General features: G+C 36.9%; 2 protein-coding genes across 4 annotated transcripts; both read left to right on the top strand.

The window, feature by feature from the left end:
- Positions 1 to 38,858: 38,858 nt before the first annotated feature.
- LOC145771293 (uncharacterized) lies at positions 38,859 to 47,431 on the top strand. Of its 3 annotated transcripts, none has more exons than XM_082583032.1 (5): positions 38,859 to 39,146; positions 44,118 to 44,186; positions 45,216 to 45,478; positions 45,882 to 46,064; positions 46,880 to 47,431. In XM_082583032.1, exons 1-5 carry the CDS (start codon positions 39,023 to 39,025, stop codon positions 46,943 to 46,945), a joined length of 705 nt encoding a protein of 234 aa, XP_082439158.1. In that variant the 5' UTR covers positions 38,859 to 39,022; the 3' UTR covers positions 46,946 to 47,431. The 3 variants fall into 3 exon arrangements, with proteins under 3 accessions (XP_082439158.1, XP_082439160.1, XP_082439159.1); XM_082583034.1 differs by lacking the exon at positions 46,880 to 47,431 and adding an exon at positions 46,218 to 46,260; XM_082583033.1 differs by lacking the exon at positions 38,859 to 39,146 and adding an exon at positions 43,140 to 43,419.
- A 3,999-nt stretch (positions 47,432 to 51,430) lies between these two features.
- LOC145771246 (uncharacterized) lies at positions 51,431 to 68,164 on the top strand. Its single transcript, XM_082582982.1, has 8 exons — positions 51,431 to 51,509; positions 52,516 to 52,599; positions 56,028 to 57,359; positions 57,968 to 58,483; positions 63,568 to 63,636; positions 66,129 to 66,406; positions 67,358 to 67,540; positions 68,024 to 68,164. The coding sequence occupies exons 1-8, from the start codon at positions 51,431 to 51,433 to the stop codon at positions 68,099 to 68,101; spliced, it is 2,619 nt and encodes an 872-aa protein (XP_082439108.1). The 3' UTR covers positions 68,102 to 68,164.
- Positions 68,165 to 70,716: the final 2,552 nt, after the last annotated feature.

Here is a 70,716-nt window from a genome sequence, read left to right as displayed (position 1 = left end):
CGTACCAGGAATGCAGAAAGTGGCACGTCCCTCTATGGACGCTTGGGCATTCGTACGAAGGTTTGATGTAAAATAAAAGAAAATAGCATTTTCCGGTAATGGAATTTTTGAAGTCATAAAAAGCAATACTTCTGCCCTGAGATGCGTTAAAAATGAATTTCTAATAAAAATACATCGCTTTTTCATCCGATTTATTGTGAAACGAACAAACGAAACTCGATCTAAACAGATAATATTACAAATTCCTTTCAGTTATGATACATTTCGAAGCAATCTGGGTGCAGTCGAACATAACACCGACGGCATCTGTATATTGACGTTCATTTGTGACAGTGTTTGCAGACACCTTTTTTGTCCGTCTTGATGATCAGGTGATTGCCCTGATCCCTTCTGATCTCTTCACGGTTGGCAAGTGTATGCGTCGATGGTAAGAGAGAAAATGTCTTGTTCCCATTGATCATAATTGTCATTTCTACACATGATCGGATAAAGTCAAGGAGGCTAATTTTTTCCATATCTCTCTCTCTTCAGTGATTGCACCAACTTTTTCTATAAAACCTCCGAGCTTGCACCATACTGATATTTAGAATCCAATTGTGCACACCCCTGTACCAGTTGCGGTTTCTTGAGCGGATGGAATAACAGGAACTGAGATTGTCCAACAGGTCCACACCTACCATGTTGTTATTGTAGATCTTGAATAAGTAAGGCTAATCCACGTCCAGTTTCATTACTGCATCACGAGAGTATCTAAAATTTGATAAAATGATTACCTACTATAACTAAAAGACAGTACCGTGTTCAAGAATCTTTCCAACAACAATAGTTTGATTATCTCCAAGGTAAAGTTGCTTCATATCTTCCCTCTTCATATTATTGGTTTCTTTCTTTGATGGTAAAGATAGATTGTTTATTCGATTTCACCTCATTGTCCCCAAAACACCTATCCCTTTCTAAGACAAACGATCTATCAAATCCAGGCTCTTGAAAAGATTGTCGCACACAACCTTCGAACCAGGAATCAGTCGAGCACTTTACATCAGGCCATAAACAACGTCAGGCCCCCTGACTCAATCCATACTTGAAGATGTTTGTTTTTGCTCCAGCATAGGAGACACATTGGATTAGCTCTCCAGAGGGGATGCACATAGACCAAATTTTAAACCCGAATCTTGTTGGTTTGCCCTTTATGAATTACTTGAGAGGGTGGGGGGCCACAATAACGGATTCGCCTACTGCTACGCACTCATTTTTTTTTCTACAAATTTGGCTGCTATCTCATTCAAAGTCTCAAAAAGAAGGGTAATTTTTCAAATTGAGTCGTCTTTAGAGTTGTTTAAGTTGGAAAAATGGCTATACCGCATTACCTCATCAAAAATATTCACTGACACAGCTCTTCTTGCAATCACATTGCTTGTATCATCTCTCCTCTCCCAATACATCCTGCGTGTGAAATGGGTGATGTATCCTGTCATAAACATTATTGCACGACTTGCTCTTATTAAGTAATTATCCACCTTTGACTGGAAGGCCAATTGGTTTTGTTGTGCTGCATACCTCTGGGTCTCTCTCACTACTTTGTTCACAAACCCATCAGTCAGAGATGAAGAGTTTCATAACATCATACGGCGTTATCATATTATCAGGATCAATGGGTAATTATCATGGTTTTTCAGCTTCAGGAAAAGGAGGGATTTTTTTCCTCAGTTAATTTTTGGCTGTAGACTGGATCCTATCTTTGTTTCTGACGCGTACAGGTGGTATTTTTTCTTCTGTTAACTCTTCTTTACTTGATGATGAGTTAGGAGACACAGTTTTTCATGGACGGCCCTTCCTTTTTTTAGTTACAGGTGTGACTTTTCCAATTAGTTTGGGTAATTCTGTAAACTTTCTCTTGGCAGGCTTGTTGTACGATAGTTCTTCTTCCAGGTCATGTAACGCAACGGGCGTTGACCCACTTTCTTGTATTGCCAGTACTTTCTTTACGTGTCTCATCGTTATCAAATGTATGCCTCTCCTTATCTTCAACAAAATCCATGTCCTCAGTATCTTCATTGTGATGAATCACTATTTCGCCTTTCTGGTTCAGGATTTCTTTTCCGACAATGTTAACGTTTTTGACACCCTCATCTTCAAATTCACTGTCCTCATTGCTCACGTTGCCGGATTCATCAGGAGGAAAAAATTACAATATCTGTGGGCTCCTTGGGTGGAGCCTCTCCCATAATTTCTTGAACAGTAAAACGAATTTTCCTATAAAAAGTGAAAAAAAATTAATTATACATGAACTTTTAAAAATAAAGATAAATTAAAGATACATGAATATTTATAACAAGACCTCAATTTACAGTACAAAAACAGTGAAAGCGCCTACTCCTAAATTCTAAAGCACCACCGTCCGCACACGAAAGTGATGACCTAACCTAATACTCCAACTAAAACGCCCAGTTTTGCAGATTGAATATCAGCGCGTTACAAATAACGTTCGTTTTTGTCCAGAAATGAAAACATACGAAATCCTATGGCATTAGGCGAACCTGCCTATATGTCTACAGTTGACACAAAGCGTCCGCGCCAGTGCCCAAGCGTCCCTACAAGGACTCACTTAACTTCTAACTTATATTCAGAAAAAATAATAAGAGAAAAATGAAGTATTTCGCTTTGGGCACATAGCTAGACATATTAATAGATTTATCAAACAAAAATTTGATTAAAAATAATTTTACATACCTCGATTTTGCAGGTCACGGTTCGTGTATCATGTGCTGGCTCCATATTTTACAAAAGGTCCACATTGAACGTTGCCTAGTGAACACTAAAACTTATTTATGAAAACGCTCTTGCGCTGTTTCTATAGCTATAATGGTATTCTAACCGAAGAAAAAAAAAGTTGAAAAAAATCAGCAATCTGAAGAAAGCAATTCGGAATCTAAAATACCCACTTTTTACGTCCTTGTAAGGACGCGCGGGCACTAATGGGTTAAGATTACGCACACGCAAAGCCAAGAAAGCCTTGCATTTGTACCATCAAGAATGTCAACAGTTTATTAAACTATCGAGTTCAGGATAAATTGTCAAAAAATATTAATGAAGAAAGAAAGTTGACTATGCTTGCACTCCAGACAGGTGTGGTTAGCTAATTCAGTATTCCAGCTCCATCTGTTCAATAGGTTTGCGATATCTATTCTTATAGAAACAAAACATTGATAACATGTTCATTTCGCCAAGTTTGTCTCTAGATAAAAGCAAATAAAACGTAACACACAAATTGACACCAAGATTGCTGGTTTGGCTTCTTGATAATTTAATGTCTGCTGTAGTTTATTCAATTGTATATTGAGCTGAATAAAACCACGTTTCTCGATTTAGAGAAAAATTTATCGATTTGTTTGGAAATTGTCAGCAATTATCGTGATTCATTAAATTGCACAGTCTCAAAAAGTTTGGCTAAACTTAACTCTTTGATGCCCAGATTCAGAAAATGTTTGAATATGTATCTAGTTTATGCTTTTAGTAGCTTTGGAATGGTTCCAAGAAATCAAAATATTCCTTTCAATTTTTAAATTTCCAAGTAATAACGTCACACTGATCTATTGCCATATGGCAAAATTGGAAGAATATGGGTAATTATTAAAAGAATAAACCAAAAATTGCATTTTCAATTTTAAAATTTCCAAGTAATCTAAGCTTTTAAAAAAAAGTAAACAATATCACACCTTATATTGTTTACTTTATTTAAAATGTTTTGTCACACTGCGCATTCCAGTGGATCATCAGTTGAATTATAGGAAAATTTGATGAAAAGTTTAGGAACGAAGTTTTGTTTTGGAATGTAAGCTTTGTCTGCTTTGCAAAGCTGTAAGTATTTTTTTCAAAAGAAATAAATTTTTGACGAGGATTTATTTTTGTTGCAAAAAAGTTTTCATTCAACAATTAGAAAATTCCAGAAAGCCAATTTTCATGTACACCTTCAAAGACCCAAATTCAAGGTAAAATGGACAGCAATAATAGTTCAATATACTACAGCAGTTTCACCAACTCGATAAATTCGAAATATCTTTAAATACCAAAATACTTTTTTTTGTCTAGGATTGAATATTTTTAAGTTAGTTTTTTTCCTTTCCTTTACTCTCCTTTTCAAAGAAAATGAAATACAAAAACAACGGGAAATTCTCGGTTTTAAGAAGAAAAACGCAGAAAACATCACAAATTAAAACAGGACATGAAAAACATTGCCTTATAGCAATTAAAATACTTGTAAATTTGATATCTTGAGAAATTTTACCTCTACTACGCTTCGTTCAATTTTGTTCTTTTTCTCAAGTTTGTATAGCGTAAAGCAGGGGCTCCCAACCTTTTTTGCACCTTGGTCCCCTTTGAAAATTTTTAAAAATCAATAGCCCCCCTATGTTTTCAACCTTTTGAAAAAATTAAGAAACGTCATAACAGCCAGGAATTGAAGACTATTTCATGCAAATTTGGACAAACTGTACTAGTAATTTTATTAAATTTTCATTTATTCATTTTGTTATATAGTGTTGGAGTGGACTTAGAGATGATAAATTAAAAAAATTATTATTTTTTAAATTTTTCCACGGCCCCCTTGATAAAGGCTCATGGCCCACTAGGAGGCCATGGCCCCCAGGTTGGGAACTCCTGGCGTAAAGGAAGCACGTTTTTCGTTTAAGTGGAAAACTACTTGAATTGTTTTGAAACTGTCGAAAATCATACCAATTCATCAAATCGCGCAATTGTAAGAACTTTTGGCTAAACTTATTACTTCTCTTCCTCAAACTGTTATCAGACTTATTCACGTTTTGGCAATATCTCGGCGTCATAGATTGTGCCTTTATGCAGCTTACTGCATAAAGAATATTCTATGCTGCATTTCAAGACATCAAACACTGTTCTAAGAATTCAATCATTTCACCTATTTGGTTAAATTGTTTTCCATAGCTAATACCTAAAGAGGGAGTGATGTTGTAAATGGTAAATTATATTTACGCATTTTAAAGGCTGCTTTCCATTCAGTGACAATACATTGATGGAATAATATACAGACAACAATACTTCAACAATCAGAAACTACACTCTGTCCATCTCGGTGACCGACCCTGCGTCAGTGGTTCAAAGCCTCTACAAGTTTGCGAAATTTCCAAGATTCTCACAAAGAAGCTTTTTTAATCCAAGGATTAAGATTTTCACAATCAAAAATCACACAAATTACATCGACCTCCAGTTAGCACGTTGTACTGTATATAGATCGCCTTGCCTTAAACGCAACTTGAAATAACGCAGGTGAACAATTAACTACATGAATGTAACGCAACTAAAAATACAAAACAAAAACAAGGCTTAAAAAGTGCACTGCACTTTCATTGCTATCATTACTAACCTAAACATGGAATCGAACCTAGATCCAATGCATTGTCTGTAACCCTAACCACTGACAAGTAGAGTAGAGCGACAACCTTCAATTCGACATTATGTTGTTTCACATAAAGTTGTGGCCTGTTTGTTTTGCTACTTTTTTTTTATTTATTTTTGCCAACGGTAACAAAACTTCTGCCTTAAAGAATATACAGTCGATCAATTCAGTTGAATAAAGTCAATGCTGGATGTAAGATGAAGATAAAGATAATACCTTGGTGTCCATATCAACTCGACATTAAAGGAAGGCAATTGCATGAGCAGACAAACAAGACATATTTATTGTGTTGGAAAGAAGTTAAGAGCTAACTTCTCGAAGTGCTCTATTTCTATCACAAACTTGTTATTTCAGGCGCATTGTTTTGTTTTTTTAATCATGCCAACTTTAGTGTAATTTTCCTCGTGCCCCCATCAACCATTTACGTGTTGCATACAACGATGTCTTTCGTATATTGCATGGCTTACCTCGTTATGCTAGTGCTGCAGTATTCAAATTGAACAAAATATCATGACGTTTGATGCCATACTTTGCAAATCTCTTTACAACTTTTTCTGGAGATGTCAGTCTTTAACTAATTGTTACATGAATGCACTCTGCCATTCTGACGCTCTTGGCAAATCGTCGTACTTCAAATGCGCCATTCGCAGCTAACTCGTTGACAATTCTCACCAAACATATTATCTGTCAACCGGGTGATTGTGATTATTACTTGTATTGTTTGTTTCGTTTTTTTTGCATGTTTGATAGTAAATATGGACCTATATTGGTCAGATGCAAATGAACTAATAAATAACAATTACCAGATTTAAAGCACAACAAATTTATGTGGCACTTCGTATCTAGGTATTGTAGAAACAAAAGCGTAAGGCAAGAAGTTTGCTGTAAAACGAGATGAAATATTTTCATTTCAAAAGCACTGATTGGTGTTAAGCTTCATCTGAGGGAATTGATTAATGTAACTTAGAAAGATTTGCTTTTCTGAATCTGCACAATTTTTATCAAGTGAAGAGACAAACAAGACTTTTTTGTTGATTCAATCTCTGGCAACGATGAATCCACGAAAAATGAAGATTATGCTTCTGAGTTGTCTGTTGTTGAAAATCCCGTTTTTCTTTTGTTTGCCTGACCACGCTCTGCTCACATGATTACTCGAATATAAAACGCGAGATGCTAAACGCTTCTGCACAATTGACAACTTGTTCGCTGAGTTTGAATCTAGTGTAAGTCAAACTGGAAATATCAAAAGTATAAGTTGCTGTGTTGCTTCGTTGGTAAGGATAAGTTAGAGTTAGAACTTTAATCAGGGCCTGATTAAAGCTCATAGGGGCCCGAGGCACAGCTAAGTTTAGGGCCCCTATTGGCAATCGCTTTCGACGCAATGCCATGTAGTCTCTGCGAATGATGAAATATGGGCTAACAAATAGTTCAAGCAAAACTATAACTTCATAAATATTAATTTCGCCAATTTACCTACAACTTTCTAACAGTATTAACACTCTTATACTTGTTACAAAAATTATTGGATAAAAAATCTCTCTAACAGATTGGAAATTGGGCCCATTTCATACTGGAAACACTAGCAAAATATACACTTGGATTTGAACTAGCAGAGTTTATTCATGGTTCCTTGAAATCTATGGAAGTATTGACTTTTTTACATATGATGGAAGGTTGGCATAAAGAATAATTTGAGTTATGAAACTAATCAACAATCAAACAAATCGGTTACAATCAAAAAAGAAAACACAAACAAGACTAATACTTCGATTAGTAGCTTAGGCTACAATTAATTGTCAGCTTCATAGAATTGTATACGAGATTTTCCAACGAACAGTAATCATGAAACATTATGATTGCTGAATTTAAGAAGCACAATTATGAACAGCAGTTGCTGTAATCTAACTGTTGAATTAACTTTTCTACATGTAATTATTTTTTTCTTATGCAAACACCATTGGTCATGCTAAAAAACAGTTGTTATTGAAATGGTGCATGAGTGCTGACTTATGTAGATGAAGTTTAATAACTTCATCACATGTTGCAACTACTTCACAGGAATCACAGCATACATAAGAAAATTACTATGATCTTTAACAAAACGGAGCAATATTTACAGTGCAACACTAGTTAAGAGGTTTCTAGGTTAGGTCTAACAGCTTCATTACTCACTGACAACTTTGCAGTACTCAGAAAGCCTTCATAGGTTACTGGTGCTTAATGAAATGTCGTAATGCTTACTGCACAATACCGGCTAACTACTACCTAGTTAAACTTTTATAACTTCATAAACAACCATCAACCCAGCAGTGTACAGAACACAGCAGAAATATAACTAATAGTAAACGCAGGTCTATCAAGTTATAGCTTCATCTTTGCTTGGAATGAAAGAAATGAAACAAAGCAGCAACGATTTGAAATCACAAATAAAACACTGGCAACTGTCATAAAATACTTATTATATTATACTGGTATCTAAATGTATGCTGGTTACACTTGCTGATAGCTACCTCTGTAAAGTCAGGGATATTTATAATTACAGGATTGTAAATGCTAATTAATCTATGAGAAATGCTATTTTGTTTACTGTTTACAATTTTTTAGCAGTAAACAAAATATGACTGCAGAAATGGAATAGGCTACAAATAAGACAAACATTTTTATGACCTACAGCTAAAGGCAGGTGAATTGATTATTACACTACTTAATGTCCACTTATTACTTGCTGACGTTTGAGGCCAGTTTTTGAATTGTTTGCCTTACTTTTGGTGGTCGTTCTTCAGCTTGTGGCCTGCTGGAGTGCTGGTCACTTTATCTGGTTCTTACCACAGCAATTAAAGACATGGGTAAAGATCGCATTAAATGCTTCATGGTTTCTGGTACATTCAAGGTTTAACATTTGGCTCAACATAACTTTTAAAAAAAAACTATGCAAAGAGCTTTGAGAAAAACATTCCCTTGTTTGGAACATCTGCAAAACTTTTGCAGCACGTCTGCACCATTGCTAATCATAGTAAACGAGTGTACTCCAATTGCAATAATGGCAAAGCAAAGTTTGCTTGGTTCTGTCTGACAAACCTCCATGGTCAGCCATTTCAAAGAATTCCTCTTTGAGAGTTTTGTTTATAAATCTGAAATGTTCAAAGCAAAAATGTCGCTAGTTCAAACAAGACATCTTCTTTATGAAATGCTGAGTGAAATCTTGGTACATAGCAAGGTTACACCATTCTAGAACTAGACTACCAGTTGTAAACCAGTAACATTTACTTTGAAGTTAAGCTTAAGAAAACAAAACACCCTGTAAAACCAAAACGTTAAGCTAAAAGTGCAACAGCCTTAATGCAGCTTATGACACTTCAAAAAAGACTTTTACCTTACAAATTATACCAGTAGATGTAGAAAAAACATTTTATTGTTAAAAGGGATGCCAATACATCAACCAAACTTTCAGCTAGTCCAGTATAATATTACAAAAAGTATTTCATGTGTATTGTTTAGTTATTGGCAGACTCCAAAATAATCGTACCTGACTCTTAAAGTTTATGCTAAAGAGAAGCTAACCTACAAAACATGAACGCTTTCACCTCATGCTAAAGAAAGGTTTCAATCTATGCTTTTGCAAAATTTAGACAAAGCATTGCAATTAAGTTATGCAAATGTCTTATAATTTGCCCGTTTATGACAATCATTTTAAAATGAGCTGTTTACTTCGTGGTTTAACTTTTAACAGTAGCACACAAAGTATGGTGACCCTACCAGTGTATAAAGCGGTTTCAGTTCAACAGTTGCCAATTACAAAGTTCCACCACAAAATACGAAAAAATAAACAACCACAATAATTAAAACACATTTATCTTAAACACACCTTTGTGGGAATTGGGCCCTTCTTGATTTCAAGTATTCAATTACAACCAACCTGTTTTATTGCAATTATTTCAAATTCAGATGATTTAACTAATGTTGTCGTATTTTAACTTTTCTCCAAGATAATATGGTGTTTTTAGAGATGTTTTGGTATAAGGGCCCAGCATCTCATTGGTACCTGACCTAAATTATCTTCTCAATGGACAAGTAGGCTACACGCAGTAAACTACACACAGCAGCTAAAAACACATTGTTACTGAAACGCAAATGTCTATTACCTGTGGGCCCCCTGAAATTCCATCACAAAATAACTACATCACATTTCACATTTATCTTACACACACCTTTGTGGTAATTGGGCCCTTCTTGATTTCAAGTATTCAATTGCAACCAACCTGTTTTGTTTCAAATACAAATGATTTTACTAATGTTGTCGCAGCCTATTTTAACTTTTCTTCAAGATAATGTGGTGATTTTAGAGATATTTTGGTATAAGGGTCCAGGCCCAGCATCTCATTGGTACCGGACCTAAATTATTTTCTCAATGGAAGTACACGCAATAAACTTTAGTAGCTAAAAACATGTTGACACTGACACGCAAAAGTCTATTACTTGTGGGCCCCCTGAGACGGTGGGCCCGGCCCCCCCTCTTTAACACAGCACTGCGGCTATGTGCAACGTTTTACATGTTTTGCTTTTATTTTAACTGAATATCATCAGTAGAAAATTGACATAGCTACTGGCACAGAAATCACCTTTGATTCGACTTTCATTTTTTATGCTCCTGTATGGGAAAGTGAACTGTATCGCTATACTGAGATGTGTGAATCATTACACAATTTGAAATCGTTAGGCCTACTCAAAAATAACAACTGTGCACACACTGGCACAACAAGTTTCACGCCTACGGTATGAATGTAAAAAAAATTGGTGGCCCCCAAAACCAAGGGGACCGAGGCCTGTGCCTCGTGTGCCTCATTGTTAATCGGGCCCTGACTGTAATGTATGAATTCCGCGTATATGAGTTTGTATCATTTGATGTTAAATAAGGTGGTTTGTAAGACGTTATGAAAATGGAGATTAATGAGCAGCAGTCGAAACTATTTTTTGGAATCACGTGTTTATGTTGGTTTGTTCAATGAAGTACATAGTTCATTATACCTTCATATTGCTTCATTTGTAATGTTTACTTTGATAAAGAAGTGAGATTTTATGACTCACAATTATGTTTTTTAGCATCAGCTACGTACTAAGTTTTATTTTGATTAACTGACTAACTGTTAACGAAAGAATAAAAATGTATTTTCCACAAAATCAAGAAGAAAACAGAACAATTTCAACTGAAGAAACTGAACGACCATTGGCAGGAAATTCCGGTAAGTTGTTTTTGATAAATTTGTCGAAAAAAAATGCTCAAATATCGTACGTTGGTGTTCATAAGAACTTGCATATTACCATTGTATGGTTGGCTGCATACAATGGCAATATGCATAGCCGAGTGATGAGAACCCTCGTACAACGGTCGGAAGGAGGCCGGTTCAACACCGCTTAAGAGCACGCTGTTGTTTCTTTGACAAGACACCTATTGACGTGCCTGAAGATAGACACAAAAACTATTTTTCTTCATTTCCAACCATTTAAATTTTAACATACGGCAACTCCAACCACCGGTTGTTAGCCTGGATATGTTGAATGGAAAAAAACAAAACAGATCAATGACGGAAAACAAGATTATGACGTCATATCACATTTGACACAGCTCCAAACTGCTTAATTATTTTAGATATGATCTGCGTTAGCAAATACTCTGTATCAGGGCTACTCAACTGGCGGACCGCGGTCAGAATCCGGACCTTCTGGGTGTTGAAGGTGGACCTCGGGCTTCTGGAAGAATAACCTCATTGCCACATTTTAGGGCCTCTTTAAACAGATTTCCATTAGGAAAAAGCAATTTTTTGTGATTATTCAAAGAGCTGGGTGCTTCGCTCCCAGACCCCCCAACGCTTTGCCGTCTTCTCTGGTGTGCGATCCACACAGCTACACTACAATGCAACACAATAGATTTTTTTCCTTTTTTTATTTGTTTGTTTGTGTCAGACAAAAAGTCCAAGTCGTGTTACATACTGCCTGAAAAGTGTTTCGGTGCTCGTAGGCTACTGGTTGTTTGTCGTGGTTGCATATGAAATATTCACCAGACCGCAAAAATATTCAACTTGTCAAAATGAACCTTTGCTAACATTAGTTGAGTAGCCCTGCTCTATATTGATGGTAATAATAAACAGCGATAATTTGAACAGCTTTAAATTTGCTGATTATATCGTGTTGCCATATTTGAAGAGTTCCAAGCTACTAACTGTTTTAAACATACACTGCGTTTTTTTATATTTTGAAGATACAGATCTCAAGCATTATAAACAATGTGGCTATACTTTATTAAAAAACAAACTTGATTCAAACATTGTTTGCATTCAACGTTTTATTACGTTGCTTTCAAGGCACGATCTTTTCTTACAGAACAAGGTTCGACCAACATATCTGTCATTCAACCGCAAATAATTCAGCAGGACAATCGGCAGTATCATGCCCATCAGCATGTTGATCAGCAAGTGGTCCAGATTGACCAGCGGCAAAACATAACCAAGATTGTTCTTCAACCCGAACAAACTAATGTCCCATCTGAAGAACAAGAAGGTTTGTGATATGTTCATGTTTACATCGAAGGTGAATGGATTAAACAATAGTGACAAAATGGACTAACTTAAGACACAAGGCTTATACGCCGATATCTTTGTTGGATAGTAGTTTTAGCGATTTTGCTGTTATAAAAACTTGTTATTGTTTAGTGTAATGGATTTGATACTTAGGTCTATCGCAAACCTGCTAATACTAATCTTTTCTCAATTTCAGCGCTGTCTGATTACAAATTATTAAATCTGGCACAAGAGCTCGAGATATTTGCTCTGGCAATGACCGTTTTAATGATGAAATTAATAAATTACGCTCATATTTTGCTGTTATAATGATCCTAATTGGTTTTTCCACAAGACTTTTAGAGGGTTTTTGACTTCAAGTCTCACTAAATTCTAAGTTGAATTTAGAAAACTTTCTAACAACCCCTTATATTGGTAACCAATCTAAACGTTTTGTCACAAATTTGTCCAGTCTTCTCAAAATAAAGTTCAATGTGGAAATCATGTCCGTGCATAAAACGTTTAAAACTGGTTGTTATTTGCATTTGAAGTGAAGGACTCCTTTTGACTTGTGTTCAAATGTCGTGTATACATTCACTTGCTCGCACGATGCGAGCCTCATATTGTACATCGGTACATTTGTATTTCTTTTTTTGTTGACTTGTTGAAAAGTGATACCTTTTTTTATACGTATTATATTTATTCAGATCCAAGAGGAGCCTTCGACAAACTGAAAAAAACCACTGGAGAACTTTACGACCCCAAATTCGATGTGGATGTGTCAAAGTTTGATAATCCAGCATCGAATTTCCCAGAAATTCACCCAGAACTCATGTCAGTTGACTTCTACGAGGGAAGATTCATTCCAAACGACGACCAGTATGATCCCAAAACCAGACAAATTACATTTAAAAAATCTGATAAAACAGTTGCTTTAGATCAATTAATTTCAAAATATCAAGAACAAAATTTCATATCAATCGTCGGTTACCCTGGGGCGGGAAAGACAACGTTATCAAAGCGTCTGGCAAGGCGTCTTGACGAAAATAAGGACTTTCTCGTTTTGAGGATACTGTTTATGAACATGAGTGATTGCGATGATAAGAAATTAACTTTAAAAGAATTTTTGCTGGGAGATGTAAAGTTTAACTTGGAAAACAACGAACAAAATGTACTTTTCAGTTGGATGAAAAATCACACTCAAAATTGTTTTTTCATTTTTGACGGATTCGACCTGGTGAACTGGAATTTGATGGATAAAGTGACAAAATCTAATTACGATACTTTACTCACCTGCCAAGAGCTTGTGTCGAATCTCTGCCAAAGATTTTTTTTACCTAACTGCCACATTGTATTCACTTCACGACCCCACGCCATACTTAAAATTCCCCCAAGATGTCGCCCAAAGCAAACATATTTTATTGGAGACCTAACAACGGAAAACATGAAAAAGTTATTTGCTGCTTTAATAAACAATGAGACAAAACAACATAAGGTTTTGGACAAATTAACTGCAAAAACACCACATTTAAAATCCCTGTGTCACAATCCTTTGATGCTACAATTATATTTAAGGGCTGTATTTGGTTCGTCACGTGAAGATGTAAACATTTCAACAATGACCCGGATATTTCAAAGGGTGCTGGAAAACCTTAAGTCATCAGATCACGCTGTGTCGTTGTCGGACGAAATTGTTACTAGTTTGACAAAGCTCGCATTTAAAGCAACTGAGAATAAAACTGTCTTAATCACAATTGAAGATCTTCAAAGAGAACACCTAACAAGCGAACAAGTCCAAACACTTGTTGTGACATTATTTGGTTCAAATCGAACGTGTGGTCTTTTGGAGGGTAACCGACGATTGTATTTTTCACACCAAACTTTTCAAGAGTTTTTTAGCGCTTTATACATGGTCGATCAAATGCAGTTAGAAAATTTCACAACATTTGTTCAAAATAATCTACTGGTCGATCACTGGTCAGTCGTTGTCCAGTTTTTATCTGGGCTTCTATTGGATCCATGCATGAACAAAGGTAACTATGTTTCATAAACAATTCTTTGTTATCTTACTGAAACCGAATGCAACCTTGATTGTTCGAAGCTATATTTTCAGTTAAACGTTGTGTATAAAGATGTTGAAGTAGTGCAAAGACTACTTGTAAAAATGTTCTAAGGTATAAACAATATAATAGATTACCGAACCAGCAACTTGTTGAACTGAATAATTATTATCATGTTTATAAATCCACCGAGCTTTGCAATCAACCAACTTCTTTCAAATGAGTTTACGTTAGCACTAACGCAATCATCATCTCAAACAATATCTCCGTCTTCACAAATTGTTTCAAGTAAAAATATCGACTAGGCCACTTAACCTCCATGCTTGAAATAACAAAGTGTCTTTCTTCATCGTGTGCCACACGTCCGTAGCCCAGAGCATCACGCAAGCTCTTCGTTGAACTCGGCTAAATCCAGTGCAGAGCATCTTGCTTTTAGGACAGGACATTCGATTAGCTGTTGCATCGTTTGCTCCTGTCCACATTTACAGCTTGTGTTTCACCAGGAATATCCCCAGTGTCGCATCAACGTCTTACCTCTTCCAATACCACTTCTTCAGCAGTTGAGGCATTGCCAATACTTCCAGGGTTCACACTTTCCGGGAGGAAACTTTCTGTGGGAGAAAGCTCCATATTGGCCGGAGTCGACCCGGCTGCCAGCTCGTCCTGCCACAATTGAACCCGCACATTGGCTGCGACCTCGTCTTGACCCAGTGGGACAACTGAAGCAAGGAAACTTTTTCTTGACTTTAATCGTCTGCGTGCTGGAGTTTGGCCATGTAGTGGGTGTCTCAAATTCATGTCCTGACAAGATCTTTCCTTTCTGCTGATCACGCTTCTTTTGATGTTGGGGGGAGCAATTCCAGACAGAAAGTGTAGCAACGTAATGTTGATTGGTTTGAGACAACCTGTAATCAAACGGAAGTTTTGGTTCAATATGGGGTAAATTTTCTTGGCATGTGCAAGCGTTCCCAAACTGGGCAGGCATATTTTTCAGCCGAATAGCATAAGGCTAAAGCAGTTGACCGTGTTGTGTCCGGAAGGCCACACCAATTTGAGTTTCCTAGTTTCTGTAAAATACTATTTCTAGAAGCCACCTTAGCTATTACTTTTTCGATATGAGATTTGCATGTGAGGGACCTATCTAGTGTGACACCGAGGTATGTGGGATTGATACAGTGTGCCAGTTTGGTTCCATTCCAGAAAATGTTTAGCTGGCTTGATGCATTCCGGATCTAAGGTGGAATGCCCAAACGTGGGTTTTACTGGGGTTGGTACGCAGGTGGTTCTTCGTGTAGTATGTTGTCAGCCCATTCAGAGCATCGCTGAGTACTCTCTCAATGGAAGTGAAGTGATTGTGTTGCGTTGCTATGTATAGATCGTCAGCGTATAGGAAGCTTCTTGTACGAGGATGGATCTTTTGGTCGTTAGTATAAACGTTGTACAATATGAGGGCTAAAACACTCCCTTGTGGCAGACCATTTTTCTGCTGTCTCCATCTACTATTTTTGCCACAAAAATAAACATAGAAACGGCGATTGCTAAGCAACGATTGTATCAGTTTAGTGAATCGAAAGTTCTCGGTGATATTGAGGATCTTTGATATAAGGAGACGATGGTTAACGGTGTCATTCGCTGCGGATAGATCTACAAAGGCAGGTCCAGTAACGGAACCATCTGCAAACCTATTCTCTATTATGCTGAATCAGGTTCAAGAGTTGTCCTGTGCAGGATTTACCAGGTCGGAAACCTGCTTGTTCATTAATGAGTTGGTCTTCCATGAGAGGTTGCAATCGGTTTAATATTGTTTCAAACAACTTGAACAAATCACACAGTAAAAATATAGGGCGAAAGCTTCTAGGATCAGTTCGGTCTTTTCCTGATTTCAACGAGGCAATAATTTTGGCATTTCACCAACGCTTAGGAATTTGGTTAGAGCTGAGGCATTTATTGCAAAGTTTTAGCAGCCATCCGAGAGTGATTGTACCGAAATGTTTAATTTGCTCTGTTCGGATGCCATCTTATTCAACAGATTTATCTTGTTTTAGAAAGTCAATGCCCTTCTTCAGTTCATTCATCAAGAAAGGAGATGTTAGACGAGGGTTGCGTTCATTCTGAGGTCTTATTAACCGGGGTTTAAAATGCTTTTTCATGCTATTTTTACATTTGTCACTTAGAAGAAGTTGATGGGCAATTTGATTGGAAGATACAGTGTAATGGTGGTCTGGTTTAGTGTAGTTTGCCGACAGCAATTTGATTGTTTTCCAGGCTTTCGACTGCTATGAGACAGATCTGTTGATTCGATCATATCTTGCCACAATCTCCTCTTTTCGCTGGCGATAGTTGCCATCACGTTTTCTCCTGCTTCAACTGTAGAGTGAAAGGATCTGATTGGAAATTTTCTTTATAGTTTTCATAGGGGTCTGCTGAGTCTGAGTTCAGACCAGGGATGTAACGTGTCCTACAGCCTCTAGGAATGATTTTTCTTGATACTCTTCGTACAGCTTCCATGAAGTCAGAGTATTTATCTGGTGACACATGCAACTGGGCGATGTGAAGTAAATCCTGATCTGATCTGAGAAGATCTGAAGTAAATCGCTTTCAGATAGCTTTTCAAAAGTTACATCGTCAGTGATATGGGACATCCTTTGGTGCGACGACTGCTTTGATTTAAAGGCAGATTGGGCGAGGTTGAGTGAGTGGGTTTGGATCTAAGACATGCTTCACGCAGCTCGGAGTGATCGAGTCACTTTCAAAAATGAGGCCTGGGTTTGAACCTCGCTTCCATCGTACGCTGTTAAAGGAAGAAGGCAGCTTGGGGTCATGCATGAGGTACAGGTTGTTAGCACCAACTAATTTTTCAAAAGCTTCTCTATCCTCAGTAGTGTTTCTGTAACCCCAGCTCGAGCTGTGGCCATTGAAATCACCAATAAACAAGCCAGGCGTACTGCCATTTTGCACCATCAGATCGTTTGGTATGAAGGGTTCATTTGGGGGCTTATAGACAGATGTTACGTGTATTCCATTGAGGCGGAGAGTCAGGCATTCAGTGTTATTGCTATCATCGGACGAGGCTGAGTTAATGCGTAATCCGGATCTTACGTAAATAGCATTGCCATGTTTCCAATGAGGGATTTTGTTGACAAGGTTCATTCCAGGTATTTTGGCCTGTGGTAACTTCGGTGAGTTTTCTGTAGGTAGATAACATTGCATTGGTGTTGTTTGCAGAGTTTGGCAAGGATGGTTGATTTTTCTAAAGAAAATCCTTCGATGTTAGCCAAGATAACCGTTAAAGCAAGCCCTAAAAAGGGCTGGCTAGGCGCTAGAGTAGGCACGGTTGTCGTGTGACGTGGTGAAGATATTGGTTTCACTTTTGGTGCTTGTTAGCTATGGTCGAAGTTACTTGTAGGGAAGGCCACGTTGAGGCTGTCGTCATCTTCCCTGTAGAGGTTTCGAGTCAGATGTCGAGCTGCTGTGGTCCAACCTTCGTTTCGTTACCTTTTGGCCACACAGCTGCATGGAGCTATCACGTCACGGTTGAGAAAGATTTATCTAGGAACATTAATTGTTGATTTGTTATTAGAATCTCACTGAGAAAAGTATTTTAAAACATTAATTTTGGAAGTTCTCCAGGATGGATACGGTCAACAGACACAGAGATTGAAATTGCTTCTTGTAACAATGCTTTTGCTTATAAATCATTTCATTGACTAAGTGACGCTCATTGAATAGCTATGCTGGAGTTGTGTCACTCGATGGCACAGACCGATTGCCGAACAAACGTTGCTTGGTGTTGTTGGTTCTTTGTTAGCAAAGTCGTGGATTTGAATTAAAAAAAAATGAACCACTTTATAAAGTATAAATCACTTCATAAAATATGAACCACCTTATACAAATTTTGACTGACAGTTCGTGTTGACTTTTGAAAGCATATCAACTGGCCTTTGAATCAATGGTGTGTCTTTCAAGTTAAGTTCAAACTATACTTGTTCCATGTCTACACTTAGTATCGTATCGCGGCACACTACTGCGCCAAAGTACACTGAAGTAGTTAACAGTTCCTGCTCGTTTTTCAGATCTCTTGCAAGATTCATTTTTTCAAGAGTCTCATGCTTCAAATCCATCTCAACCATCATCCTGGGATGCTTCATCTGTTTCTCAAAAGTCAAAACCTCAAAAATTAATAAGAGGATGGAAATATTTCACGAAGACAATATTTACAAGTAAGAAATTAGCTACATACTTTTATGTTAATCGTGTTTTTATGCTGCTTAAAACACAAACTTAAACTAAAAAAGTTTTCAAAACTTTTTTTTACGTGACAATGGAAGAAAAGTGTTTTTTCAAACCTATTAAGTTTTCATGCTGTTATTAATGGTTCTGGTGCAAAAATAGTTTCAAGTACTACAATTTTGGTAAAGAGGTAACTTTCTTCAACCACAGACATATACAACCAAGCAACCACACGGCATTTAACATAGCATTATCAAAATGAAGTTCAACGTGGATATTGTTCCTGTGTATAAAACGTTCAAAGTTGGCTATTATTTTCAGCTTAAATCTAGGACTCTCTCCTACTTGTGTTCAAATGTCGTGTACAAGTTCACTTGTTCGCATGACGCGAATTGTACATACATTGGTATGTCTACGCGGTGTTTGACCACGAGAGTGAGGGAGCACTTAGATTTAACTAATTTGAACAAGCAAAGTGCCATTAAAGATCACATATTCGATTGCCAAACATGTTCAAATAACAAACCATCTTTGGAGTAAACCATCTTTGGAATAAAGAACTCTATTCCATATTTCCATGGTTTCGATTGCATGTATGTTTTTCCAGGAATTTTGCCTCGATATCCAACCAGTTGTTTATCCACAGTCATTGCTTCTTTAGTGATGTAGGCGTTGCGCAGATTGCTGTTGAATGCTTCCCACACCTCTCGAACAGCAGCTAACCTATCGTCCCTTTGTCTTTCTGATCGATTGCGATAGTTATCAAAACGCATGCATCCTAGCAGAAATTTCAATCAATTTAGTGCCATAGCCACTCTATAAAATGGCCTACTATCAAGAGGATCCCACAATCGACGTAAATCGGTGAAGTTGTCTCTGTCCAAGCCAGCACGTATCATAATTCCAAAACCTGCCTCAACTTCTTCAATTGTGAAGTTTTTGTGTTGAGAATTAGGCAACAGCTTACATCGGTGTCTCACGTCCTTTGTTTTTCTGTTCGTCTCACGTACTATCTGAAGTATAATTTCAGGCCGATAAAATAATTTGAAGGCATCCACTTCAAGTTCAAGAGCAGCATCAATCCGAGGCTGTTACGTCAATATATTTCTTCTTCTGAGCTTTCCTGGAAAAGGATTTGCATAATAGGCTGCATTGCCAGCTGTTATTGGTACTTGATCTTCATCTTCTGAGGAATCATCATTAGATTCTTGATCTGCTTCACTTCCAGTCTCGTCATCTTCACTTTCTTCCTCAAAGACATCTATATCAGACAGTCCCTCTACTTCCAAAGGCAGTTCATCAACATCTGGTATGGACTCACATTCACTACTACTTGTAGCCTCAGCATTAGAGTCGCTATCAACATCATCAGAAGTTATTTGCAGGTGTCTTAGGGCCTCTTGAGATGAAAATCTTCTCTGTCTGTCTATCACTAAATTTGCACCTTGCTGTAATTAACCGAAATAACCTTTGAATTTCAAATAGTTAGCATTTCATGTAAGAGCTAATACACATGTAAAATCTTGTTTGAGCTAGTTAGAGGTAAGGCAAACGTTTCCAACACAACTGCTTAGGCAGTATTTTTCTTCTGAGTTATATCAACTGGCAGTCTAACTCCTCCTAGACTGGCAGTCTAACTCCTCCTAGACTGGCAGTCTAACTCCTCCTGGCAGTCTAACTCCAGTCTGACTAGGACCTAGTCAGGCAGCGATTCACTAAATACACGTGCAACTTTCCTGTACGTCGCCGGTTATCACTTTGTGATAATAGCTAGCGACTGCATGGTGGCTTTAAATTAAAAACTCCTATTGTTTCTGATTGTTGACATTTTGTCAACAGATGTGCCGATTAAGTTAAAACGCAAATAACTCATTGTGTAAACAATTTAACGTTTTGAAATTGCTACAGCAGTAAGCTACTCAGAAGTTCTCCTTCGTCACTGAATGTTGTTGAGCTAGTGCATAAGGGGCGAGAACAATCTCACACAAAAAAGTCGATGTTAACAAAATGTCAACGCATGTGCTGATAAGGGTTAATATCACTATAATTTAACACTGTGATTAACTTTTATCGTTTTTGTGGTTTTGCAGAATCATCTGGAAGAACCGCTAAACCTTTACCACAAGTACAACCATTTTCCCATCCTGGACCAAGTAAGATTGAACTGCACAGACAATTGGACCTTTGTTAATTCTTATCAACTGCTTGTATCTTTACACTTCAATCAGTTTGCTAAACGCGAGCCTCTCCGGCCATGCACGACTCACACAAGCAATTGTGTGCCACTCCGTGACATTTGCTAAATGTTGTATAGTTTGTTTAAAATATTTAAAGAACATGTCTAGACTATAACCTGGCCAACACAAACTTTGCAAGGCAAAGATAATGCACAAACATTTAAATTGAAGTTAACAATAATTACACTGTGCTGCGTTTGAAACATTTTTCGAAAAGTATGAAGGTGTTGTGATTGTTTCTTTTTATAAAATAAATTCATGAAATACTATTATCAAAATACTTTCAAATTTATGAAATACTATTGTACTTAACGGAAGCATTTCTTCAGAAAAGTCAATATTACGTTATTGTTTATATGCATGCTTAACGTGGTATGATACTTACAGGTAATCTTCTGGATAAAACTCACTTTTTGAAAAAGTTTAAGGCGCAATTGCACACATGTTTGTATTTTTATAGGTTCTTTAAGCTCAGCAATCATCCAGTTGCCTTCAGAAGAATCCGATGTTTCACCACTCCAACCAAATTCTCAGCAAATCCGACTATCTTCACCACTTCAATCACCTTTCCAGCAAACACGATTATCTTCAACAAGTACTATAAAATGTATTTTAACTTTATGCCTTAAGTTAGAACTTCGACAACGCTGAGTAAAGTAATTTTTAAACGCAGACTGTTACATTTTCTGTATTCCACTTCTTTGGATAATGGTTGTAGGCCACACCAAGATTATTCACTTAATTAAGCTAAGCAGAGTAGCTATAGTGTACTGTAGTAAAATAGGAACTGCATTCTTTTTAACTTTTTAAATGTTATCTCTCAAACATGTTGGCAACTCTCAGATCTGCACCGCTCGTCAAAAGTTTACAACAAATTACAAACTAAACAATTTCAGTAGAGAATTTATTTTTAGAGCTCATGGTGATTTTTTTAATAAAGCTAATACGCAAATCTGTTATACTGTGTGATATTGTAAATTACCATAATGTTTGGAAAAGTTTAGAAATTAGATTAGTTTTGTTTATCATCGCACCCTGTTAACAATTCTATAGATCAGTGGTTCTCAAAGTGGGATGTGATCCTGTAGGGGTCTGCAATGTAATATTTTGGGACCGCAAAACACTTTTGAAAAAACGCTGTAAGTTTTTCGTAAACAAACTTTAGGACGTGCTTGCAATATTCAAGCTAGCAACCCCATATTTTCTTTCTATTGCGCTAGACAGTCGCCTTTTTAAGCCATCTTCATTACGGCAGATTGAGCGTTGGACAGCCTTTTTGGACAGCGTTTGGACAATTGAGATTGGACAGCCTTTTTTGCTGATGAGTTAGGCCTAATAGCACTTGGAATTTGTTTTACCAATCTTGGAGACAAGTCGCTACGCATTTTCACTCATGGAGATGAAATTTGCCATTACTTTCCCAACCTACAGGATTTTCAATAATAGTTTCATCAACAACCGGTTTGGAACTAATGTTAGAAATCTTTCTTCGGAAGACAACTTCATTTAAGAACAGTTAATAAATTTGGTGAATGATAAACAAATCTATTTTCTGGGAAAGGTGTCGCGCTTTTTGTATTGAAGTGGCGCAGTCTTATCCTGATATAGCAAAGATGGCATTAAAATTACTGGTTCCATTTCCATGAACTTACAAATGTGAAACAGCATTTTCAACGCTACTCCCTATCAAAACAAAAGCACGAAACAGATGAAGGTCGCCCTGTGCAAAATAGTAGTAGTCATGTTTTAATCTGGTGATGTCCCCATCACCGAGGGTGGCCAGATCCACCTCCACATGCCAAAACTACCTTTCAATAACTGGTAACAACCAAGCAGGTGCACCCATCTCATTGGCGAATAAATTTGTTATTGCATGTAACAAATGAATGATTAGGCTATTTACCAGTTTTGTACGGAATTTGCTTTCGTGTTATGGTGGTGTGAGTCATTGAAAAAATCGCTAGGGGACCATTACACAATTTTTTTGGAATGTTTTAGAACCACTGCCATAGACTTTGATTGTATCGAGGGATTGTAGGTATCAAGTAATTCCTCGAGACTAGTTTGGTTAGTGAAATCATGAACTGTGGTATCAACTGCTTAGGAATTAGGATGTACGTCTCCGACCAAAGGTGACGATGGTAAGTCGTAATTTTTATGAGAATGTGATTTCTTTCAGGTGAAAAGTGGCAAAAGCGGAAAGTATTTATTTCAGAACTGTACAAGAAAACTCAGGAAGTTGCTGTGGGTAAGTGACCTAAGTGTTTTACATGGTTAGTACAGTAATAGGCCTACAGATAAACAAAGTGAGTCAAATATAGTTATTACTATCTGAATCCTTAACAGCCTGTTTCACCTTTAACGGATCATCAGAAGTTCTTATTCAAATAGAACAAAGTGAGTAATATAAACACGGTAAGCATAACAGCACAATAAGTAGCCTGTAGAGCAAAAGCAGTAAAAGCGTGACTCCCTATGTCAAATTCAGACAAAAGCAGTTCTTTTAGGGAGCAATAACTTGTTCAGTTCAGTCAGTTAATTTTTATTTCTGACCATCACAGCAAAAACAATACACGTCAACATAGCAAAGGTCGAGAAGAAGGTAGAAGCGACAAAACGCAAACGTTAAAACGTGCTTGTGACCAAAGTAAGTTATTAAGTTGTAAGAAATTTGGCACGGTCGCCACACCTTCAGAAAAATTTAAGATATAAAGGGAAAAGGACGTATTGTGAAGTTGAAGTGGTCCAGTAGATTAACAAGATGATTATACAAGCCCAACCATTTTTCAACGTTTACTCTACATTTTTGTTGTGGCTGCTCTGGAATAAATTTCAAAACGGATCTAACTAAACACGAGCTATCAAATTTCTGTCAACTATCCCACTTATCTTTTAGTTAATATAGAGCCGCTTCTCAAAACTACATGATTCGATTTACATGAAGATAATGAGATTCATTCTACCTGAAAGTTTTACAATACCGTACTTCTCTCATAATATTATGATTTTACAACATTTCTTAAGTCTCTGCAAACGTTTACCATAAAAATATTGAAACATCATTATTTCCAAAAAGTGGAATCGTTTTGTTGCACTGAATGCCATATTTGGAGTCAGACCTAATATTTGGATTTTACATTCGGAGTAGATGAACTCAATTTCAAAAATCTCTGTTTCAGCTAGCGGTTCTCATACTTTTCCAAACATTTTACTTGACGGACCCATGGGAATTGTTTGGTGATATTCAACCTATAGTGTGGTGCTTACATGTAGCTAAAAATTTAAGTTGGTTGAAATTGTTCGGGCGCCCCTCACATTGGTTCCACTTGATATAAAAACACTTTCTGTAAAAAAATTTTGTTTTAAACAACAATTAAGGTATGCTTAATTGCTCAATGCTACAAATTTTTACGTGGCTGAGTGCCATAATCGTAGGAGAATAAAACACTTGGGGGTGCAAACAAAAATTGCCCAAATTTGGCTTTGCAAATATACTTTTATAAACGCAAAAATTTTCCCAAATAACTGGGCATTTATATTTCCCAAAATAGCGACGTTTTTTTCCTATCTGAGGTACGACTCCCTTCCTCCCTGCACCACCATCTTCTACGGCTATGCTGAGTGCAATTGATATAGCACAAACATAACACAAAAGTTGGCGTTTATCAAATGTTTTAAAATAACACCATGATAAATATTTTTTTCACGTGTTTAGGCCACAATGCTTTGACCTTCTGATTTTCAACAAGTGCAGTTTTAGTTACGTGAGGCAGTTTCATTTGGTGCCTAGTCCCTAGTCACTGCTCTGAGGATAAACTGTGTTTCTTCTTCTGATTTTGTCTGCTGCCTAGTAGGCTATATTCCTGAATGAGGGTTACGCCCCCTCTCTGCTGTATCGTTCATAACACTAAGTTTTCGAACAGTTTTCTGAACCTCAATATATGATTTCTGAACCTCAATATATGATTGGCCGTAAATTAGAATCTTCTAGAAATGAAATTGAAATACTCAGTGTCAAAAAATTCTTTGTGTTCTTTTTGTGACAAAGTTAGGGACTTCTCTGACTTGTTTGGCTGGATGTTCTGCTCTTTGTTTAACCAATGCTTGGACCATCTTTCTCTTGTTGTTTATGAAAATGAAGGCGTCAAAGATTGAAAATCCAATAGCTTCTTTAGCAGATACCAAACGTATCGTTTTAGTTTTTTCAAGCAGCGATTGATATTCGGTGTCCAGATGCCAACAGTTCCTTAGTTAGTTGGAGGTTTATTTTTGGAGCTGAAAATGCAAGACGAGAAAGCCAGCTTTTAATGTGGAACTTCTCTGTAAATACACAAAAGTCTCTAAGACACTTGAGCTCACGATTAGTGAAGCAAAATCTACGGTTTCGGAAGACGAACGTATTCGTGGAGTAAATAAGACAAGACAAAAATCTTTATCGGTGTATGGCTCCAGGTTTCTAAATCTTATCTCTCTGATGGACATCAAAAACAAAATCGTGATTGTAAAGAGTTCTTTGTAAATATCTCTGGAATGCTTGATGTTTAGCTGCTCCTTCGCATAGGATTGAATCATCTGTTGAGATTGATTGTCCAATGCGGTCAATATAACTTCGTCCTGGATCCCAGAAATGTAGTCATGATGTTTAACCTTAGGCCAGAACTGCTTAAATCTTTTAAATAGCTGTATTTCTCAGGATGATGCAGCGCCAAAATGATGAAAACACTTCCTCAAGTATAATCTCTTGAATATGGTGGTGGCATGCTAGATACATGACATCATGGCCAAACTTCACTTTGAGAAGTACCGAAGCTCCTTTTAGTCGCCCAGTGTTAGCTGCTGTTGTGTCAAAGATAAACGCCTTAATGTTTTTCTATGATATTCCACTCACTGGTCTGGTTAATGGCATCACACATGGCTTGTCCTGTTCCAAATAAACGTTCAGCTACTGCTAAAATCATTCCAAGCCATTAGAAGAAACAATAATAACTTTTTCATCTCCTCTCCATCCCAGTGAAAACTTAGCAGATTTCTGTAACTTTAAAACTCTGCTTTTAGTTTTCTTGACTTATCTTCGCGATAGGCTACTTTCTGCAATATCATCGAAGAGAAGAGCCGTTGAAAGCAAATACTGAAAGATTCTGGCTTTTTGCAGCTAACACAGATGCTACTGTGTGAACTGGATGCCCTCCTACCAGGTTCCCGTTGAATAACCAAAAAGTCTATGTCCTCTGGAATGTCAATTATTTGAAGAGCATTGTCATGAGAAACATCAAATAAATTTGGAGATTCTGCAGTGAAGACCTTTTCATTTCTTTTCTGTGTTTCAGTCTTTCTACTTGTGTTCGTTTTAAGGTTTTTCTATGCTGTGATAAAATCTTCCAACGTCTTAATTGCCCTTCTTTCATCTCGTACTGTAATCCTTGCTGCTCTCCAGTAAGCAAAAATGTCCTTGATTGTGTGCTTGGCTGCCTCCGGTTTTGTTTTTTCATGATCCTTAACCCTTTGAAGGTTGGGGGGGGGCTGTCAATTCAACTTTTTTGTATCAACATTTGTATCTCTAAAACCACTGAGGCTGCGACTATGAGACTTCTTGACTTTTCCTAACTTTTATTCACCTCTATTGAGCTGAAATTTTGAGCGAATAAAGGTTATAAATTGAGAGATATAAGGCATTTCTCAGCACATCCTCTGAAATATTTCTTATTCTATTGAACAAAATTTTCCCACCAGCTGGATGAAAGTAATTAATTTGGCCTCGTTAATCAAATGATTCGTTAATCAAATGATTCAAATTGAGATTATGTAAAAAAAATTTAATCACAACATTGCAATGCATGTTTTTCATTACTCTACCAAAAAATACCAAATAACCCAAACGTCATAAGTCACCTCAACATCTCAACGTATATGAGCAGTTCTAAAACTCACATAGTTTTAATTTTCGGATATGCTCAGCGTGAATAATTTTACAAAGTGAATCCCAAGTTTTGAAACCGTGCTTTAAAAAATAACAGAAATATCACTCCTAAAGCATAAGAAGAATCGACAGCCCCCCCCCCAAACTGAGCAAGACTCCAGAGAGCCCAACCTTCTAAGGGTTAACCGGTAAAAGTACATGAGGAGAGCATCATGCACATATGGGAATTTTGAACCAGTGTATTCATTCTTCACTGACCCAACCAAAGTAGATCTCAAACTGTTTTCTTGTACTGTAAATTGTGCCATTAACCCTGAAAGTTTTTTTAATTAGTACAATAACATGAATTTACTTAGTCATTACGTTGAACTTCTAGGTCATATTTTTTGAGCTGTTAGGTCAATAAATTATGCCTTAGTAATATGACAGTTATTGTGAAATAAAACTGTTTGAGAAACCAATTGGCGTGAAAGAAAACCTTTTCTTCACAACCCCTAATAATGGCAACTAAAGTAGGCTACTTCGCAATCGCCTACAACCGCTACATACAAATTCTACATCTAAATGTCCCAAAACCAGCAAACTGATTATATGAAACTTTGGCTACTGCTGTAACAAGAAAAATTTAAAAATACACCAACGATGTAGGAAAAAGTTGTAGGATCAAAACAAAAGCGATAGAGCAACATCTTTGATCCTGAAGCCCATTATCATGGTATTTTACAATTTTACATCACTATAAACGTGTGAACACGCTTGTGGCATTGAAAGTGAAACTTAAGTCAGGCTGTTTTACAGAACAACTTTAAGGTCATTGAGCATACCTTAATGGTTGTTTAAAACAAAAAATATTTTACAGAAAGTGTTTTTACATCAAGTGGAACTATTTTAGAGTTGGTTGGTTGTTTAAAACAAAAAATATTTTACAGAAAGTGTTTTTACATCAAGTGGAACTATTTTAGAGGGCGCCCGCTTAAAAATTAAAAAGTTGGCAAATAAGGACCACCTTAATACGGCCTTTTAAAAATTAATCAGAAGATAAAAAAGCATAGTGTAGAAAAAAAGTCAAAAAGGCCACAGGAAAAAACACAGCACAAAAATAAGGTAAAAAAGTAAAAGTCACTACTAAAAACCACTGGAAGTAATGCAAAAACTATTAAATTCCCTGAGAAGTTTATTAGCATGATAGGCCTTGCTTTGCTGCAGTTAATTTATGACTGATTGGTTTGGTTTTGGATAGCGCAACTTTCGTGTCTTTGATACTTGATACTAACTTTCCGGTTAAACTATCAGTCTGTTGCAAGAAATGTTAAAAAAACTCAGTGAAAGTGTAATCATAACGATAGGGCAAATATTAAACATCCAAGAAAGCGTTATTTATTTATTAGTAATTTGTATCTCTGATGAATAATCGTTACCGATGTCCAGTCACTACAACTGGACCTGTATGAGGCTCATCAACCGCAGGTGTCTACCGAGTAGGCTAAACTCACAAACTCCTTCCTAGATAGACTACGGATTTACCGCATTGTGCAAGCAAAATATGAAATCTGAACAAGTGGAATTTATATCAGAGTCTATTAAGTTCAAATCTAGTTTAAATATTGAATCAAAATTAATGAAAAAACACCAAGAACTTTGCTTTTGTGGACCCAGTGAAACTGCTGTACGGACCCCTATTGGTCTGCGGACCCCAGTTTGGGAACCGCTGGTCTAAGCAGTTGCCTTCTTGGGAGATGTAATCGTGGCAGACAACGAACAACATTTTTAGATAAGTTTCAAAAAAATAAATCAATTAGTCAACTAAGAACACTTTGGGAAACTGCACGGCATAGGGAACGCTGGGAAAAATTACAAACTGAACGTATTCTAGTCCATCAAAGGCCGCATTGGCTATGATGCAAACATACTTACGAGGTAGTTTAGGAAAATGACTGATTCTATACCTACTATATTTTACTGTTAACGAGTAATTTTGTGGTTGCATAAAGGAACAATACACTATACATGAACATTACACTATATACATGAACAATACCGTATATCCAAAGAATATAAGATGGTTTCCGGCCCCTAAAATCATCCCTGGCCAGGGTCCAAAAAGACCCGTTGGGCTCAAACGCTACTGATTTGAAGGTTTTGAATCTGTAATTTTGTTTTGTTTTATTGTTGCTGCCTTCATATATTATTATACATGCGTGACTGTTGCAAAAGATACGAGCTGACGTATACGACACGCTTGAGCGCATATTGAGGTCATCATCTTGCTTGAGTGAACATGATAATATAGTCTCAGAGGCTAATCACAATATATGATGAATAAAGCCTTTGCCAAAAAGAATACAAAATGTATTTGTTTTTAAGAAACAAATTTACTTTAATTTGCAAACTCTGGTTAGTTTCATGTAAATTTACTTTCTATATGCAAAGCAAACTTTAGTTGGCCTTAGTTATTTTTCAAATTAGAACTTTGTCTCAAACCCAAAAGTTTTGTTCCTAATATTTTGTTTTCGGTTTGAAAGATAAATGAATTTGTTTTTAAATAAATAACTTGTGAGCAATGTTTGGTTATTTTATAGTTGGAACCAAACTGTGGTTTTAGGCTACAGCATGGTTAGCTGGTTGAAGCGCCAAAGAAACCACACATGAGATTTGTACACAATACAACTCTCTTATTAGCAGAGCTTATATTGATTGATGTTATTCTTGCGTTATTAGGTCACGATGGTTATCGTTCCATCATCGCTATCAGCAAAATACTGCGGGAAGGCAACGACGAGAAAGTGATTGTGACTGCAGGAAGTCATTTTGATGGAGGGAGGGTACGAATGGAATCCTCCGACACTCAGAGTGACTTCCATTCGGTGACGTCATTTCTCAAAGCAATGCCAGCGAGAATTCTATTCCTTGATCTGATCGGATGCGAAATGGGTTCAAACAGATTCCGCCCATGGATCGAGGCGATTAAATCGATGCCTGGATCCGTAAGTTTTGTTTAATTTTTAAATCAGTGTGTTATTGCATTAATGCATTGTCATATTAACACCAATTGCTACGTTGATTCAACGCTACAGTACATTGTTTCACTGTCCGAGACCCAATGAGTTTCCAATTTTAATTTTCATCATTTTCTGAAAATTTTTTATTAAATTTTTACAAATGAACAAAACGTCACAAACAACAGTGATTATTTAATTGTTGAATTATCGTAATAATTATTTGTGTTTAGATTGTTCGGATGTATCTCTATGATAATCTCCTATCTGTCAATGACGTCATTGAAATATTGTACAAAGTTGAGGAAGAAGTTTGGATGTTGAAATGCCTCGATGGTGGTGATGGGGGATCGAGACGTCCAAACATGGAGGAACGATCCAGGTTGCAGGAAGCCCTGGATGTGTTAGAAAATAAAGTGAGACTTATTAGTTGTATTAACGTTATATTTATCAAACTAAACAATTCTCGCGTTTTTTATCAAATATCTTAAAATAATTTATTTCCTCTGATGAGTGTAGCTTAGCTAACCTATGGTAACCTACGGCAGAGATTCCCAAATTGTGTGCGCGCCACACTGGTTGGGTGCGAAAGGCTTGTAATTGTGCCGCAAAAGCATGGTGCCACTCTAACTGGCACCATTTAACCGAGTGGTGAAATGTCACTGAACGTACATTACAATAGTAGTCTGTTGCCAGTGCCGGATTATTATCGACCAAGCAGAAGATTTAGGCCAACAAAACTTCGACCCACAGCAAATAAGAAAGTTACCCATGGAAAAAGGTCAAATATTTAACAATATTAGCCTATTCACGACTTTGCAACTGCAAAACCGATAAAAGTTAACGTCTTGAAATTTTTATAGACTTTAACTGTATAATGCATCTCAACCTTTATGTCTTGGGGGACCTCTTTTGGTGCCTTCAAAGCGGTCGCGGACCCCCAAATAATCTTTATCTGTATTTTTAGTTATTAAGTCTGTTAACGGAAAAAAAATCGTAACCCAGACAGCCACGTTATCTGGTTCAAATCTTTACCAGATCTGGGCTAGATAAAGTGGCTGTCTGGGAAGTGTCAAAGCTACACACTTGAAAGAATTTTCTAAACTCGCAATGCACTTTCGACGATTGATGACATCGACGAAGTTATGTTATGAGCTACAGGTTGAGACACAGGATCAAGAATCAGTAATCTATATGCTGATTAATATTTTTCTATAATGTTTATTCAAAATTAATACAATTTTGTGACCTTTACAAAGAATTTCTCCCTTATTTTATTTGTAATCAATAGTTTGTTATAATCACAGTCATGGTAAAACTGTGAGTGCTGATAGAATGATCTGTAACGTTTTCAGCGTTTTCAATAGACTGCTGTGTAACGTAACATTTCCAAGTTAATCAACAATCTGCTTTCTCAAAGGAATTAAGTTGAACATACACATAGCCTTATAAAAGATTCATCTCTTTTATATGATTTTTTTTTAGTTAGAAAATGTGATGCTTAACCTTTGTGCGATGATTTTTGAAATTTAAAAAGACGCACCAGTGCGTTGCGACGCACAGTTTACCAACCACTGTAATACACAAATAAAGCACAATCAATTTTTTATGTCGTAATTTATCACTCATGCTGCAAATTCGGAATCTTTCTTGGACCCTCTGAAAACGTCCACGAACACCCGGTTGAGAACCGCTGCTGCAATCAGTTGGAAGAGGACTTGAATGAAACTAAATTTAAAAAACGCCTCTTTTCTAATAATAACCAGTAGGATAAATTGTATAAGATTAGCCTGCCATACTCAGGTTGCATTAATTACTCAGCCTACAATAATTGTTTAGTTTGCAGCAACTAGTTTACTTATTTGGAAACATTTTGCATTGAAAACAAAAAATGCTGATAGAACATTCTTGACGTCACATACAATGTTTTACGCAGAAGATGTAGTTGGTTTATTTAATCCAATGAACCACGCGTATTGAGGCTACCTTCAGTGACGTGCGCAGGATTTTGTTACTGAAAAGGTGCGCATTCGATATAAACTGACATGTTTGGATAATATTGGCATTGTTGAAGAATTATCTGAATATTTGAAGGATTCGTCTTTGTGCTGCTTTAATGACTTAGTTTGCTGCAGCATCGATAATACCAATACTTTGCGAAAACTACAGTAACTGCTTGTTCGAATCCACTAAACAGAGATAACTGTCAGTGTCATGAACTGTTTGTTCAAGAGATCAGTACCTTGTCTTGTGCAGGAGTTGAACTGAGATTGGAAGGATGGAAAAGAATTCGACACTTAAAAGATTGCAAAGCATTCCAAGTGTGAGAACTTCTTTATTTAATTATTGCTCTGTCTTTTACAGAAGTTGGTGATCTGGCTTGACTTGGATGATTACCTTACGCAGAAAGACCGATGATTGATACATTGTTATTTATTCATTTGATGTCATTTTACTATAAATTGATGTTATCTGTTGACTGCTTGTTTGTTTGTTACATGGATTACTTGTTTGAGGACAAGAAAATATTAACGATAAACAACGTAAAGTTACAGTATTGTTCAAATTAATTGAAACTGGAATGTTTTTGCTAACTAGAAATTTTTTTGCTAACTTGAAACTGGGAAAGCTGTTCTGGGAAAGTTTTAGCCACAACGGTGTTGGGTCACTGTTTCCAGTGGAATGACGATTTCTGAACTGAAGTTAATGTTGCTGCTGAGTATTTCTGTATATCCTTAAAAAAGCAACTTCTCTATCTAGATTGTTGTGTAGAGGAAACTTTATCACAAATTGAGGAGGATTGAGTCAAGTTGTATTATTTAAAGAGGTTTTGAAACGAAATCTGCTTGACTGACGATAGGTTTAGCTTGTAAAGTTGCAGTCTACAAAATGTAACCGCTGTTCAACAATCTTCTTGAAATCTGTTGTCACGCAATGCATGAGTGCATATTCAGGACAATTGATTAAAGTGAATAATCAAAAAGCGCGTGTGCAGTGAAGCACGACACTACATAACCGCATGCAACCATAATAATAATGTTATGCGTTTATTCATTTTCGCTCTACAACAGCTAAGGTCTTTCAGCGAGAGGGTCTGTTTTTAATCTTTACACAGTATCAGGTTTACGATGTCATCACATTATTACCCGACTTATTCTCACTACGTTATGCAAGAAGGAACACAATCGGTACCGTTTTCAAAGTCTTCGGTTTGACCCGACCTGGAATCAACCTCATACCAGCACCAGAGTCGAAGACCAAACTCTCGGCACTGAGCTGGTGCCACATGCAACAATTGAGGTTGCAAACAAAGCACTTTACTGTATAGTGATGTTACTTAGATTGTTAAAACACGAAACATTCCAATGATTGTTTATAAAAAAGGTCACCAATATTTATTGACATTACTTCACATGAGTAACCTAGCCTACTATACCCCATAGGCCTAGTCGTGTTTGGATTAATATCCAGTAGTTTAAGCTTAAGATTGCGCTTAAGCCCTGTCGTCCTACCTTCAAAAAATTCAACAACGTTTATTAAATACCTGAGCTTGGGACATAACGTACAAGAATTATTAATAACAAAAACATAAATTTATATCGTGTTGTTTGTTTATGCCTGGGCGCAGAGGCAAGGAGGCACGTATCACATTTAATGGGAAACTACTCAATTGTATATCGCGATGTTGTATCACGATCAAATCGCACGATTTCAAGATCTTTAGTTAAATACTTTCCCTTCCTCAAACCGTTGCTACACTTACTCACTTCCTTGCCAATGTTTCAGCTGCGTTTTTGCAGCTTTCTGCAAAAGTACATTTTTAAGTAGCATTGCAGGACGACAAAAACAGTTGAGTCGAACAATGTTCGTTTCTCATCTCAGTGATTATGAATACTGTCAAAGCATTGGACCAAGGTTCGAATCCCTGGCAAGGTACTATAAGTGACAATAGCAATGGGCGGGCAGTGTAATTGCAAAGTAGCATTACTGACTGCACATTATTCACGATGCAACCTGCATTGTTACAGCGATGTCTTACACGTTTTTAGGGCTCAGCAAAATATTTTTTTGCTGGCAAAGCATGCTAACTTTTAACAGTGTTTGATTGAATTGTCATGTCATGTGCTTCTCGTAGTTTTACTTAGGTAGGCTACTTTTTCTCTGCAACAATTAAATTGATGTTTTTCAAATACTTGAGCCGTTGTGCTGCGTAATCTTTTAGTTCTCATTTTGTGTGAGCAAGTCAAGCAGTTTCTTAAATGTTTAGATCAGACCATACTTTTGTTGTGATATTGTATGCTTCTTTAGTATTTCTTAGTATTTCTTATGTATTTCTTTATATTTCTTTAGTATTTCTTTTGTATTTCTTTTCTTTAGTATTTCTTATTCTTTAGTATTTCTTTAGTATTTCTTATTGTTTAGTATTTCTTTTATAGGCATGAAAAGGGCTATATAGCCGAAAAAGTTAGTTTGTTGTTTTGTTTTTATAATGTTAAATGTAGTGTTGTTGCTGAGTTTGTTTGTTTGGGAGAGAAAGTTTACGATCGGTAATTTGGTGCGATTCAACCTAGAAAAGAGTCCAGTCATACAAGATACTGTATGTAACATTCTAGCGTTGACAGTGATGTAGAAGACTGTAATCTTTAGCGGTGATATCACTTGAATTGAAAATAGCCAAAAGAAATAATTACAGTGGAGAAAAATTATGCCTGATTATTTCTGATCGATCAACTGTCGTCAAAGACTTTACTAATAACCTACAATTTGTATAGCCTACTTAGTAGATGTTTAGGTATTAGTAAAGAAAGATTGTTTTGAACGATGTCTGAAACAAAAGTTGTTTCGCACAAAGTTGTAGTTATTCATTTTGCTAGCTTTCCATTCATTTTTGGTATTGGTACATTGGCAAAAGTTCTAAGGTAATGCAATCTAATAATAAGATTTATGCGATGATATGTTGTTTACTTGTGCTGATGGGTGAAGTTTAATCTGCCGATAGCTCACTTGGTTAAGCGTATGACTTTACGAACGAAGAAACTGCAAGAACAAGCGGCGCTGGTTCGATTCTCAAGGTGTGCGCTGAAGCAACGCATTTTCAAGAACTGCTCTCCATTCAGCGGAACCTGGTGGGTGGAATAATTCACAGACAATAATATTTCAACAATCGGAAACTTTATGTCGACCTCAGTGACCGGCCCCTTCGTCAGTGGTTCAAAGCCTCTACAAGTATGCGAAACTGCAAGGATTAGGCTCTCAAGGAAATTTTTTTTAGTTCGAGAATAAAGATTTCCATATAACACAATATTTTAGAATTGAACACTCATCAATTTGAATAATTGCAAGCTATTTTGTTTTGAATAGCCTAGAAGCCTACACTACTACAAATGAAAATTTTTTTTTATTTTTATTTTTAAACAAAATGCCCAAATAGGTATTAGCCTACACCTGAGTTAAATAAATAACGCAAGTAAGTAAGATCTGCAATTATAAATCTGTTAAATCTTTATCAACAAAGATATAAAAGATCATTTTTTTACGTTGAATCAATTTTTAGCAACGATTAATCTACGTAAAAACAAACTTGAGTTGAATTGCTTATTGTAGAATATTACACTTTTCTTTTTCTGACACGCCTTGGTCACGTGAGCACTCGACTATAGGACGTGAGATGCTGAGCGCTTCTACGCAGTCAACAAGTTGGTTAGCCTGGGTTCGAATCCAGTGTTGGTCGCACTGGAAATATCAAAAGTATAACTTCCTGTGTTGTTTCGTCGGAGTTAGAACTATAATTCCGCGTAGATGATTTATTACCACATTATGACATTTCATTGTAAAGTGACTTGTGATGACTACACAAGGCTACCACCACATATTAAGAATGATAACCAACGTTATTTCCTACGTTTCGTCAGTCAGCACGACTGACTTTACCAAGTGTTGCTAAAACAAGTACACACCACCTGTTCAGTGGAAAATAGCACAAAAAAACAAACATATTAATGAAATGAAGAAAGTTGCAAAAACCGAAGTTTAAAAAAAAAAAACGCAACAAGATAGCAATTTAATTGACTGCAAGCGATTGTTTCAAGGTATTATTGCGTTGTCAATTAAATTTTCTTCTTGTTGCGTTTTTTATAAGTTACTTAGGTTCTTGAAACTTTCATAATTTCATTGATATGTTTTGTATCATGTCATTTGCCACTGAACAGGTGATGTGTATTTGTTTTAGCAACCCTTGATAAAGTTAGTCGTGCTGACTGACGAAACGTCCAAAATAAAGCTGGTTGTCATTTTTAACATGTTATGGTGGTCTAGTCTGCAGTCACTAGAACAACGCAAGTCATTTTATGATGAAATTCTTGGTGAACAGTATTCTTTTGTATGTATGACATTTGATGTTAAGCAAGTTGTAAAAAATTGTAGTTAGTGTAGTCGCCTAGTGATCAGCTTCATTCTGTGTTTACTTGTCGTATTATCTTTAGTTTATGTTGGTTTGCTTAAAATAACTTGATGTTGTCTGATTTATTGGGTTTAACTTTATATTGGAGCGGGATGTTTACGATGCATAATTGTGTTTTCTAGAATCATTTACTGTGAAAATTTCTTTTGATTTGGTGATAGATCGTTAAAAAAAAGCATTAAAACATGTCTTCCCCACAAAATCTACAATAAAATAAAATAACTACAACTAAAGAAACTGAAACACGACAATCATTGCCAGGAAATACCGGTAAGTTCATTTGAATAATTTGTCTAAGAGACTCTTCTAATGTCGCATTATTCCTTCTGGTGTTTGAGAGCATTTTCATGTCACCATCATATGGCCTCATAGCCGAATGGTTAAACAATTTTACAATACACAAAAGAACGTCAGTTCGACGTCGCTGAAAATCAAGTGTTTGTGTATTTGGCAAGACACTGAATTGCAATCCTGTATGTGGCCACAAATATTGGCCTTCATGCTTCCTCAATTATTTAAACCACCGGACGTAATTGTGAATGACATAAACGTTGCACGGTTGAGGACAAACGATTGAATATTATCAAACAAAGCAGGAGAATATGACGTCATATATCGTATTTAAACATTTTCAAATGTTAAACATAAAATGATCCTGTGATATTTCTTGACGCTATTACTTGTGTTTACTTCAAGATGGCGTGTTTCGTTTCTTACAGAACAAGCTCTGACCAACATAACTGTTCTTCAACAGCAAGTAATTCAGCAGGACAATCGGCAGTATCATGCCCATCAGCATGTTGATCAGCAAGTGGTCCAGATTGACCAGCGGCAAAACATAACCAAGATTGTTCTTCGACCCGAACAAACTAATGTCCCATCTGAAAAACAAGAAGGTTTGTGACATGTTCATGTTTACATCAGTGGTGTGATGCACAAACAGGCTGGAATGTATCGAGTCAGGTTTGTTGGACTCTTGCCCAACTCCGACTCCGAACACCAAACACAATCCAGGTTTTCGATAAACTTATATCTTATCCATCTCTTTTATTAAAAGAAAAGCATAAAAATTACTCCTTGGAAAAGAAAGCTATTAAAGTACATAAAACAGCAACTGCACCATACAGTTGAAGTTTTCACTTGAAGTTTTCACCAACAATATTTGTACACTTGAAGTTTCAATTGGCAAAACAAATCAGACTCCAGCTCCAATCCGGTTCTTGTTTTTGCCAAGAAGTTTACACGTCTGATCCACTCTGACTCCGGCCAAAACCAGAGACTTCTGCAACTCCTGTACAGTGTACACATCTGGTTCACATCAAAGATGAACAAATTAAGCAATAACAACAAAACGTCCTTACCAAAAAACAAGGCCTACAGTATACGTCGATATCTTTATGGTGTATTGTAGTTTTAGTAATTTTGTTGTTAAAAAATCATTTTTATTGGGAAACCAGAAAAGAAAGTGTATAATTGAATTATGACGTCATCACAAAGATAACAACACGTCACGATGTTTGATCATAATGTAAAAATAAAACTTGTCGCAATTCTTCATTTTATTTCACTTTCTACTAAAGAACCAAGCTAAAGTTTCTCTTTATAAAATATATACAGCATAATAAACAAAACATGTTAATGTTTACAAATGTTAGTGCTTTAGTAGATAGCTTGTTTTGCTTTGCCACAAACGCATAAAACCAAGTTGCAGGCGGGTTTAGCATATTTATTGCACATTCATATTTAATGTTACTTTGCTTTATATGGGCATCTCTTACAAATACACTAATTGATTTAATCTTGCCAATGCAATTATTATAGCTGAAAGTAGCTAACTACTGTATTACAGTAAAAGGAAATGTATTGTCACATATTTTTATTTTTTAATTTATTTAAAGTTATTAATTTAATTTTATACGTGTTAAATTTATTCAGGTTCAACTGGAGCCTTCGACAAACTGAAGAAAACCACAGAAGGACTTTATCATCCCAAATTCGATGTAGATGTGTCAAAGTTTGATAATCCCGCATCAAATTTCCCAGAAATTTACCCAGAACTTCTGTCAGTTGACTTCTACGAGGGAAGATTCATTCCCAACGATGACCAGTATGATCCCAAAACCAGACAAATTCAATTTGACGAGTCTGATAAAAAAGTTTCATTTGATCAATTAACTTCTCGATGTCAATTACAGAATTTCATATCAATCGTCGGTTACCCTGGGACGGGAAAGACTACGTTATCAAAGCGCCTGGCCAGGCGTCTAGACCAAAATAGAGGCTTTCTTGTTTTGAGGATACCTTTCATGAGCATGAGTGATTGCGAGGATGAAAAACTAACCTTGAAAGAATTTTTGCTCGGAGATGTAAAGTTTAACTTAGAAAACGGAGAAAAAAATGTACTTTTCAGTTGGATGAAAAATCACACTCAAAATTGCTTTTTAATCTTTGACGGATTTGACCAGGTGAATTGGAATTTGAGCGATAAAGTGACAAAATCTAATTATGACACTTTACTCACCTACAAGGAGCTTTTATCAAATCTGTGCCAAGGACGTTTTTTACCTAATTGCCACATTGTATTCACCTCACGACCCCACGCCCGCATGCTTGAAATTTCTCAACGATGTCGCCCAAAGCAAACATATATTGTTGGAGACCTAACAACTGAAAACATGAAAAAGTTATTTAATGCTTTAATAAACAATGACCATAAATCAAGCGAGATTTTAGACAAATTAACTGTAGAAGCCCCTCATCTAGAATCCATGTGTCTCAATCCTTTGATGCTACAATTGTACTTGAGAGCTTCTCTTGGTTCATCACATGAGGCTGTAAACATTTCGACAATGACCCGGATATTTCAAAGGGTGCTGGAAAACCTTAAGTCATCAGATCACGCTGTGTCGTTGTCGGACGAAATTGTTACTAGTTTGACAAAGCTCGCATTTAAAGCAACTGAGAATAAAACTGTCTTAATCACAACTGAAGACCTTCAAAGAGAACACCTAACAAGCGAACAAGTCCAAACACTTGTTGTGACATTATTTGGTTCAAATCGGAGGTGTGGTCTTTTGGAGGGTAACCGACGATTGTATTTTTCACACCAAACTTTTCAAGAGTTTTTTAGCGCTTTATACATGGTCAATCAAATGTCGTTAGATAATTTCACATCATTTGTTCAAACTAATCTACTGGTCGATCACTGGTCAGTCGTTGTCCAGTTTCTATCTGGGCTTTTATTGGATCCATGCATGAACAAAGGTATCCATAGAGAAATAAAACATAGTAACTTTAGCGGGTTTAGCATACTTTATTTCACACAAAATATCTAGGGCAAGTTTTTGTTGCACTAAAAACATGAAAAAGTTGCACTTAATTTTAACAAAAGTTGCAGTAAAAAGTTGCATTTATTTATTTATTTATTTACCTTTTTACCATTCATTTACTTCGAAAGACTAGACACAACCTGTTTCCGTTTATGCGGGCTTGGCCAAAAGCCAAGTCATACTTCCACTTCTAATTTAGTTCGGGCGCTGTCGTGCTTGGCTGAGGTTGTTGAACTTCTAGCTTGCAAGCAAACTGTTGCGTCATAGATAACATTGAGATGCAGCTAATCCATCACATAGCTTTTGTTGTGCAAATCAAAGAGAATAGAACCATACTGTACTAGAAACAGTTTTATAGCATGTTTTTTAAATCACTCCTTTACATTTTGCTCAATACTTGATAAAAGTTGCAGTAAAAAGTTGCATGAAAAATAGAAAAAAGTTACAAAAAGTTGCAATATAAAATTCCTACAAACAGCTTAAAACATCATACTACATAAATTCTGAGTATTTAGGAAGCTGCCGGAAGCTGTAAAAAAAAGTTGCAAAAGTTGCAAAAACTTGCCCTAAATATAACATAATTAATTAACCCTTTGCTTTTCAACGTTTTTTTGGAAGTTAACTGCTCAAGGGGGGGCCGTTTTTGGATCAAATTCAATCAGCTGTTACGAGTTATCCGCTGATGCTATTTCAACAGAAGTTGCACTGGTGTGAAAGCAAATCATTTGTCTATAAGTTTGAAAAGTCATTATTTTAAAATTTTATATGTTAAACTTGATATTTCAATTTTTGCAAAGGTACCCAAAAACGACAATTTTGATTTAACTTGCCGCCTTTAATTAACCGTGCTAATCCGATTTCATGCAAACTTCTAAATAACAAAGAGCTCGATCGAACGCACGAAGTGTGTGTGCGGTGTGCCGAATCATTGCATTGATTAGAATTTACGACTTGCGAGCAAATCTTATTGTAAGCTACTCACTGATTCTAAAATAGTTACAGTCAGAGTAATATTGTTACACGAATTTGAAAAAAACAAAACTGCGTTTGTTGTCTTACATTTTTATCCTAAACTAATGCATTCCGAAACTCATGGCTAGCTTCTAGTTTTATGGAACCAAATTTCTCATAAGTAACACCTTAGCCTGCTTGAATAGCTGTTTACATCTTCGTTTGTGTATTTTAGGTCTACAATTGAGTTTGTAGTATGAATATTTTTAGTAGAGAGAAGACAATTGAACAAGTTGTTGAAATAATCTGAAATTTCTAAGTTCAAATTAGGTGCTTTTGAAATTGTGGATTTGTGTCAAGTCGCATCACAAATATCATGCAGGCCACATCATAAGTCATTTCGCTTACGGGTGTTTATAAACATGACTCATAAATTACATCCACAAAAAATACAGCATTTACATCAACAAAGCTAAGTTCGAAGCTCACTTTTTATTGAAGATTGTGTCAATCAATTTGAAAATACATTTTTAGTCAGCCAGCGTCGAAATAATGCAACAGCGAATTGAGGAACATGCGTAAACAAAGGAAATGTGAAATAACCCACAGTCAGCAAATCTACATAAATTTAACGTTTACAAATGTTGAATCAATGTAAAAGGACTGGATTGCTGACTGGGTCCTTATTGTTTGAAGCACTAAAAATACGCGTAAAAGCGACAACGTCAGCAAGGCAGTGATTATGTTTCTGGCCAAAAAAAAATAACGTTTGACTTCAAAGATAAAAATGATTATAACGAAGCTTCAAAGTTTGTCGTAAAACATTTTACTGAGATACAATAAACATAATCATTTTGTGCCAGATTGTGAGAAGACTTCCTAGATTCTTTCCAACCATTTGCATGATTGCAAATTATTTTCTATAACTTTACATTGCTAAAAAATGGCTTCTTTGTTGAAACAACGTGGCTACAATTCTATAAAAAATTCTTAGGCCTACTACATTGAAGTAATGAAATGTTTTTTTGTGATTTTGCTGATGACGTTTTACAATATCCGAGAAGTAAAAAATAATAATGATGAATTATTTTACAAAACCGTGGTTTGCAAGTGCTTCACAAAAAATTGTTGGGGGAAAATTTACTATTAGACGTAAAATGTTTGTAAAAGAAAATTGTCGGTTTACGTATTTATAATGTTTATTGCGCTGTTATCGAATTATAAACTGCCTGTAGGCTATTGTCTACCTTTGTGGTTGCCGGCCAGCTTAGAGCAGCATGCAAACTAAGCGTTTATGGTATTTGCATCGTGTTATGATTCTCGAAAATTTCCCACAAGGTCTTTATTTTTATCGTGATATTTTGTGCCTCTTCTGTCCTAAACTTGAAGTTATTGTGCAGCACTATCCACATCGGTTTTTAGACTCAGTCTTCATTGAAAATCTTTTGTGTGGTGCATCATTTCAAGTAGTGTCTTCCCCTAAACTGTTACACAAATCGCCCAGAACCAGGTTGATTATTATGTATCTTACAGCAGTTGAGAGCCCGTTATTGTATGTGTGGAATTATTACTGTAGATGTCTGACTAAATTCATGCCAAAGTCGAGCAAATTCTGCTTTCGGGATCCTTGCCGTTATTTACTGTATTTTTTGTTGATAAGTTTAGGCAGCATTTTTCCAAGATAAATGAAGACATCGGTATTGTTCGTCACTTAGATTTAGTTTTCTCAGCATTATTTATTCATTCTTTGATCCACTAGTTTGTCCCACTTTTGGTATAATCGGATCGTTTATAAATGGCGGGTCTTCACAATAGCCGGCCTCTTATACATTGGCGCAACGTATTCAGATGTTGAATCAATGATGAAGAAAGCTGATTTGTTGTTTGTCTTATGTGACGCCTAAATTTATGCCTCGTCTACAGTACAAAATATTTTGTAATGTACATTGTGTACATTGTACATTTTGTTTGTAGGCCTACATTACAAAATATTTTGTAATGTAGATGAGGCATTATCATCTTTATTTTGCGCTCTTTGGAACAAAACACAGTGCACTGTGAAACAAAAATACAGGACATAACAACAAGTAGGCGACATAAAGCAGTGAAGGGACGCCATCGAGTTAGCTGCTACGTGTAAATGGAGCCTATCTCATAATTTTGAGTGTATCTCACAATTACTGTTTGCAAAAACGCTATTTCTCCGGCTTCTCCCAAAAGCATTTGCAGTGATACATTTCCTCAATTGCAAGTTTTGTCAATAAGAGCATTTCCATTGAACGTTTATTTCGAAACCAGGTTTTCGTGTCTTTATCCAAGAGAAGATTTCTTATTGTAACGTTTTTTATTCGTCAATGAATATTATCTGCTTGAAACAACTGTTTTGACTAGTTTGTGGCCTCCATAGCCTACTATTTTGATCGTGGATTGCTATTCTTCTTTGTAGTGCTGATAACGCAAAAAAGCTTGCTATTATTGTTTCTAATTAACAGCTTTGCGATCACTGGCTTTTCTTTGTAGCATAAGAAATAACGCGCTTTGTATTATTGAGGTCAAACCAAACAAAGGAAAGCAAGAGGATGTTTCTCTCTGCTCGCGCATATCGATGCACGAAGCAATTATGAGCTTATGGCTTGTTATCGCAATGTAATCCATTTCACGCTTTGCTGGAAGTTAGCTAGAAATAGCAAAAATTCACCAAAATCTTGAATTTACAAGAAAACTACACAACTTTTAGCATCAAATTTAATATCATCAGATCCGCCTGGCAATTTTAGGAAAAGTCAAGAAAAACCAAGTGCATGGCGTTACTGTGCTTCAAATAATTAAAGGAAATATGAGGGGGGGGCCAAATCTGGCCTCCCTTTGAGGAGCAAAGTGTTAAAATAAACTCAAACGTTTTCGACACGTACGTGTGTCCTCATCAGGAATTAAATCTGCAATACATAAAATGAAAAATCGTAAGATAAATTTGACTATGCACTGTAACTGTAACGACACTCTGGACTGAAAGCACAAACTGAACAAATGATACGAGAATGATTGCGAGTAAATTATGCGGTGGGAAACAGATCAGTATTGCAGATTTAATTCCTGATGAGGACACACGTACGTGTCGAAAACGTTTGAGTATATTTTATTTAATTATGTTATATTTTGTGTGAAATAAAGTATGCTAAACCCGCTAAAGTTACTATGTTTTATTTCTCTATGGTTCAACAAAGCAAACTCTCCACCAAAGCTTTATCATTCCAAAGGTAACTATGTTTTGTAAACAATGCTTTGTTATCCTGCTGAAACCGAATGCAATCTTAATTGTCCGAATTTTGTTTTGTTAAATGCTGTGTAGGGCTAGGGCTGTGAAGTCAGAGAAAAATATACCAGTCCGACTACTCAATTTATAACTGGCCTGCTCTGACACTGGCTTCACTGTTGCTAGATTTTTACGGGTTGCCAGACTGTTTTTCACTGATATTGTGATTAAAATTGAAACTGCAAATTTCACTAAAACTGACAAGAACAAACAATTTCACTTCCTGGTAAAGTTTTAAATCGCAATACAAAACATAAGAAGCGCAAGTTACTTTGAAAAATGATGCAAAGAATAATTTTGTAGTTCATTGTTTTCTATCAAGCCGTCTTTTTTTTGACGACTCCGACCCTCCAGACAAGCCAAAATTTCTCCGACAAAGCCAAAGTCACTCCCAAGGCTAGAAGACATTGAATAGTATAAAGATTACGTATGAAAATGAGCTATTGCACAAATAATACAATGGATTACAGAAACTATAGCTTGTTCAGCTAATATTTACATATACCGTATCGCATATCGAGTATTTGTTTCGACTAGTCTGGTCAGTGAAAGCACGAACTATGGTAACAATGGATTAGGTTGTACGTCTCCAAAGATGACGTGGGTAGACCGTAATTTTCATGATGATGTTATTTCTTTCAGGTGAAAAATTGCGAAAACAGAAAGTGTTTATTTCAGAGCTGTACAAGAAGACTTGGAAAGTCGCTGCAAGTAAGTGGCCTAAATGTGCTCACGTGGTCAACACAGTTTTGTATGCTGAAGATATTTCAACAATTTTGGGACGGCTTGCGTTTAGGGAACGGAAACCAATATTGCATATTTTTTTTAAAAATGCCTTTGTTATTGAAAAGTGTTCAAATTTCAAATTAAAAATCATCAAAATTGTAAAGACATTGCCTTTATGTTATGTATTGAGCCTAAAGAGTAATTTAATACGGTTTTGTTTTGTTTTTCCTAATAATTCTAAACTATAAAACGAACAACTTAGTACAATTGTTTTCAAACTTTTTTGGATTAGGCACACCAAAAGATTTCGGAATCTATCGCGGCACATTGATTTGATCTGTTGCGTCAATGTTTCTTTTGAAATGTTGCTTTTCAGTTTTTTTGATTGAAGCGGCGACGTTGAACAAACGGTACATGCTAAAATTTCTTAACTTACTTTCATTATAATTAACGTATGCTGGTAAAATCATTTACTTTAGTTCTAGATCTGCTATTGAAATGATTTGTGCAAAAATGGTCTTGATTCGTGGCTTCACTTTGATCAACGCTTGTGCCGATTTGCACAAGTAAGCTGCTGTACCCAATGATAATAGAATTCGAATGGCTTGTCGAGCAATATCAGGATAACCTGCTCTTGAAGCATGTACATTCAAAAACTAGTAATGTCCATTGCATTGTGCCTCGGCTGTAGGAAGCTATCTATGCTTAAGATGAACTTTTGCTTTCATTCTGCCAATTTCAAGTTTGCTGACATGCAGCAGTAGGCAAATACGAACATTTTTGCTACGCAGCTAAATGGTGGTAGTGGGAAGTGGTCAGATAACTAAGCGATTTATCTAGTACATCGTTAGCAGTTTATCATAGCCTGCTGTAACACGAAGCTTTGCAACATTCAAATTACTAGACTTTTACGGCACACCTTCAAGACTTTTGGCACACCAGTGTGCCGCGATACACTGTTTTGGAACCCCTGGCCTAGGCTAATAGTGATTGATATTATTTTTGCATTATAAGATCACAATGGTCGTCCTATCATCAACATCAGCAGGATCCTGAGAGAAAGCAACGACGAGGAAGTGATCGCGAACGCAGGTAGTCATTTTGGTGGAGGGAGAATATGGATGCGATCCTCCGATACTCAGAATGACATCCATGCGGTGACGTCATTCCTTGAGTCAATGCCAGCGAGAGTTCGATTCCTTGATCTGTCCAGATGCAAAATGACTTCCAAGCAATTCCGTCCATGGATCGAGGCGATTAAATCGATGAATGGATCCGTGAGTCATGTTAAACTTTTAAACCAACGTTTAAATACGTTGATCTATGGTTAGATTAACATAACTTGATATAAAAACAGAACAAGACTGCTCACCGGGCTTTTAATAAGTGATATTTTTTGTTTTTCTGACGACTGCATAGACTGGGTTACCACAAGATGTTGAGAGGGACAACCAGCTTTATTATCGATCTTTTTTCAATCAAAATGACTGACTTCAAAAACTTGTTGTGTTGATGCAACGTTACTTTACATTTTTTTACTGTCCGATTTCCAGTGAGATTCTGTTTTCAATTGTTATCATTTTCTGACTATTCTTACTAAATTTTCACAAATAAACAAAAGAGCTCATTCAAGAACCATTCTTTAATTGTTGAATTATAACAGTAAATAATTGTGTTTAGATTGTTCGGATGGATCTCCAACACAATCTCCTGTCTGTCGATGACGTCATCGAGACATTCTACAAAGTTGAGGAGGAAGTTGGGATGCGATATTGTCTCAATCGTGGTAATGAAACGGCGAGAGAACCCAACATGGAGGAGCGAGCCAGATTGCAAGAAGCCCTAAATGAGTTGGAAAATAAAGTGAAATTTATTTACGCTGTATCAATATTATCTAACTTTATTTATTAACTTTATTATCTAAATTTATAACTTTATATTATTACTTCATTTATTTATCAGTATGTTTTTGTGTTATGCCATCGTTGCTGAACAGGTTGTGTTAACCTGTTTTAGCTACCTTGATAAAGTCAGTCGTGCTGATTGACGAAACGTCGGGAATGCAAAAAGCTAGTTATCATCTTTAACATCTGGAGGTAATCAAGTAAATAGTCACCAGAAGAACGCAAATTACTTTAAATATTATCTAACATAACATGTATCAAACTCTAACTTCGAATTGTTTACCAGGAATCTCACAATATTTTACTTCTTCTGGTGATTGCAGCCTAGCTAGCCTATGTTAGCTTACAGTCACGAAAGTTTATTATTCTATTGTTGATTCTACGTCAATAAACGTTAAATTAACGTTAATATTTATGTCAACCTCACATTGATTCAACAACTTAGTTTTTCATCAATAAATAGATAGTATCAATAAAATTTTTTCCCGTATCCGGCCTACACCTGGTAGTTGAAGATTTAGATGACGGGAAGGCATGGAAGCCAATCTTCGTGACCACCTCCAGGCGACCAATCAAGTGTCTTACGAAAGATACAGTAGCATGCTCTTGAGCGGTGTCGAACCGGCGCCCTTTCGAACGTCGTTTCAGGGCTCTCACTACTCGGCAATGCAGACGACGTTTACTGAAAAATTAAACAACATCAACAATTGAGAGGATGCAAAGTATCCCAAGTGGGAACTTCTTTAATTCAATTATTCGCTTTGTCTTCTACAGAATTTGAAGATCGAGGTTGGCTTCGATGAGAACAAACCTATTTACATAACGTACAAGGATCGATGATGGTTCTACTGATAATGATGATGATTGATGATAATTATAATATTTACCTCACGTACAAGGATCACGATTGAGAGATGCTGTTATTTACCTTTTTGATGTTATTGTATAATGATTTGATATTAGCTATTAATTATTACATGGATTGCTTGTTTGACGGTGACAAAGTATCAACGATAGACAACGTTGTATCAACGAAAAGTTCAATGTTGTCGATAAATCAGTTGTGTTGTTAGCAAATGGTTGAAGATTTCTCTATTGGAAGGTCTCTTCAACGACATCTAGTGTTGCAAATTGAAGTTGCTTGAGCGGGATTTCACTCTCTTCTTTACGTTTTTGATCTTGAAGACTTAGGTACATTATTTTATGGTAACTAACTTTTGTTTCTTAAAGTCTTTTTCATGCACCATTTCAATAAAATAATATATCAGTGTTGGCAGATTCAATATGTAAATAATTATTTTTTTCTAATTTCAATAAAGGAATCAAATTAAGGGCATGCAGATGGTTAGTGGTTGTTATCATGTGGTTGTGGCTTAAGTGCAGCAAAGGTTAAATCAATTTATTTGTTTACAGTGTTGCCAGATTACTGTAGTTCATGCTCAGGGTGTTACCAGATTACCTAATTATTTTTTATTTCAAAAAGAGTTTCAAATCAGAGATGCGCAACTAGTTGTCAAAATGAGTCACACAAACTCAAATGAATTAATTATTAGCAGTGGTGCCAGATGAAAGAATTTTCAAACTATTGCTAGTTTAAACTTTTTTTCAGTTACAATGAAGAAGTGTTGCATAACAGTATGCCATGACACAAGCAGGATGGTAGCCACTTGGGAAGTCAGGAAATACGTCGTTAACTACATACTAAATTTAACTACACCCTCATGGACAACTGCATACACCCTAAGTTAGCAGTTGCGCATTGAAATAACGGTACAAGTTAGAGTTAGGTCAATTACCATTGTAATTAAATGTAATTAATTACACATTTTTGTGTGAATTGACACTTTTTTTGTTGTACTGTATAATTGTAATTATAGTATATTAATTGTAATAACTTATAATAAAAAAAAAAATTCTAAATTACCACTACATTTAGTTAGTTGTAGACTTGCCATCAAGAATTTTGTTGAGCTAGTTGGGGACCAAAAGGAACTTCTACATTGTAACTTAATTTTTATCAAATACAATTTTACTTGCCTTTGATAAAAACAAACACCCAAAAATCATCGACAAGCATAAATACTGAAACATTGAATTTTTTAATTGAAAAAGTGTAATTCGTTACATTTAAAAGTAATTGTTTCTTGGAATACTTTAGAATAATATAAATGAAATGTGATTAAAAATTTTCTTGGTGTAATTGAATTGAAACCTATGTGGTATAAACCTATGTAAACCTATGTATTATGTAATTATAAACCCAACATTATGTAAACCTATAAACCTATGTGGTATAAACCTATGTATGTACCTAACTCTGGTAGAAGTTGAAAACTGATAATATATAAAAACTGATAATGCATAACACAATATTTGTTATTATTATATTTATCATATTATTGATCAACATGACACCCAATCCATTGGGAGCAAGTCACAAACTATAGGTTGGTGGTGAAAAATGTGTTTACACTACAAAGTTTCTTAAAATACATGCCAATTGATTGAGCAGTTGCTTTTTCACGATTTCTTTTAAACTGCAGAAGACATAGCCTACCTTTCTTATCATGTAAATTTTTCATAATCTTGTTCTCTTGCTGAAGTGTTTTTGATAACATGCAATTGCCAGAAAAAGATCCTGCCTTAGGCTTTCATTTTATCTTTTTCACAAAAATTTGTAGTTTCCCAATATTCCTCTCAGCACTGTAATTAAACAACCAGAGTGTTCTTAATGAAATCACGAAAATATCTAAAGGAGCCTATCAATGGCCAGCTTCCACAAGGCAACCGGAACCGTTCCATGTTGTGTTTGCCATATTTCAAAATGTGGAAGATTACCACTCGGGCAAGCTCTAAAACGTTTTCGAAAGGACGTGGGTTCTACACCGCCCCAGAGTACGCAGCTGTGTCTCTGCAAAGACACTTAATGTTAAGTTAAGGGAGCATCTGACTTGAAGACTAATGCTTCTCTGCTTCCTGCTGTCTGCTGTTGTATCGCCTCTGTGATTGCTGTGTACTGTATGTTGTCGAAATGAAAGCAAAAAAACGTTACTATTATTAATTATTAACAGTGATCTTTCATCAATAAAATTGGGAAAACTGGATCTTTGATTCTCCTCCAAACTTACTTTGGTATCAGTCATACCTCGCACCAACATTCAGTTCCAAAAATAGAGTTTTTGCTGGTTTTATGTCTAATCGATTCCTGGAAAAAATGGCACAAAAAATGGTAAAACTATATTTGCTTGCTGAATTTGAAGTTCAAAGAGACACTTCATTCCTTTGTAACTTTAATAAAAAAAAAAGAAATTAATCAGCAAGTACACTAAATAACAAACAAGCATTTCCATCTCTCATGCTGCTTTTTGGTTCTGGGGCAGTCGTTGACAGTTGCTGATGAACATTCCAAACTTCAGGAGGATAATGAGGGTTAGACGGCGCAAGTTGACCTTAGCGCTCCGATAGCTCAGTGGTTACGCGCTCGGCTCAAGATCACGCCGCGCTGGTTCGACTCTCGGGGTGTGCGCTTGAGCAACGCACGTCAAGGACTGCTCTCTATTCAGCTGTACCTAGTGAATGGAATAATTCCCCTGCAACAGCACATCAAAAATCGGATAACTTCACTCTGCCAACCTCGGTACCCGGCCCTGCGTCAAGAGCATCTACAAGTATGCAAAACTGCCAGGAATAACCTATCAAGGCTTTGTCAGTCCGAGGATAAAGATTCAAAACCAAACCAAACCAAGTGTCATCTAGATGATGTAGACGGCCAAGGCAGTAGGTACCACTGACATGGGCTGCATCAAAGTAAAATAGCAACAGCAAGGCATCAGATGGACACCAGTCACGAAGATAGACTAGGCCATCAGAGATGTCATTCACTGAAAGTAAGGCTACGGAGTTTTACTAAATTTCACCTTAAGACTACATTTCACCACAGAACTATCTGAAGTTCTCATTGTTTTTGTATATGTGGGTGAGGCCAAAGTTTTGGATCTTCCTCCAGGTGTTTTGAGTTAGATGATAAAAGTTCCAGCCAAAGTAATTAAGCACCATGGCAGCCGAATCTTCCTGGTACGTCTACTTTCACATGGTCCGACTTGGAGGCACCATATGGACCAACTGTACAACCTCGCCACACATCCTCGGAGGACCATGAGTTGAGAGAAACTCCAGCACAAGCGGCCGACTCGAAACGAACGAGGCACCTACTGTGCCGGAATACGGACCACACAATCCAGGAACGTCAAGACGCCGTCGCGGATCTTAGGTTTGTTTCAGACTTCAATTGTTGTTGTTTAATTCGGTTTCGCGTTCATTTTTCTTTGCATACAAAAAGTATCGTAGAGCTGTTGTAGTCTTGCTTACGTATAACCTAATTTTTATGTGTAAGATTACCCCAGTACTCACATTTTCCTGTACACTGTACACTCAGGGTGCAAACGTCCGTTTGATTATTCGTGCTGGGTCTCAAATCAGAGCTTTGTTCCGTACATCAGCTTTAATGCTACTGTGCGTCCTTTCACATTATATGTTACCTGCGGTGTAGCTCAGTTTAGGTGAGCCCACAACCAGCTCTGTGGCCGAGTGGTTTTGCTTTCGGTTTTAGTGCTGGTCGATCTGAAATCGATTTTAAGTCGAGTCAAACCTGGTGTTAAGCTTCGGCTGAGGAAATTAAATAATATAAGTAGGAAAAGTTTGGCATTCTAAATCTGTTGATGCTTTTCTCAAGCAAAATATAAATATAAATTGTATTGTAACTATATGTTGATTCAACCTTCAGTAACGATGAATCTACATAAAATGAAGATTATAGCGTCCTACTGCTGAATTGTCTGTTAGATATCGTTTTTCTTTCCTTTGCCTTCAACGCCCTGATCACGTGATCAATCGGATATAAAACGCGAGATGCTGAGCGCTTCTGCACAGTCGACAACTTGATTGGTCTGGGTTCGAATCTAGTGTTGGTCCAATTGGAAACATCAAAACCATAACTTGCTGTGTTGTATAAGTGGTGAGAATGAGTTAATTAGAACAATAATGTTTGAACCCCGTAGATGAGCTTGTACCATTGATGTTAAACGAGGTAGTTTGTCGCCATAAAAAAGAGATTAGCAAGCCATAGTCGAAGTTATTTTTGAAAACACCCATTTATGTTGGTTTGTTCAATGTAATTTTATATCGCTAGAGCTTGATTGGTCATGTTTGCGTTGATAAAGAAGCGAGATATTTATGATGCACAATTGTAGTTTTGTAGCATCAATCACCGTGCAAAGTACCATTTTGATTAACTGACTAACTGTTAACTGTAACAAAACTATAAAAATGTATTTTCCACAAAATCAAGAAACGAGCAGAACAACTTCAACTGAAGAAACTGCACGACCATTGTCAGGAAATCCTGGTAAGTTCATTTTGATAAATTCTCCAAGAAACTGTGTAAATATCGCATCACACCCTTGTGTTTGTGTGTAATTTCATACTCTCATTGTATGGTTGGCTGCCTAGCCGAGTGGTAAGAAGCTTCGTTCGACGTTCGAAAGAATGCAGGTTCGACACCGCTCAATTGCACCCTGTTGTTTTTTTTACCAAGACAACTTATTGACCATAGACAAACAAGACAAAGCAACCTTAGCTGGTTTAACATAATGTATTACACACAAAACAAAATATAGGCTATAACATAATCACTCAAACGTTTTCAACACCTGTGTACGTGTCGAAAACGTTTGTTATGATGTTATATAATTTATTTTGTATGTAATACATTATGTTAAACCCGCTAAGGTTACTTTGTTTTGCTTGTCTATGGTTCAAAAAAGCAAACTCTCAACCAAAGGTTTAACACTGATTGACGTGCTTGAAAGTGGATACGAAGATCAGCTTCCTTGCATTTCCATTTGCGATTGCAATTTAAATCTTTGTATTCTTAACTCTTCAACCACCAGACGTCAGCCTGAATACAATGAATGTTGCATAGCGGCGGACAAACAATCCAATGGCGACTAATGGGGAACAATAAGAAGATTGTATCATACCACATTTGAATATGTTGATTAACTGTTGATTATTTTCGGTATGATCTGCGTTTGTTATTTCTTTGAAGAGTTAATTGTTTATATGATTTGCGTTTGCATATGTATTCATGATAATAATAAACAGTTATAATTGGAACAGTTTCAATTATAATTAAAGTAACTTGCGTTCTTCTGGTGACTATAGGTTCAATTATGCTAATTATTTTAAACATGAACTAAGCTTTTGACATTTTAAAAATACATATCTGGAGCATTGTAAAAAGTGTTGCCATATTTCATTGAAACACAAACCTGACACAAACGCTATTAGCCTACTTGTGTTCAACGTTTTACTACAGTATGCTAAATTCAAGACACGGTGTTTTCTTACAGAGCAACCTCAGATCAACGCATTGAACGCTGACAACCGGCACTCCGGCAGTACCAACAAGCAAGCATGGAGGAACCATTTTAAAAGTAGGTGGGCCCAGATGCGCAACATTGGCCAAAAAAGTTACAAAATTGTTAAATTGCTCTATAACGCTTTACAAAATATGTCGATGTACACACAAATAAAAAGGCAACAATACACACACAGTTATAATTCCACCTGGGAGTAATAATCTGCAGCATTATACAGTACGTGCATATGTAATGATATCATTGTTTTAACCATAGATAATAATTATATTGATTGATAGATTGCTCCACCAATCACATGCATAACCACACCCACACGTGCTGCCCATCAATAGTGGGCTCAACAGAAAAGTTTAAAGATTGGATTTCATCATTGAGCTATCAAAGAAAATCAAACTATTGTGCTGTACTGAGTATCAAATGAGCGAAGACCTTTTTTTGCAACTCCCTCTCTGATTTGCCGTTTTTGCTACCTTTTCAAAGAAATTTGTTTTTCAAAAGTGGGTGGGCCAGGCCCACCCAGAAAATAAAATAGGTAGGCTCAGGCCCACGTGGTTCCTCCATGCCTGTCAACAAGTGGTCCAGGTTGACCAGCGCCAAAACATAATCAAGATTATTCTTCAACCCGAACAAACTAATGTCCCATCTGGAGATCAAGAAGCAGTTCCGGTCTTTGTAGTGAGCAAACCGTGCGATCACACAGGGCCCGCAAATTAGGGCGCCCGCAATTTACTCAGAAAATGCATGAATTTTTGTCATTTCCAATGAAAAACATTCAATTCGATTCACAAGCAAGTACCGGTATCCTTGAAGTCAGTTGCGGCTTTAGGGTGAGGCAAGTGCTGAGATTGTCGCGTCGGGCCACCTTAACAAGCTTATATGCTTTTAGGCCACCCACGACATTTCACCATGTGCCACATAGTTAACATTGCATTGTGACAACAGAATTTTGTTTTGTGGCAATTGCATTTAAATAGGATATGTGACTTTCAATACAAAACCATCGATATTATGCCATATATATGTAGTTTTAAAACTAAACATTAAAAGGGGCCGGATTTTGTAAACGCCATGCATCAAATTGCTCTATATTCTATGAATTCAGGAAACTTCACTCTTGTGAAAATTTAAATGTTACTTCCAGTATTAAACTATCATTATTATGTCCTATGCATGTAATTTTTAAAATCTAATATTGAGAGGCCCATTTTTTTTCAAAACGCCCTCTACCAAATGTTTAACATTGCTCAGTGACAACAGAAACCAAAATTTTCAATCTTGTGGCAATTGTATTTAGATACATGTTACTTCCAGTACAGTACCAAAATGTCATTGTTATTCCATAGCTTCAAAAATAACATTTGAGGGGCCTGGATCTTTTTAAATTGTTTCAAGTTGATTACCTAGTTACGCTACTGAATTGGATCATTGTCATTGGGGCCACAAAGCATATTGCGCACAGGGCCCGAAATACTCTAAGACCGGCACTGCAAAAAGGTTTGCAGTTTTAAAGTATTTGTTTGATTGTAAATATAATCTAAAACTACACAACTCTGAGTTCTGTCATAAATAGATAGTTTATGTTTTATCAGACTTTTGTGGTGTAAAGCTCTCATTGGTTATTAAGACAGCAAAGGATCAATGTTAGTACGTTGAATAAAAAAAACTTAATCTACTTCAATAACAGTGGTCTCCAAATTTACTGTAGTACTCAATCTTTAGTTTCAAGATGCCATTGTGTGATATGACTGCTCTTGCGATAAAAATAAACACCTTTTAGGATCATAGTAAAACTTTTCAAGGTTTGATTTTTTAAACTAAAGTAACTCTGTTATTATTTTATGAAATATTGTTGATGATATATCAGACATACAGTATGTCCTACTCATCATGCTATCCAATTTATTTACGTTTTTAAACTCATCTCTTGACAATGCGATTGGGATTCATTGACCTGGAGCATATTTTTTCTGTAAACCAAGTAGGATGTTCGGTCTATCCTTTTTTACTGTCTATCCTTTTAGGATGATTTTCAGGATCTGATTTTGAGTCGAAATTTAATTTAAAACAAAACAAAGTGATTAAATATCATTTTGAGTCGAAACAAAATGGAATAGAACTTGCACATCACAAACAATTCCTGCAATATTGACCTGTTGGACCTGGCAGCCCTTTTAAAGCAAAATTGAATGAAGGAACAAAGCATGTGTCAATGTTTATTTAATGGATTAATACATTTTATGAATATTAAATCTTTGCGACAACCTGGTGCAGAATCACTTTGACATTTATATTTTTGGCGCTTTTTGGCTCTGGGATACTTTTACATTCCTTTTCGAATTTATTGCAAAACAAAATTTCTAAACTCTAACTGAAGTTAAAGAAAACGAACTTTATTTATAAATTTGGGTTCTGTAGTTTGAGAAATGATTGTCTCAATCTGAGTTATTTTAAATTAAATATGAGGAAATTCCATGTTTCGTTAACAAATATTAATGTATATTTTAATACACATTAAATGGAAAAACCACCACGCTAAGCTCTTATAATAGTTATAAGGCGTTCAGTCTAGTCTGCGATTTACTGCACTGAGGAAACTTAAGGTCGAAACAGTGACGCCCTGTCTACAGATATGTAATATTGTAACTGTAGACAGAACGTCACTGTGTCGACCTTAAGCTCTCATCAGTGCAGTAAACGTTCACTAGACTTAAACGCCTTATTACTACATAAGTTATTCAGCGTGGTGGCTTTTTTCATTTGTGGTACGCAAGGAACCACATTCGCATACTTTCACCCATCTTGCCAGATTGCTCAAACTGCCGTGAGCTATGCACAAATATAAAATATAAATATTATAATTAAATTATAGAAATTAAAAGAAAATTTAAATAAAAGTGTATTATTATCACTCCTTTCGCTATAGCATACTGGAAAGAATAGGCGTTAAACCAGTAATGATGAGGTAGCTATCTTTGGTAAACAAAAAAATTAAAAGTAAAATAGAAATAAATGGTGCTTTAACCAAGCAAATAAACGACAAAATAGGTATAAGACAGGGCTACCCTCTCAGTATATTTTACTTCATCATCTGTGCTGATGTACTTACCTGTCGTATAGAGCAAAACCAACTTATTAACGGATTTCTCTTCTCAAAGCTGACACTCAAGGTTCAGCAGTATGCAAACGATACTACATTCATCACAAGAGACCTTCTATCACTGCAAGAAATCAATAACGAAATAGCTTTATATGAGATAATGTTCGGCCAGAAAGTGAACCAGACAAAGACCCAGATCCTGGCGTCTCAATGCGATCTAGCCTACTAAGCTTGGCAACGAAATACGGACTGAATTAGGAAAACTTCAGTGTTGTTTTATTGAGTTCAACGATGATTGTCTGACAAAAATGATTTCAACGTTTATTCAATGGAATGCCAATTTAGAACAAATGCAAATTTGAAAACTTGACCTTTTGGTGTTTAGATCCAAACAAGTGCTTCAGAAAACTGAAGGAAGCAACTTGCCAACTTTACGATCCTGAATTCGATGTGGATGTGTCGAGGTTCGACAATACCGCATCGAATTTCCCAGAAGTTTACCCTGAGCTTCTGTCAGTTGATTTCTATGAGGGAAGATTCATTCCCAACGACGACCAGTATGATCCTAAAACCAGACAAATTGAATTTAAGGAGTCTGATAAAAAAGTTTCGATTGATCAATTAATTTCTCGATATCAATCACAAAAGTTCATATCAATCGTCGGTTACCCTGGAGCGGGAAAGACAACGTTATCAAAGCGCCTGGCTTGGCGCCTAGATCAAAATGAGGACTTTCTCGTTTTGAGGATACCTTTCATGAGCATGAGTGAATGCGATGACAAAAAAATAACATTAAGAGACTTTTTGCTCAGAGATGAAGATTTTGACTTGGAGAACGAAGACAAATCCTCCATTTTTAAGTGGATGAAAAAGCACACCCGAAATTGTTTTTTAATCTTTGACGGATTCGACCAAGTGAACTGGAATTTAAGAGATAGGCCTAAGGTAAAAATATTTGACTGTAACCCAGTATTCACTACCCAGGAGCTTGTGTCGAATCTGTGTCATGGTTATTCTTTGCGCAACTGCCACATTGTATTCACCTCACGACCACACGCCATGCTTAAAATTCCTAAAAAATGCCGCCCAAAAAAAACATATTTTCTTGGAGACTTAACGTCTGAAAACATGAATATCTTATTTGATGCTTTAATAAATGACGAACAAAAATCAAGTGAAATTTTGAACAAACTAACTGTAAAAACCCCTCATCTAGAATCCATATGCCACAATCCTTTAATGCTACAATTATACTTGAGAGCTTCACTTGGTTCATCAGATGAAACTTTAAACATTCCAACAATGACCACAATATTTCAAAGGGTGCTCGGAAACCTCAGATCAACAGAACACACAATTTTTTTAACAGATGAAATTGTTGTTAAATTATCAATAATCGCGTACAACGCAACAAAAAATCGAACCGTGTTAATTACATCTGAAGATCTTAACAAAGAAAATCTTTTAAGTAAGGATGTGCAAGATATTGCCGTGGCATTATTTGGTTCAAATCGAACGTGTGGGCTTTTGGAGGGTAACCGACGATTGTATTTTTCACACCAAACTTTTCAAGAGTTTTTTAGCGCTTGGTACATGGTCCATCAAATGTCGTTAGATAATTTCACAACATTTGTTCAAACCAATTTACTGGTCGATCACTGGTCAGTCGTTGTCCAGTTTTTATCCGGGCTTCTATTGGATCCATGCATCAAAGAAGGTAAACATGTTTTATGAACAAGAGTTTTGTTATCCTACTGAAATTAAAAGCAACGATGTTTGTCTAAACTTTGAGATTTTTTTGATCAAATTCTAAACTAATCTACTAAATTATTATTTTTTCTGTGTGAAGTTTTGTACAAGATGTTAGAGTGGTACAGAGACTAGATATGAAAGTGCTGCTCTTTTTGCCTTGCAACTGTTGCCATATCACAAAAGCATTGACAGTGGTGACATCGACCATACTGTAAAATATAGCTACCGATCATCTTCTCGTCATTCTCTTGGAAGTATATGTTCTAACAATTTTGTCAAGAGTTTAGATTCCACTTTTGGTGTTGGTGCAATACAAGATTAATTCGAATGCAGCAGGCTTGGGGTCCATTGGACACAAGATGTTATTATTTTTTCTATGCTGCGAACCCTTGCTTGAGTTTAATAATTATTATATTATCCTAAAGATCAAACAAACCTGTGAAGGGTATATCAATACGGCACCTGCTATATGTCCTTAGAATCGCAAAGCGAAATTTGTTTTTGGCTCTATTGGACCCCACGGTAGACAGAGAGTTAAAGAAGTGTAATACAAAAATGTTTGTACTTTTACAGATTCTTTAAAGTCGACAACCATCCAGTCACCTTCAGAAGAACCCGATGCTTCACCACTCCAACCACCTTCTCAGCAAACCCGACTATCTTCACCACTCCAACAACCTTATCAACAAACCAGACTATCTTCACCACTCCAACTACCTTCTCAACAAACCAAGCTATCTTCACCACCTTCTCAACAAACCCGACTATCTTCACCACTCAAACCACCTTATCAGCAAACCAGACTATCTTCACCACTCCAACCACTTTCTCAGCAAACCCGACTATCTTCACCACTCCAACCACCTTCCCAGCAAACCCGACTATCTTCACCACTCCAACCACTTTCTCAGAAAACCCGACTATCTTCACCACACCAACCACCTTATCAGCAAACCCAACTATCTTTACCACTCCAACCACTTTCTCAGCAAACCCGACTATCTTCACCACTCCAACCACCTTCCCAGCAAACCCGACTATCTTCACAACTCCAACCCCCTTCTCAGCAAACCCGACTATCTTCACCAAGTAAAGTATACTTTATTTTTGTGCATTGATTTAGCTTGAGTTTGTTAGTCTGAACAAAATGAAGGAAAAGCGAAATATGAAAATGCCATTACCTGTAAAAAAACTAAAGACCATTTCTTGAACATCCGACAAATGTGTAGAAAAGCAAAAAAAGATTACTAAAATAAAGTGTAGAGTTGGGACACCTAGATGATATGAGACCACCGAAACTGAGCACCAAACTTAAAGAGATAAAAGTCAACCTTCAACCATAAAGATGAGACTGATCACAAAGATGGTGAAGTAATCCAAACTCAAGAAGGAATAACCAACAGATGACATGAAAATGTATCAAAACTATACGATGATGAACGAAATAATGTTGTAATGTCACCAGCAAAAACTGATACTACAAAAATAATGGAAGTTGAAATTAGAAATGTCATAGCGAGCCTTCCAGATGGAAAATCAAGTGAGATGGATGAAATTCCTGCAGAACGTCTGAAACAATTGAGAGAAAGGAGATTGCAGAACATGACGAAGCTAATAAACAAAATATATCACACTGGTGAAGTTCCGGATGACTTCGCAAAGGGTATCCTAATCTTAATATCAAAAGTAATAAAAACAATGAGATATGAGGAACACAGGACTATTAGTCTGATATCACACGGCAGCAGAATTCTGTTACACAACATCAAAAGAAGAATAACCTCGATAATACAACAACCAATAGGTGAAAATCAAGTAAAATATAAAAAAGGATTCGAAACAAGAAATGGAATCTTTTTCCTACAAAAAATTGGCGAACGAAAAATGGTATAAGGAAACTACCTACATTTATATTGCAAACATCGATTATAATAAAGCATTCAACAGAATAAAACACACCAAATTACTAAAATTGCTTGAAAATTTTAAAGTTCCGTTCTTAGAAAGATAAAGCTTTGGTAGAGAGTTTGCTGTGTTGAATCATAGAAAAATAAAACAGAGTAATCTTAGCGGGTTTAATATCCTTTTTTACCCACAAAAAATATAAAATAATTAAGAATAAACTCAAACGTTTTCGACACGTACGTGTGTCCTGCGGTGGGATGGCGCAGCGGATAAGGCACTCGCTTTCCAATCATGCAATCCTGGTTCGACTCCCGGCTTAAGCTGGTTGTTGAAAATCACCGCTCACCTCTACCCAGGGTGTAATAAATTGGGTGGGCGTAGTTGCTGAAGTAAAGGCGGCCGAGAGAAAGGAACTGGCCACCCTACTCTCGTTAGTGCCGAAGGCTTAGTATAATGAGAACCTTATCTTCTCATCCCCCGATGCTTGGATCAAGTATGGGACTCACCTTTTTTTTTTACGTGTGTCCTCATCAGGAATTATTATATAATTGTTATATGATATAATTCTGCAATGTATATAAAATGAAAATCTTAAGATAAATTTGACTTTGCACTACAACTGTAACGACACTCTGGACTGAAAAGCACTAACTGAACAAACTGAACAAATGATATAAGAATGATTACGAGTAAATTATGCGGTGGGAAACAGATCACATGAGGTGTAAACTGCAGACATTGGACAAACAATTAGAACCCACACAAAAGGAACGATGAGCCACAGGCGAATAACTGCCGGTTGAGAAACGGATTATTACGTTTGATTCTTAAGGCTTCCAATATCTTAGTCTGAAAATCAGATCTGCCTCGAGACATGATTTTAAATCGATCAATTTAAAATCATCTCTCGAGGTAGATCTGATTTTGATTTGATTTGATGATGAGTTAGCATTAAAACACTACAAAAAATAGATTAAAATTCTATGCTTTTGCGATTGCAAACATGTTTAGTGCCGAATTATCTATAAAGATGAACACGCTAAAGCTTCAGGCCTACAAAAATTCACTTCACCATCAATAAGAAAGTTACTCATAGGTTGGTTGGTTTTGAATCTTTATCCTCGGACTGACAAAGCCTAATAGGTTATTCCTGGTAGTTTCGCATACTTGTAGAGGCCTTTGACTCAGGGCCGGTTACTGAAATTGACAGAGTGAAGTTATCCGTTTGTTGAAGTGTTGTTGCCAGGGAATTAGTTCATCCATTAGGTGCCTTTCAATGGATACATGTCGTTCACGAAACGCCACCACTTGATGACACTGAGCAAGAAACTGTCATCGCTTACTGCGCTACTCAAGGGCCTGGCAAGCTCCAGCTGGAAGCCTAGGCCTGACACTTTGCGTATAGCAGCCATAGCCCTTGTATATTCCTCAGCAGAGTACTGTCCACCTGTTTGATGTCGCAGTGCTCATTGCTACAACATTGATACTGTCATCAACAGCGCACACAACGTCACTGCGCACAGTGACTGGATGCCTGCGTCCCACACTACTGGAAAATTTTCCGATTCTTGCTAGCATCCAACTTGCTGAGTTTCTTCGCAAAGAAGCTACTCTGTCATTCGGTCAACGGGCATTGGAGCCTAACCATCTTTTCCACTACACAATCTTTGCTCTCCCAAACGAGCACACCTGTCGATTGAAATCAAAACAACCATTTCTGCCAGCCGCTCAAGTTCGGAACAACGAAGCTAATGATCAAGACATCTCTGTGGCTGAATGGGCTGACAATAAATAGAACTCTCGATGGGATTCAATCACTACCAGTCTCCACTCGTTCATCTCCGACGTCGACACCTGTCCCATCGGCCTAACACTACAGAGACAGACGTAGGTGTGCCTCAACCGTTTCCGTACGGGCGTGGGGCTTTTCCGCTCAACCATGCACCAATGGGGAATGGCTTCTTTTTCTATTTGTGAATGTGGTGCTGAGGAACAGATCGCAGACCACACCACCAACGATTGTATCACCTTCAAGCCACCTAATGGAGTGGAAGGTCTGCGCGTCTTTGGATGATGAAACCAAATACTGGCTGCTCTCTAGTAGCCTTTAAGCATAGTCCGGGAGCATCGTGAATCTGGGGTGGCAAAAGGATAGACCTTCGGCCCCAGAGGCTCACACGACGACCGACAAATGGAGAGCAGTCCTTAAAATGCGTTTCAAAAGCGCACACCCCGAGAGTCGAACCAGTCCCGCTTGACCTTGAAGCTGCTTCTTTCACGAAGTCATGCGCCAACCAACTGAACTATCGTGGCGAAATCAGGAAAAGCTATCATTGAAAAAAGGTTAAATGTTTTGAAAATGCTGTGTGTTAATTAGTCTGATATGACAGTCTGTGAGAGTTTCAATAATGTTGAGGTGGCAATTCGTATCTTTTATGCGGTTACGAACTGCACAAGAGAACGTTCGCATCGGTCAAAAGTTTAAACTATGCTTAGCCCATTTACGGCCGGTGTCCTTTTAAAAGAACATCGTTTTGAATGCATCAGTATTGCATCATCTTATTTTGATTGAATCATTTTGAACTTGCTAGTAGTTATTTAGGATCTGTTTTGGAAGGTGTTGATAAATATTTGCAAACAACGTACTTTTTCTGAATTTTGTGAAAGTTTGAAAATTGTTGAAAAATGAGAAGAGCCCGATGAAGTGAAGTGAGGAGAAACATGCACGTTTTATTGCTTATTGGTAATAGATATGAATTATGTTTCTTCATAGTTTGACACTCTATAATATTGTGCTTCCTACTACACTCTAATTTGTGTAAGGTTTTGCTTCTTTTATTTGTTTATTTTGCTTTATATTTATTGTTGCCTTTTAAAAGGACACCGGCCACATGGCCACATTTTTTTGGTTGTTTGTAACACTGTCAAAGAATATTGAACATCGTGTAAAAGCAGCAGATTGTGCCTATGGAAGACTTAACCATCGTGTTTTCAACAACCATGCTATACCTATCCGCACAAAAATTAAGGTCCTTCGGGCAGTCGTTCTATCCACCTTTCTGTATGCTTGTGAAACCTGGACATTATACTGCCGTGACATCAAACGTCTTGAAAATTTTCAGCTGAGGAAACTGGGTCAAATGCTAGGCACTCGTTGGGAAGATTGTCTCACCAAAGATGCAATCCTTGATCGCGCTAGGTTGCCCAGTTTCGAAGCCACCATATTGCAACACTGCCTTCGCTGGCCAGGACATGTCATGCGAAGGGACAACGAAGAGGGACAACTAGAGACAGGAAACCCCCCAGAAGACCACAAATGAGATACAAAGATCAGCTGAAAGTCTCCCTTAACCATGCGAACATTGATCTAGATTCATGGGAAAACCTTGTTAGTGACAGATTACTCTGGAGAAAAAGATTTAATAAAGGCACGGAAATTTTCAAAAAAAAGGATACAAAAAGCCCAAAAAAACGAACACTAGAAAAGCTAAAACTACCACGTCTCTCCCTCCATGCAATCCATACCCCCCATACAATGTGATATTTGCCCACGTCTTTTCCATCATACACTGGCCTCCAAAGCCATATATGACATCACCATCCAAAGCCAAATTTGATTTGATGACGAAACCAATGCTCAGTCACGAGCTGGAGCCGACGACTTTCAGTGGCGTATCGCTATGGTTTGTGCCGCCCGCGGCGGACCATGATTTTGCACCCCTGAACGCGTAAAGTAGGAACCAGTAAATAGAATTCGTGGTATTCAGCGCTCATCTACCACCGCTCTCAAACCAAACTTGACCAAGGTATAGAAATCAAGAAGTCAGCTTCATGCTGCACATTAACAAAGCTTGATTTACACAGTTTCTGGATGTGTTAATTTCTGCTAGACCTGATAGCTCAGTTGGTTAACGTGTGACTTCGTGAGCGAAGAAACTTAAAAATCAAGCATTTCTTGAGTAGAGGCCAAAATGAAAAAAATCGTTATGTGCCGCCTCAAAATGGCGTAAATGACGTCATTTTGTAATTCAGCGTTGAAAATCCATTTAGACACACAATAAGATCAAAATATAATTTGAGGTTATTTTTCCTAAAAGTTTATCTAAAAATAGACACCCTATTGTACGTAAACAGCATAGAGTATTTGCATATAAAGATACTAGTCTGGTTTGTGATAACATGAAGTGTGGTAACGAATGCTTATGGTGTACGCTCACAATGGTGACGATTGTAAACCATAATTTTCATAAAAATGTGATTTTTTTCAGGTGAAAAGTTGCAAAAACAGAAAATATTTATTTCAGAGCTGTATAAGAAAACTCGTAAAGTTGCTGCAAGTAAGTAAATGTTTTCACCGAGTCAACGCAGTTTTCTATACAAAAAATGTTTCACCAATTTCGAGGTAGCCAATGTTTAAAAGACTGAACCCAACATTGTATTGTTTGCTTATTTTAAGTGGTTTTAGTTTTCAAAAGTATTAAAATTTTAAGTTAAACACAATGGAAAACTGTAAAAATTACTAAGTGAATAAAAACAATCAGGTTCGGAAACAAGATTCAAACAACAAATATTAGATGTAGATATAAACACAGTATGCATAAATACGAGATAGTTGTTTTCAAGGATGATTGTAAAATATAATGAAAGCAGTTTTAATTTCGAAATTTAGATGCTAGCGAAACGCAATCTTTCCGCGAATTGAATTTGTTTATAATTGCCATGACGAAATAGCACATGACTGGGGAGCTGTGTTCCGAAAGAAAGTGCAATTCGGTATTACCACAGCTAACTCGCAGCACCAGGTTAAAACAGGTCGTTAATATCTACACTGTGAAGAAAGCAACGATCATGCTGCTAAAAGCGAACTCAATCTTTTGCACGACTCTATCAATGTTTTGGATAAAGGTCTTGCTAGAATACCCTGACCTTGACATAAAATCATTAAAAACTTTGCTGCCATTTGCGACGTTGCTTATGTGAGTCTGGATTTTCAAGAAACACACTGTAGGCTACGTGAGGAGCACATTGCGGGTGTCATTGAGTTTCATAATTACTAGATGGGAAAATCTCGTCGCAGAAAAACAAGCTTAAGATTTTCATTGAATCAATGTAGAAACAACTTAGCGAGCTGTAGCTGAATGTTTATTGCTGAACATTAATTGTTTCTTAAAGGCACATTTTTCGAGATAAAATTTCAGTTTTAAACCGGTCCGCAGTGAAAAAAAATGTTGCTGACCCCTGTCCTAGATCACACCTGTCAAAGCTACTGTCTGTCAATATCAAAATGTTTGTTATTTCACGAGAGTTTAATGTTGCATAGGGCCTATTGTATTCTCTGTTAAATTATTTATTTTCTCAGAAAGAAAAGTTTAAACTCCAAGCTATGTAAGGTCGCGCTCATACAACAGCATTTCCATTTTTTCCTTTACAATTACAAAAAGTCGCTAGACCAACTAGACGCTAGACTCTAGACCGAATGAAAATGAGTGAGTCTCTAAAGGTTCCTAAACAGACGTGGCCCCTTGCCTGCAATAAGCTACCGTCTGTGGCAGATTAAGATTTAGATTGACCTGATGAGGCTGTGTGATTGTTAAAGGCTTAATTCATCCCGTTCATTGTCCCAACCACAATTTAAAAAAATATAGAAGAAGCAGTAGGCTACCCGAAGCATTTGTCTATTACACATAATCAGATGACATAATCATATTCTCTTCAGGCAGTGATTTTAAAAGCATTATTAAAGTATTTGAAAAGTAGTTGCGCCATGAATTAATGGGGATTTGATTTCGGTTTACTTTTTTGTCAATCCTCAGTGGTTCTGGTTCAATTACTGTTGGACACCTTGATCTATGCTTTATCACTGAACTTTATTGGCCAAATAAAATTATATCACACGGCTTGCCAGTGTGATCATATCATACCAAATGGTCCTGCCCACACCATTAAAATTTAAGGTTGAAGGTGTCTGACATGGAGGCTTTGTATAGGGTCGGAGGAAAGAGGAGCGATTAAAAAAAAAAAAAAAAAAAAAATGTGTAGGTGTATACATTAATCCTACCTTGCAAATATACAGTGAGTATAGATACTTTTCTCAGTTTTAGGGGCGGCAATTATCACAATCGCCCCATCTGGATATGCCGCAGTCATGGCCACCTAAAGATATGGCCTGATTTGTCACATTTTGCAGAAATTTCCAGGTTTTTCTAACTTTGGGCAAACGTTTAAATAAATTTTTCTAAAAATTAGATTTTTACACTTTCTTTATTCTTTTCCTCAAATGATACAATAAGTTTTAACATCCTTACATGTTGAAAAACAAAAAAAATTTGATTTCGAAGATTTTAGTCAGACTGTTAATTTTCAATAACAGTCTGATTTTGCGTTTTTCAACTTACTTTTTCTCATTTGCTAATGGTTCCCCAAGGCAACAAAAAGTTTTATGTCATTAGGAAAACGCAAAAAGTAAAAACATCTCAGAAAATGTCAGTCAAGCACTAGCAGTAGCTGTAATCAAAATCTGCAAAATGTGACAAATCAGGCCGCATCTCCAGGTGGCCATGCCGCAGTATGTTGTATGTTTAGTTGATTTCAGAAACATGGTCCTGTGTTTTGCCATGCTAGAAAGGTAGTCACTACCTGGTCTAGCCCCCTGCATAAGTCAGTCGTGTCTGATTGAAAAAAAGTCGGATAAAAGCAGATTGTCACTTTATACATCGTGTGAGAGTTCAGCTTAATTTGCACCAGTAGAACGCATCATGTTATTCTAAATGCCTGGTGAACAGCCTCGCTCAACTTTCAGCATTGATTGATATTGTTCATGCATTATTAGGTCATAATGATGATGACAATGATCGTCTCTCCATCATTGCCATCAGCAGGATCCTGAGAGAAGGCAACGACGAGGAAGTGGTTGTGACCGCAGGAAGTCATTTTGATAGAGGAGAGATAAAGATGGAACCCTCCTCCAATCAGAATGACATCCATGCGGTAACGTCATTCCTAAAATTAATGCCAGCAAAAATTCGATTCCTGGATCTGTACGGATGCAAAATGACTTCCAACAAGTTTCGTTTGTGGATTGAGGCGATCAAATCGATGAATGGATCCGTAAGTCATGTTTAACTTTTAAACCAACGTTTAATTACATTGACCTGTGGTTGCATTAACATCAGTTGATACCTTGATCTAACGTTATATTACCTTGTTTTACCTCCTGAGTTCCGTTGAGATTCTGTTTTTAATTTTATTATTTTCTAACAATTCTTGTTGAATTTTTACAAATAAACAAAACATCACAAACAATAACCATTATTATTATTTTATTCTTGAATCTTTGTCACAATCAATGTGCAAAGCCTCGCGTCGGGCTGCTTTGCGTCTTGACAGAATGTGCTGTTTTCATTATGGAATTCTTGAGCGGTATGTTATTATCGGTCAATGACCAGTAGTAACCTCTAATTGTGAAGTCGTTGTTCTGCAACGTAATTCTAGATCATTCTGTATCTGGAACGTTCTGTTGTTTTCACAGTTGCCAATATCGTTTGTCATGATGTCACAAGGTTGTTTACGAATGGACCTCTGATTACGAAATCTGTATTATGTAACAGTCCTCTACCCCTACGTGACATTCTTTAGACTTCTTTGAACTTGCTTGTTTATGCCGCTCAATGCTACGTGACCGACGATGAGTTCGTGTGATGCAACACTACGTCACCTTCTCGAAGTTACTGGACTGAACAACCAACTATATAAATAGTGGTGTAGTTTGTGTAATGTATTATTATTATTATTATGGTGATTATTATGAGTTGATTATGAGAGTTGTGCTATGAGTTGTGGATTGGTAGTTGATGCAGAAATTAGAGTTATTTGAGAAGCCGTTCGTTAAAGCTCTTCAAGAAGTCAGATTATCATTTCACTAGTAGAATTATTCGACATTTAATTGACTGCTTTTCGGTTTAACCCATTAAACTACGTCATTGAACCTTTCCAAGTCTTTTTCCTGGTAAGAGATAGAAAGAAATCGTGACAATCTTAATAATAATTATTTGTGTTTAGATTGTTCGGATGAATCTCCATGATAACTTTCTATATCTCAGTGACGTCATCGAGGTGTTTGACAAAGTTGAAGAGGAAGTTTGGATGTGGAAATGCCTCGATGATGGTGATGGGAGGTCGAGACGTCCGAACAAGGAGGAACGAGCCAAATTGCAGGAAGCCCTAAATCGGTTGGAAAATAAGGTGAGGAATATTTACGTTGCAACCTACTTAAACCAACAAAGCGACAAAACCAACACCAACAATCCAACATACATCTAATGCACGCAGCAAACAACAGAGAATCTTGGAAACTTTTCATGCAAGAGGCACTCAATGCTTGGAATCAAGTGCGACAATAAAAGAAGAACTTATTATTTATCAAATTCTAAGCAATTATCAAATTGTTTCCCAGGAATCGTAAAATATTTTGCTTCTTTTGGTGATCGTAGCCTTGCTTTCCTACTGTAGACTACAAGGTTTATTACTTTATTATTCTATCGTTTATTCAATATCAATAAGCATTTAATCAACATCAATTTTTGTGCAACACTGTAGTGTTTTAGTGACTTGGCTGCTACATTTGATTCAGCAACTTCGTCTTCCATCAATAAATAATTGAAAGGATGTAAAGTATTCCAAGTGTGGAAAATTTTTTATGTCAATTATTCTTTTTGTCTCATACAGAAGTTAAAGCTGGTGGTTGGCAGACATGAAGATGATTTCAATCGTGTTTACCTCACCCACAAGGATCGAAATGACTAAAAGATTTTGTATTTATTTACTGTATTTGTTTTTATTTTACAATAAATTCATGTTATCCGTTGATTGTTTGTTTGTTTATTACATGGATTACTTGTTTGACGACAACAAGGGTATCAACAATAGGCGAAGTTCTATTAAGGTGAATTCAAGACAAATTTTTCATATTGTATTGACTTTGCTTTATCTTGGAGACCTAGAGACAGTAATAAAATCAATTTTGTTTCTGCAATTTATTCATTTTTATGCAAAAATTTCAGTAATGCATTCTAATCAATTTATTTTGTGGCTGTGTGGTCAGATTGAATTATTTTCAGGGTGTTACCAGATTAATCCATTATTTTTTTTTATTTATAATGAAGAATTTAATCTGAAAGTAACCGTCAAAATAGTCACATTGTAGGTAACGTCAAATTATTTGTTTTGTTAATCCTTAATATAATCGTTGTGCATCCTTATTTGGTTGACATTCGTCAGGCTGCATGGGTACAATTGTACTCATTTCAATTTTAAAATACGATAATCTGTTCTCAAGAAACCATAGAAACCCAAACATTTTTAACGCGTGTTTCTTTGCACTAGGAATATGGAGCGCTTGAAGCAACAATACTTTAACTTAACCAACGAAGACATCAAAATAAAAAAAAACTCTGGGGTCAACGAAAGCTATCCTTTCACTGGCCACCCTTCTCTGGCTTCTCCGCTAAATGAGATGTCAGACTGCAGTGGCCCTTTTCCACACGAGGTGCCCTTCTTCAAGCGGGCATCAAGCAGAAGCACACACAAATACAAACAAAGTAAAATTAAATTAAAATCAATTCTTTACCCAAACGTGCTAGTTCTCGAGCTTGACTCGCCACCTCCTAGTCTGCTCCAACACCAGCAAGAGGAGAGTTCAGACCGGTAGATAAGCTTGAGGCAGCCAATAACCATCATTTTATACACTCACAGATTACCATCTACACGATGGGTCCCTTCCGTCAGAGTGTCCCTCGCCTCCCTGGTATTTACCTTCCATGTAAGTATTTTGCAGTAATAAGGCAAACATATTTCGTTTCGAGGAGAAAATCTACAGGTTGTTATTATTTTGTTTTGAAATATTTGATATGAAAAAACTCGTTTAAATTTTAAGCCGTTTCGTTAGCATTCGAAACGAAATATACAAGAATCTCAAAATACAAAACGCTTCAAAACTTATGATTGTGCACCGCGTTCTTAAAATTTTAACAGTAATTGGCATCTTAAAATAACGGAGTACAGAATATGCTGATGATGGCGTATGAGCGATCTTTCCAGGCCAGATTGGAGGGCAGGAAATCTTCAGCCACTCAGCAGTTTCGTCGTCCAGGACCCTCAGACCATGCGCACCGTGTGGAGGCCGGTGGGTTAGGCAGTGGTGGATGACATGATCTGCGGTCTGTTCCGTGGCACCACACTCGCATTCTAATGAAGGAGCCAGGCCCCACTTGTGCATGTCCGAACGAAAGTGGCCGACACCAGTTCGCAGGCAGTTAAGCCTGACCCAAGCAAGCCTTGCGAGGGAAATCCCTGGTGGACGGGGATCGGCGTCGGGTATGAAGTCACGGAGCGTGGTGTAATGGTCCGGGATTTATCTTAGTACAGAATTTACAGGGGTTGCCGAATAATTTTCTTGGATAGGTTGTCAAATCAATTGACAAAAAAATAATTGGAAACTCTGATAACTTTAAGACGACCGCAATTTTTGAAACACATAGATCCGTCCTACTTTCTTTTTCTATTATAATCATGCTCACTCGGACTACAAAACAAAAGAAAAAAAAGGGAACTATCACGGAATGACAAACTTCAACGTTCAAGGGAAACCAGAGTGGAACAAATTAAAGCTGATTGAAAGCGTTTGCTAGTGATAGTGCTAGGAGGTAGGTAGGAAGCTAGGAGGCTAGTAGGAGGCCTAGGAGGCTAGTAGGAGGCCTAGGAGGCTAGCGAGCTAGTGATAGGAGACCCACTGCCACAGCGCAGATAGGCTAGTGATCCCAAATTACTCACTAGCTGGGTCAATCCTAAGCAGGACACACGGCTTAGCCACATTTGTCCACGAGAAGCTGAACTGGAGACTGGTTGAACAATCCCCTTCAGACTCAGAGATTGAATGGCTAAGTGTGGACATCAACGGCTACAAAATCGTAAACATCTACAAGCCACCTCCCTCGCCATTCACTCCGACGGCCATTCCAGTGTACCCCCATCCCTGCCTCTAAAGAAAAACCCGGTGGCGCGCCCCCCTGGTATGGACCTGCCTCGGCCGACTTGGGTCAAGCTCAACAGAATCCGAACCGGAGTCGGTCGCTTCCATTCCAACATGCACAAGTGGGGTTTGGCTCCCTCACCGGCCTGCGAATGCGGCGCGGAGGAACAAACTGCTGACCATGTCGTTATCGAATGTCCGATCTATAAGGCACCAAATGGAACGCATGGTATAGCAACGCTGGACAAAGCTACACTCACCTGGCTCTCCATCTCCTGCCCTGAAATTTGATTTGATCTAGTCTCAAACGAAAGAGAGAGAGTGAATTTAGCTCTGGTTTAGTTGTCAGCTGCTTTAACAACTTCCATCACAAGTGAGTGTTCGTAGTCGA

Source organism: Aplidium turbinatum, chromosome 5 (genome assembly GCF_918807975.1).
Source record: "Aplidium turbinatum chromosome 5, kaAplTurb1.1, whole genome shotgun sequence".
In the NCBI taxonomy this organism is placed as follows: domain Eukaryota; kingdom Metazoa; phylum Chordata; class Ascidiacea; order Aplousobranchia; family Polyclinidae; genus Aplidium; species Aplidium turbinatum.
This window is presented reverse-complemented; position numbering and strand designations above follow the sequence as displayed.

Bases quoted from the DNA above. Each gene is read 5' to 3' on its own strand.
- LOC145771293 (XM_082583032.1), top strand. From the start codon at position 39,023: ATGGTCAATCAAATGTCGTTAGATAATTTCACATCATTTGTTCAAACT. The intron at 44,187-45,215 runs GTAAGTGGCCTA...TTGCATTATAAG, and splicing joins GACTTGGAAAGTCGCTGCAA to ATCACAATGGTCGTCCTATC. The intron at 45,479-45,881 runs GTGAGTCATGTT...AATTGTGTTTAG, and splicing joins TTAAATCGATGAATGGATCC to ATTGTTCGGATGGATCTCCA.
- LOC145771246 (XM_082582982.1), top strand. From the start codon at position 51,431: ATGTATTTTCCACAAAATCAAGAAACGAGCAGAACAACTTCAACTGAA. The intron at 57,360-57,967 runs GTAAACATGTTT...GTACTTTTACAG, and splicing joins GGATCCATGCATCAAAGAAG to ATTCTTTAAAGTCGACAACC. The intron at 67,541-68,023 runs GTGAGGAATATT...TGTCTCATACAG, and splicing joins TAAATCGGTTGGAAAATAAG to AAGTTAAAGCTGGTGGTTGG.